Raw genomic sequence first — 72,089 nt, 5'->3', positions numbered from 1 at the left:
TTCACATCATCACACACTTGCATACAATTCATTTTGATCATACAATGGGGGATCCATTTGAGACTTAGGAATTTCTTTTCAGTTTTGGTGCATAATAGGTTCATTCCTTGCATTTCTACCTGTTTCGGTCAACCGGTGGCTTGTTTTGGCCGACCGATAGCCTTTAAATTTCAATTGAATAGTAAAAATCCCATTCCAGTAGCCATTTTTCACTTCGAGCCACAAACCGGTCGACCGGTTTGTCACTTCGGTCGACCGAAATGAAGGCTCATTTATCTTCTCTTCCTGGTCCATTTCGGCAATGCTTAGTTATTATTGTTTCTGTTTGATTCTCTATCCGTTTTATGTTAATTGTGATCTTCTTTCACATGCTAGCAGGACACTCTTCCTAGGATCTTGTGAGGTTATTTGCCTTGAACTTGAATCAAATAATTGCATATTGAGGTAATATATATTTTCTTTAGACAAGGCAAATTGTTATTATTATTTTTTTGAAGTCTAGTTTTATGTTGATTATGGTTCCTGTTATTTAGATTTCAAGAGATTTCATTATGTCTACAAGAAAATTTGAATTTGAGAATGAAAAAAAAAAAGAAAAAAAAAAAAAAAAAAGAAAAGAGAGAGAGAAGAAGAATTGATTCAATCTCAAAAAAGAGATATTCTTAAGTTTTTTAGGAGCAATACACAAATGGAGAGTTTAGTTGAAGATTTGGTGAATAAAGAACATATGAATGCGAAAGCAAATGAAGAACATCTCAGTAAACATGAAGATTTAATGAATGAAGATCATAGGAAGTTAGTCAATAAACATGAAGATTTAATGAATGAAGATTATAGTTATTAGTTAGTTGTCTTATGCACAATGCACATGCGCATAATTATATTAGCTATAGAATTTGAAAATATCGTGTGAAATTCCGCACTTTTATATATTTTTTTGCCCGTGTGAAACTTAAGGGCCTTACATTTGAAAGTTCACCTAGGCCTCTCAAAATATTTAGAATCTCAGGGCTAGCCCTGCTCTTGATGAAGATAATGTGCCTAAATATTCTTTCTTGTTTGCTTATGTCTTGTATTTGATGTGAGACTGATCTTAAATTTGTATAATTTCAGTCCAACATCATAATACTTAAGTTGAGAGCTTCAGTCTTATTAATTACCAGTTTTTTTTTGAAAGATTAATGGCCTAAGACAATTAATGGTAGGCTAGCAACTTATTTTAATGCAAATCGGAGATATTACCAAGGGAACCTATTATCTGTCACACTTTTACAGGAACGTTTTTTTATTATCACTTATTTCATGCATATTAATTCATAGATCTGTGTATGCCCTGATTTATTTATTTTTAATATATTTTTTCTTTCCTAAATTCTTTAGTGAGAGTTTCGACTAAAATTTTCTTCTTTGTTTTCAATTATGTTTAGCTGCATGAAGTCTTGCCTTGAATGCTTTGGAGGGAAAGTTTTTACAATCTAAGCGTGATAGGAAATGCCTTGGTTATGTTGGTATTAAAATTTTTCTAATCCTTGTACAGATGGTAACAATGAAGGGAACTTTGTAATCTTTAATGAATATAAAATAAATTTGGGATCTATTTGTTTGTGATTAGTGGGATGTAGATGTAAATTTTCATTTTTATATGACTTGAACTCTTTTTCATCTTGTTCTACAGAAGGCGTAGACCATCGTGGAAAGCAATCTTTCTACAACAAGCGCTACCCGTCGTAGAAAGCCCTCTTTCTACAACGGGCTGGAACCGTCGTAGAAGACCTTGAGTCAACAACGACAGTGGATACCACAACGGGCAATGCCTGTTATAGAACTATTTTTCGCCCCTTGTTAGAAGCCATTTTTCTTATAGTGTTTATATATATACACACTAAACACATCACGACCAGACATTTCTAAACACATAACCACATAAATATATATATATAAAATAATATTGTATGAAATGCAACGGCCCCAAAAAATAATCCCGCGCTCAACAAATTCGGTTCTTGGTCCTAACCGGGACCTCCCGGCCCGAAAAACTGAAAAATGTCGAAATGGCCAATAATACATTTCTAAAAGTCCCTGATGAGCGCTAAAAAGTGTGTATTTAAACCCCTTAAGCTTAGGCATTCTAGTACCTTTATCTATCTTACTTTACCGTTTTAGATTAATTTCGTGTTATTTCCATTTTCAAGTACTTATCCCAAAATTAAGCTAACTTAGCCAAATAAGAGTAGAAATGAAGCAATTCTGGGATGAATCAAAGAAAGGAGCCAAGTGGAAGCAAAATGAAGAAAAAGGTGGAATTCAACATCTTCGATTGATCTCAGATCAAAGTTCGATCGATCCAACATGATCAATCTCAGCACTTCAAGATGGATCAGAGCCATGATGACATTTTCAGAGATCTCAAAAGTTCGATTGATCCAACATCATTCTTTGATCGATCGAACTACCTTGTCCTTATCCAAATGATTGATCTTATCTAGTTGTACCACCCTACCAACCACTTTTGTCCTTTTCCCAAAAATATCTTCGAAATATCTCAGATTTGTTTTTATCCAAAAAGGCACCGCTATCGAGGATCGATCCAACTTCAGTTCGATAGATCTCAGCCATGTTCGATCGATCCAAGTCTAAGGTTCGATCGATTGAACTTCCTCCAGTGCGAAAAAGTTAAATTTCCAGCCCATTGAAAGCTGTCCTTATCCAATCATTGGGGAATATTTTGTGCATGACCCTAGCTCATTTTGTGTATCACTTAACCTACCTATATATAGAATATGATGCACTTTTTGAGATATGTACTAGGAGATACTTAGCATTCTTAGGAATCATCTATCACAATATAGGCTATTTTTAGGAAGGAAGAAAGGAGGAGGAGGCTAGATACACAAGCTTGGGAACTTTTCATCAACCAAGGAATAGATTTCTTCCATGGAGTTTGCCCTTGAGGGTTAGAGAAACACTACCATGAGTGGCTAGACATCCTCTTGGGGCTAGAGTTAGCCCCCAAGCATGCTTTCTACATCTTGATTTTGTGTATTATTGAGGGATTAGTGTTGTAATACATGTTTTAGCACTTTTATATATATAGATCTTATTTATTCAATGATTTATGTGGTTTAGTGCTTCCAATTGATCATTTCATTCTATCCATATGTCTATGTATGCTAGAATAGATGTTCATGTGTTTGTCTCTATTTCTTGTGTTATTGATGTATGTCTATGTGTATTAATGCCATAAATCTAGAGATTGTCAAAACATAGTGCTTAATGAAATGCCCTTGTAATTTTCTTGATGGTTCGTGCTCATTTCTTGATGGATTGTGCCTCTCCCTTAGCTTAATTAGTTTAATTTCATATCATTAGCTTAATTGTAGTGTAGTGGTAGCATAGTTGTTAGATGGGAGGACAATCCATGCTTATTGTTTGATGTTCCATACTTTTGAATGCAAGTAGCGTATGTCTCTAACCTTATGGTGTATCTGGCTTGTGAGCTTAATGAAAGGATTAATGACTTGCTAGATATATTGTGCTTTTCACATGCTATTTAGACAATATATACCTAATTGTTAGATATATTGTACTTTTCACATGTTGGTTAAACAATATATGCTTAATTGGTTACCCTTGCTAATTGAATCAACCAAACATACACACACATCAATATTGTAACACACATTTCCCTCATTAGTCACTTGTTAAGGGTGTAGAAAAGTATTGTTTGATGGTGATCTCTAAACCCCAAGATCTCTCTCTCTTACTTACTCTTTATTGCATTCAATTATTTAGTTTAAGTTACTCTCTAGTTTAATCAACCAACCAACTATTTGTTTGATCATTCGACCTACTAACCCTAATAGTGATTCCACAACCGAATTCGACTCCAATCGCTTGGGACGATCCCTACTCACCCTAACTATATTCTTAGTGAAGATAGTAGTGGCTTTTATAAATGTAAAACTTGGCTCTCGCCTTAATGCACACTCTTAAGCTTGTGGCGTAGAACGGCATACCGACCACCAATTTTTAGCACCATTACCGGGGATTAGGCAACGTCGTATTTGTGGAATCAATTAGGAATTAGTACTCTTTTGATCGTGTGTTTACTTTGTTTTTATTTTTCTTTTTGTTACTTATTGTGTTTGTTCATCATTGACAAGGAGCGTTGAGCTAAGAGGCAAGCAAGAAAGGAAAAATACTAAAAATTTAAAAAATTACTAAGCTAAGCTATAAATTTGGAGTTGAAGAGTGAAAGGACTTTTGTGAGACTTTCTTTACTTAATCCCTTAGTTAAATCGTCGGCTCGCGTGGAGGCTTGTTTTTAAAATTCTTAGATAAATCGTGAGCCCGCGTGGCGGCATTCTTAATTGTTCTTTGCATCATTGTTGTTAAATCATAGTAGTATGGGTTAAGTGTTTGTGGAGGAAGTTTCATTGAATTGTTGTGAAGTCGAAGTGCTTGTTCAATCATTGTGTTTGTATGTTTTACATTGTGCATGCATGGTCGTAGATCACTAAGACCAACTCTTGTCCCTCTTGATTTGCATCTTGAATCCGTAGTTAGAAATCCTAGGGGAAGAGGAAGTTCTAATTCTACCCAATCCATTACATCAATGGAAAGCCATAATGAAGAGCATATAGAGGACCTTGGTCACATAGACCAACAAGGTATCCTCCATCCAAATGTGCATCATGAGAACATTTAAGTATCATTAGACATGCCTAGGCCATTCATTCACTAACCACAACAACAACAAGGCCAAGTTCCATTTTGAATCCCAATGCCAATGTATGCTCCACAACCTCCCATCATTCAAAGAAATCAAAATCAAGGTGCCCATGTTGCACCTCAAATTGCTAATCCTCCACTTGCTTTAAGAGATCACTATGTACCTAATGAATATAATGCACCCACATGCATTCAATTGCCACCATTTAGAGAACATCACTATGAAATTAAGCCATAAACCATTCAAATGCTTCCTAACTATCATGGACTTCCAAGTGAAGAACCCTACAAGCATTTGGATGAGTTTCTTGAAGTATGTTCCACCATAAAATATACGGACATGCCGGAAGAGGTCTTAAGACTCAAACTTTTTCCATTCACCTTAAAGGACAAGGTAAAGTATTGGTTTAACAATCTTAGGCATTTTTCAATAACTTCTTGGGCAGAAATGCAACAAGAGTTCTTGAAGAAGTACTATCCAATTTTTAAGACCAATATCATGAGAACTTCTATTAGAGAATTCACATATGGGGATGGAGAAACATTTCACGAGGCATGGGAACGCTTTAATGAATTGCTTAGGAAGTGTCCACATCATGACATGCCCAAATGACAATTAGTTCAATATTTCTTTGAAAGCTTATTGGACAATTACAAAGGCATGGTTGATGCTTCCATGGGTGGCTCTTACATTGATAGGCATGAGGATGACGTGTGACGTCTTTATGAGAGCATGAGTGAAAATTCTTTGCATAGAATATTATCATCCAAGAATGGTAGAAATTCACAAAGTAGGAAGAGTGTTGGCTTACATCAAGTCGACCATTCAAATGAAATAGCCGCCGAAATGAAGTCTTTATCTCAAAGGTTTGATTAATTTTTGATTAACCAAAACTTGGCGAACCAAGTATCTTCCTTCCCTAACCATTCTCATCGTGCATCAAATGAAACATGTATGACTTGTTCTAGTGTTCTTTATTCTACTTCTCATTATCCTCATGGATAAGTGCAAAATGAACCTAATGAACAAGTCAATGCAGCATTTGTGAACCAAGGGAATAATCCTTATGGTACTCATTATAATCCAACTTGGAGAAATCATCCGAATTTCTCCTGAAAAAACCAAGGAGAGGGATCAAACCCTTCCTAAGGCGATTTTCAAGGGAAGTACATTCCACCTCCACTTCAAAACCAAGGTTCCCAAGGTTATAGACCTTATCAATCACAAGGGAATCAATTTGCTAACTCTCATTTTCCCAACCAATCTTATTCCCAAGGAAATGCTAGAAGTTCCGCCTTTGAAGAAAAAGTTTTGAATGCTTTGGGCACTATTGAGGCAAACACACAATTGCTTCATTCCCACTCTCAATCTATTGCGAAGCTAGAAACCCAAGTAGGGCAAATAGCAAGCACTTTTAATGCAAGAGAGAAGGGAAAGATGCCTATGAATGCCCCACCTAAGCAACAATACGTTGTGGAAACCCATTCCTCATCGGAAGGCCACACCATTGAGCATGTTAATACGGTGACTACCTTGTGGAGTGGTAGGATTGTGGACAATCAAGTCGGAAAGTTCAATGAAGAGAGTGAACCGGTACAACCTCAAGTTGTCACCCATCCCGTTTCACATCCCATTCCTCCTTCATTGCATATACATGATCTTGTGAATGAGAAAGCTTCAGAATATGATTTGAAAAATGATTTTGAAAATGATTTGAAGAAAGATTCGCCGAAAAATGAATTTGAAAAGGTTTTGTTGAAAAATGATTAGAAACAAAGTGATTTGAAAAATTCTTGTGTTGAAGAGTTTTCAAAAGAAAATGCTGAAAAAGTGTTTGAGCCAAAAGCTCCATTTCCGGATGCCTTAAAATGATCCATTTCAAAAGGTAAGCAAAAAACAAAAACCAATGAAATCATGGAAATATTTAGGCAAGTGAAAGTCAATCTTCCACTTTTGGATGCAATCATGCAAATTTGGGCTTATGCTAAATTCTTGAAAGACTTGTGCACCCAAAAGTGGAAGAATAAGAGCCAAGCACCAAGAAAAGTGGTTTTAACCGAGCAAGTAAGCTCAATTTTACAACATAACACTTTACCAAAGTTTAAGGACCCCAGTTCACCTACCACATCATGCATCATTGGTGATTATATCATTAATCGGGCGCTTCTTGACTTAGGAGCAAGTGTTAACCTTCTTCCATACTCGGTTTATGTCAAATTGGGCCTAGGTGAATTGAAACCGACGTCGGTAGTTTTATAACTTGCCGACCGATTCATTAAGAAGCCTAGGGGTATCATTGAGAATGTTTTGATAAAGATTGACAAATTCTTCTTCCACGTTGATTTCGTTGTCATTGACACGGAACCGGTCCCCAATCCTAAAAGCCAAATTCCCGTTATCCTTGGCCGTCCTTTTTTGGCAACCGCTAATGCCAACATCAATTATAGGACGAGGATAATGAAGATCTCATTTGGCCACATGAAGGTGAAGTTAAATATCTTCAATCCCACACCCAATTCATTTGACAAGTATGAAGGAGAGGTTAATGTTGTAGATAAATGTCATGATCTTCAATGTCAAGGAAGTGAACTTTTGTGTAAGACCAAAACTTTAAAAGGATCATCTTCAACCTTGCATTCTCAAAGTGTTGTTTCAAATTCTTGCTTTGAAAGGGCATGGAAGCCCAAAGATTGTGATTGCATTGACAAGGGATCAAAAGTTTCTTTTGAGCTAAATTCAACAAGTTCTTCAACGAACCATTTGTTGGGTGGAGTTCAAAGCATCTATCATCCCAACAAGGAAGGGATGCACTACAAGATCTTTGATCTGAGCTAAAAGAGCCCAATGTCTTGCTAGAGACGTTAAAGACTAACACGACATTTCGTAGGGTGTCAAAACCCTATTCCTCCCTCATTTCTATCTTTAATTTCATTTCTTGTAAAGTCTAGATACTTGTTTTTGATTCATATACATTGCTAGGAACCGTGGTTAGGATTGCATGAGCTTTTATGTTCTGATTGAGCATTTTGCATAAGTTCGATCGATCTCAAATGAGAGTTCGATCGATTGAACTTCTATCTGCATCCAACACTTAGAAAAATTTTCGACCTGCATCCACCTGTATCCAAATCACCTCTCTGTCCCATCGTTCAAACTTATTCTCGAATCGATTAGAAGACCTTAGATCGATCCAACTTCAAAGTTCGATCGATCTTGAGTTCCAACACTTAGCCAAATTTTTAAACCAAAAGCCTGCATATTTTTGCTCTCTATCTGATCGATCGAACATTTTGTTCAGATCTCTGTTCTTCAATTGTCTATTTTGACTTTTTTATTTTTATTTTTTTTTTTTAAAAAAAAAATCCAAAAATATTTTTATTTTTTATTTTATTTTATTTTCCAAAAATACCAAAAAGATTTTCTTTTATTTTCTTTTATTTACCTAATTTTTCAAAAAGGGGGGGGGGGGGGGGGGATTTTACTTTATTTATTTCAAAAATCCAAAAAGATTTTATTTTATTTTCTTTTATTTTTATTCTTATTTTTCAAAAATATTTTCTATTTTTCTATTTTAATTTTTAAATTTTTTATTTTAGTTTTTAATTTTTCAAACATTTCAAAATTCCAAAAATACTTTGAAGAGAGATCATCGCAGTTCGATCGATCTGAAATCTCAGTTCAATCGATCGAATTGGACGGGAAAAGTTTTTAAAAAATAAAACCGAGGGTCTCAAGATCGATTCATTAGATCGATCCAACCCTTTTCCAAACCCTCAGTCCCTCATTCCCATCGCCACTGTGCACCAATCTTCATCATCATCTCTGGCAAATTTCCGGCGAGATCCAGTGAGCTTCAACTCTCTCTCTTTCTTCTCTCTCCTCTCGGATCTGAGTTTGCATCACCCCCTTCGCATCTCATCCACTTCTCTCATATTTTAGGTGAGATACGAGATCCACTTTGTGATTTAAGCTTTTATTTTATGTATTCGTACTTTACATGCTAGATCCATGATATATTGTTGATGAAATCCACCATTGATGAAGCTTGAGGCACTATGTATATATGTGTATATATATGTTTATATGTTTTGTATATATTTGTGTCTTTTGATTCGATTTGTGGGAGTATGGGCTTTGTAAAGTTAGTAGGATTGATTGTATGTTGTGTTGATGGGCCCACGACACTATTCGTGAAGGCCCCGTGCCATCCACGTCATAAATCTGTAACCTTTCGATTTTTATCTTCGCACAGTTCGATCGATCGAACTTATTTCTCAGATCGATCTTGAGAGATCGATCGAACTCAGTTTTTCAGTTTCTCAGATCGATAAAAGTTTTGAGATCGATCTCATAATTTTTTGTGATCGATCGAACTTCACAGATTTCATACACATATTCTATGCATCTTATCTTGTGTCCATGCTATCTCATTCATGCCCAATGCCTGTGATTTTCCACATTGGATGCATTTTACACTTATACTGCTTAGCATGTTCACCTCCTATCACTTGTATAGATTCATGTCATATCTGTTTTGTCAATCTCATTTGACATGCATGTCTCTATTTTATGCCTTCAATTCTTATTCTAGCACTAATTACCATTGCAAGTTTCACTTTTTTTTTTTGTAGGACATGACTAAACAAAAGTATGTTCGGACACAAGAGCCTGCAGAGTCCTCCCAAGCTCAGACTGCCCATTCTTCTGCTCCACCTACATCTGAGGCTCTTGATCAAATAGCTAAACTTGAAGCACAAATGCAGGTTTTGGAGGATACCCTGCTTACCATTAGAGCTGACATTGCTTCCTTCCGTGCAGAGATCATGGCTGCACTTGCTGACTTATTCAGGGAAATCCGCGGAGATCGCCCTGCTAGTTCTACATCCTCTGCCTAAGACTCCCTGTCTCTCTATCTTTTTATGCTCTATATCTATGTTGCTAGTCTGCTACATTATTATATTTGAAGCCGGTCTATCGGCTTTGATCTTTTGATGTATCCAGTACTCTATTTTCTTTATATATGCTTTTTTTTGGATGACATATGTTATGTTCTTATATCTATCTGTTTGGCTCCATCAGGTGCATCGCAGTGACTATAGTGAGAGAGAATGCTACACAATTTTCAGAACCACCCTTATACCTCTCTCACTGCTTTATTTTATTTACACTTGCATGTCCACTGTGCACTGATTATCCCTTTTGTTATCTGATGAATTTATCTGAGTGCCAAATTTCAGGACCACAGTTAATCCCAAGTTTGGAGGGGCCATGCCACCCACTTTGGATACTTCAGTCCCAGTCATTTTTTGCCTTAATTGCACTGGCATACTATTTCTTTTTGTTCTCTTTGCACATTGAGGACATTGTGCCGTTTAAGTTTGGGGATAATGGTGTATGTTACAGTGTTTACTTTTAAATTCAAAATTTTGAGCATGACTTGTGTATTTGAGAGATTTTCTATGATTGGTCCATATTAGCGATAATTTTGATCTTTTGAGGACTATATTGCTTAAAATTTAAAAATTGCTTGACTTGAGAGTCCAATACTCCTTGTATGCCTTGTGGATGCCATTTAGGAATAAATTTTTCGATAGATTGATATCTTGTTGCACTTGTGGTCCACATCATCTTGATTTTGTGATTGTTTTGAGATTCATTCTAGTATTCTACACTAGCACATGCGCACACTAGCATTCATTTGTAGGGTACATGCTTTGTTGATTATTGAATTGGTTATATCCCAATTGAACTAGTAGTGCATTAAAAGTTTTCATTCTTGATAAAGGTGGATAACAACCCCTTTTCACTAAGTAGCTGGGATTCTAGCCTCATTAAGCATTGAACTTTTCGTGTCGAAAGGTGGAGGGCCCAAACTCTAGGTTAATAATTGAATTTAAAATAAAAAAAAAAAAAAAAAGAAGAGCAAAAGCAAAAGCAAAAGCAATAAAAAGTGAGGACTTCTCCCAAATGGTGAGAAGTGGGAAATGATTAGATGGAGGTTGTTTTGATTTGTAGCCTAGTCGATTTGAGCCTGTAAGTCCGTAGGGGTGTTTGAACGCCTAGTGCCCTAAAGCCATCTGGTTTGGTAGTCATTGACCTAATGCTCGACCTCATAAATCACTAGAAAGCTTAATAGATCAACACATTGCATTATGCTTCCATCTTTGATCCTCAATAAAAATAAAAATAAAAATAAAAAAATCGAGTGAAAAGAATAAGCGCACCTAGAACAATAAAGCTTTAATAAAAGGTCCACTTTTTGTCTTAATGATCGGTACTAGATTTATGTGCTAGTTTAAGGGTAATGATGTGATCATTTCTTTAGTTGGCTTAGATAGCAACATATTTGATGCCGGTCCACTCAAAAAGGATTTTAGAGTTGTTTTGATTTGTATGATCATTTTCATGATGTGTGGAGGACCATATTTGCTTGCTCGATGTTGAAATTTTGGGAGATTGCTTAGAAATGTTTGAAAAATTCCATACTTGAGGTAGTTTTATCCCAATGCTTGTTTGCAATATTGGTGTCTCTTTTGAAAGAATGAGCTTAATGTTTGTAGGTATCATTTCTGGAAACCCTCATAAGACTTCACTCGTCCACTAGGGGTAACCTAGGGGTTTAAAAGGTTTGTTGTATATGCTAAGTGCAATCGTGTTCCCTACAAAAGTGGCGTTATCCTTTTATTGCTTTCTAGTTTATAGTTGTTTAGCTGTTCATTTCATTCCTTTACTTTGTAGTTCATTGCTAGAGCAATATTTAAGTTTGGGGGTGTGATGAACGCTGAAAAGTGTGTATTTAAACCCCTTAAACTTAGGCATTCTAGTACCTTTATCTATCTTACTTTATCGTTTTAGATTGATTTCGTATTATTTCCATTTTTAGGAACTTATCCCAAAAATAAGCTAACTCAGCTAAATAAGAGCAGAAATGAAGCAATTCTGGGATAAATCAAAGAAATGAGCTAAGTGGAAGCAAAAGGAAGAAAAAGGTGGAATTCAACATCTTCGATCGATCTCAGATCAAAGTTCGATCGATCCAACATGATCAATTTCAGCACTTCAAGATGGATCAGAGCCATGATGACATTTTTAGAGATCTCAAAAGTTCGATCGATCCAACATCATTCTTCGATCGATCGAACTACCTTGTTCTTATCCAAATGATTGATCTTATCTAGTTATACCACCCTACCAACCACTTTTGTTCTTTTCTTAAAAATATCTTCGAAATATCTCAGATTTGTTTTTATCCAAAAAGGCACCGCCATTGAGGATCGATCCAACTTCAGTTCGATAGATCTCAGCCATATTCGATTGATCTAAGTCCAAGGTTCGATCGATCGAACTTCCTCCAGTGCGAAAAAGTTAAATTTCCGACCCATTGAAAGCTGTCCTTATCCAATCATTGGTTTTATTTTGTGCACGACCCCAGCCCATTTTGTGTATCACTTAACCTACCTATATATAGAATATGATGCATTTTTTGAGATCTATACTAGGAGATACTTAGCATTCTTAGGAATCATCTTTCACAATAGAGACTATTCTTAAGGAGGAAGAAAGGAGTAGTAGGCTAGAGACACAAGCTTTGGAGCTCTTCATCAATCAAGGAGTAGATTTCTTCCATGGAGTTTGCCCTTGAGGGTTAGAGAAGCACTACCATAAGTGGCTAGACATCCTCTTGGGGCTAGAGTTAGCCCCAAGCATGCTTTCTATATCTTGATTTTGTGTATTATTGAGGGATTAGTGTTGTAATACATGTTTTGGCACTTATATATATATAGATCTTGTTTATTTAATGATTTATGTTGTTTAATACTTTCAATTGATCATTTCATTCCATCCATATGTCTATGTATGCTAGAATAGATGTTCATGTATTTGTCTCTATTTCTTGTGTTATTGATGCATGTCTATGTGTATTAATGCCATAAATCTAGAGATTATCAAAACATAATACTTAATGGAATGCTCTTGTAATTTTCTTGATGGTTCATACTCATTTCTTGATGGATTGTATCTCTCCCTTAGCTTAATTAGTTTAATTTCATGTCATTAGCTTAATTGTAGTGTAGTGGTAGTATAGTTGTTAGATGGGAGGACAATTCATGCTTGTTGTTTGATATTCCATACTTTTGAATGTAAGTAGCATATGTCTCTAACCTTGTGGTGTATTTGGCTTGTGAGCTTAATGAAAGGATTAATGACTTGCTAGATATATTATGCTTTTCACATGCTATTTAGGCAATATATACTTAATTGTTAGATATATTGTGCTTTTCACATGTTGCTTAGAGAATATATGCTTAATTGGTCACCCTTGCTAATTGAATCAACCAAACACACACACACATCAATATTGTAACACACATTTCCCTCATTAGTCACTTGTTAAGGGCGTACAAAAGTATTGTTAGTGGTGACCTCTAAACTCCAAGATCTCTCTCTTTTACTTACTCTTTATTGCATTCAATTATTTAATTTAATTTACTCTCTAGTTTAATCAACCAACCAACTATTTGTTTGATCATTCGACCTGCTAACCCTAATAGTGATTCCACAACCGAATTCAACTCCAATCCCTTGAGACGATCCCTACTCATCCTAACTATATTTTTAGTGAAGGTAGTAGTGACTTTTATAAATGTAAAACTTGGTCCTCGCCTTAATGCACACTCTTAAGCTTGTGGCGTAGGATGGCATACCGACCACTAGTCCCGAACTCAAAGAAATTCTCCAATTAACTTTCGGAACTCACCTGGCACATCCCACGGTATTCGACACGCAAAACTAGGCAAAAAAGAAATAATCTCGAAAAATGAAAAATTGAAAAAATGGAAAATATTACCAATATGGCTTCTAAGTTTTGTTAGAAATAATAATAATAATAAAAAAATGTAGAGTATTACTTATGTTGGATGGCCAAAAATTGCATAAAAGGGCGGGAAAACAGAGAGAGAAGATGGGTGTTTACTATTTTACATCACATCAAGGCTATGTTTGGGGGAGCTTCTTGATCTTCAAATTCCTTCCACTTAATGGGCTTTGCAAAATGCATTTTAATGGAAGGAATTTAAAGAAAAAAAGTTGTTTGGTGGATATATTTTTTAAAAAATTCTTTTGACTAAACACAATTTAACTTGACAATTTTAACCTTAATTATCATGAATAGTACAAAAGTAAGGAAAAAAAAATATGAGAAAAGATAATTAAGTAATAGAGTGAAAATTAGAGATGATGGAGCAATAATTAATTGGCACATCAATTTTGTTCATACTTTTATTGTAGATACATTGCTGACAAAGTAAAGATTGCCATTACTGACAAAGTGAAGATCAATGTATACATATCGATAGAAGTTGAAGGGAAAATAAATAAAACGATAAGAGAAATTATAGCAGTTTAGTATAATTATTCAGACTCAATTTCATTCTTATTTCTAGTTATATTGAAACCCTAACTTAATACATAAAACAAAATAGATGTCTTAAAAAAAATCTATTATATATATATATATATATATATATATATTGAGAGTTAGAAATGTTGTTCAGAATTCTATGGGGAGTTGAACTTTTTTGGATTAGAGTTCAAAGATCTTTATAACTCTTTTGCTCCTTAGTCTTTGAATTCAAATGGAAATCAATCGTTATATTATGCTGCAAATCCTTTACATCTTGGATTAAATGGAAATCAATATGAATTTTTTTTCTACAAATCCTTCACGTCTTGTGTTCTTTCCTTTTAAAATAAGGATAAAATTGTAATTAAAAATTATTACTTAAAATTACCGGACTTTCCTAGAAATAAGTTCCAAAAGCAAGTTTTTCGAACTTTGCTTAAACAGATTTTTTAAGATTTTGACGTTTGTTGGAATTCCTCTTATCTTAGTTAACCAAACACTAATATTTTTTTGAAAAGAGCCTTATAAGCTTGGTAGACCGTTTGAAGTCATCAGAAAGCTGAGCCAAACATGCATCAAGTACTTGATTAACTAAAACTTAAAATTAGTTTATTACTATTATTTTAATCACATATATTCAATTGGAGCAGTTAACTATCCGTTTGGGGTTAACTTGCTGTTTTGTATTATTTAATTATACTATATTCATCTTATTTACAAAATAGTGAAGTTGGTTTATGAAATATATTAAAAAATTCAAAGTGACCCGGTTTTGAGATACAGCAAGGTCGCTGCTACAGCGGACCATCCTTGCCCAAATTTTGATGAGGGGGTTGTTCTTTGGTTTGAAAGGACGGTAAGCAGCTCAGCTGCATTTAACATCTTATACTTTTTGGTCTGATTGATCCGGCTCCGCACATGCTACTATATATTCTCTCTGCTTAAAAAAAAACAAAATATCTCTTTTAAAAAATTGTGATGAGTCACAATTCTTCAAAAAAGAAAAACATTCTTTTATAATATATATCTATATATATATATATATATATATATATAGCTCTTCACCAATTCAAGCAACATATATATTAGGAAAAAAAAATAAAAAAATAAAAAATCAAACATACATGTTCCAGGTGCAATTTAAGGTGATCTTAGGTAATACCCAAAATTTACTGTTGCATACCCTATGAAATATTACAACATCAAGAACATTAAATACGCCCGACATTTCCAACAATAAAACAAAATCTAAACAGACCAATCAAAAGTTATAGATGAAACAATTTATTTTAACACTTTGGTCCAAATATCACTACTATTTCCATATATGGTAAAGTTATCAAATCCCATCCAATGCTTCTGAATCAGTCAGTTTTGCCTTCAATTCTTCAATGGGAGGAACTCAAAGAACTGGTATGGAGTGAAGTCGGCATTCATGGCTGCGACCGACATCTCGGACTCCTCCTCTCTCCCAATGGGAAACAGTTGGAGGGTCTGAGAATCCTCATAGCCTTCATCTTCATGGCTAGGATCTTCTGTGTAGGGTGATATGAAGATGTTCAGATTTTGAACCCTTGTGGGCTCTGTGTCCATTGATCCTGAGGTTGATGGGGTTGTACCACTAGCATTACTAGTACTGTTTGTGAGGTGGCAGCTGTGAGGTGATGAACAAGACAACTGCATCGTCCGCCACGTGGCATTCCTTTCTACCAAGCTCTTTCTCTGCTCTAATTCTCTCTCCTCATCGAATTGTATCCATCCTTCTGTTCTATATTTTGGCTCTGCTGTCCTTTGTTTCGGAACAGTCTTCTGAAACAAACATCCAAGGCATGGGAATAGGAACCAAAAAAACAAAAAAACTACTGACACATATATAATGAATTAAATAGGTTTGACCAACATCCATCTTCATTAATTATGACCTATTATCTCTCGCAATTAGATAAGGAAAATGCTTTTTAAAGTGACAAAACTATTATAATTGAAAAATATTTAAGTCTGGCGCTTCGTAAAGTATTAGGTCTTAAGATGATTTTTTTTTTTTTATGTGCAAATTATTCTTTAGGGTTACGTGGGAACATAATCTGAACCTGATTTATGTGGGTGGGCACCTTGCATAGTCCCGTGAATTAGTCGGGATAAAGTTCTGAACACTCCGGCTTTAACCAAAAAAACAAAAAAAAACCGAAGGGCCAAATTCTTAAACCGAAAGAGTGTAAATCATAAGATGGAAAAGTGTAAGTAGACTGGGTCCCACAGTAGACTGGGTCCCACACTCACGATTCCAACTTATATTCTTTCAGTTGGGCAATTAGGCTAAAATTTTCGGTTTGTTTATCTCACTCATTAGATAATACAAAATTGAATACTTTAAGAATACTCTTATGTTTTTTCATTTCAAAAAAATATTGAGTATTCTAATGATATTGACTATGTAAGTATTCCGAACTAAATAATGCACACTATTAAATTTTCTTTTAGAATATAATTACTCATCATTAGTAAGAGTAACACTTAATAATTTTTACAAGAGTACCCGACAATATGAAGCCTATTTTTTTTTTTTTTTTGTTTTGCACCCAATAATATCAATTACTAGTCTAACTAGGATGAATATTAGAGCAACATTAAGACCCAACGAAGCCTAGATGTGTTTCATTACAAAATTTTTTGAATTCGGTCGTACTCATGTTTGAGTCTCCCTCCAATTAGTTTGCCACAACAAAAGAAATATTTATGTGTATGTGTGTATGTGTCTATATATATATATAAAAGATCCGACAGAAAGGAAGCAACTCAATCTCTTCACCATTTTCAATTCCCAACAAACAAAGCTTATCTTTACTCCTCTGCATTTCTTCCTTTTTAATTACCATTTTGTCTAATGCTTAATTTGCATGACCTTGCAATCATATGCATTTTATTAAATGATTAATTGATTTTAAATTTCTAATTGTTGTTTGGAGATGAGTGGAATTGAGAGTTAAGAGAAAATTATATATTGGTATGTGAAGAAATAGAAAGGACGATAAACAGACCTCTGTGAATGTACAGCAGTTTGCAGGGGTTTCCCAATTCTTAGTCTGTTCGACATAACCTGACCTACCTGTCCCTGTAGACAAAAGAGGAAAACAAACTTCACATCTCATGCAACAAATGAAGAAATGAGAAAAGAAAGAAAAATTTTCTAACATCAATACTACCATTTATATATATTTCAAACTACAAATTAATGGAACCGAGAACAAAGAAATTTATATAATATTGGAACCCACATGAGCTCTTAAGTAGATCAAAAAAATTTTATGAAACAAATTAATTAAGAATCAATTAAATCATAAGCCACTTTGAACTCCCGAATGATTTTTAAATTTTAGATGTATAAAATCGTCCGTAAATCAAATTTATCATTTAAACCTAGGTCTCATCTCGGGTGAGACTCTAATAGCCTTACTAGCTTTTATTTAATCGAGTCACCTTCCATTATTACCCGATATATATATACCACTGATAAAGAAAAAGCTTAGTAGTTTTTAGTTTTTACTTACCACAAAAAAAAAAAAAAAAAAAAAAAAAAAAAAAAAAAATGAAAAACTCCCTATAATTTTTAATTGTCATTCATTTTGAATGGCATATTTTTAGACGCAAGAAATGGTCCGTAAACCAATGTAAACCTAGGCCCCATCCAAACTAAAGACCTAATAACAGTAGTATCCTAATAGTCTTATCAGCTGAGCTACCCATAAGTCACATGTATCATTTAAACGAGGCCTTACCTTTGCAGAGATGCTGGTACAGGCGGCGGATCTTATGCATGCCATTAGTATATAAAGAAAAAGCTATAGATAATTAATTAATTATGTGATTGTTATGAGTTACCTTTCCTTTGGGTGCATTGGAAATTACTTGATTGAAGTTGGCGACGACGTTTCTGGCGATCTCTGGCCTTGTGATTTTGGAACCAGTAGAAGACATTCTTGCCTTCAATCTTGCCATACCGACGAAGCTGTTGAGTGATGTGCTGAATCTGCTCAGCAGATGGCGTCCGAGTCCCGCGTTGATACAATCCTTCAAGGGCTTGTAACTGCTCTGCTGTTGGATTCCAGCGGGAGCTCACCACAACCTGTTGTGTGTTAACCAAGTAGTCTCTCTTACTTTGCTCAGCCACAGTTGCTGTCACATAATAAAACCTCAGGAAAATCAATACCACTCAGATGGCAACATTTTATATGCAAACACACACACACACACAAAGTAGAATATTATTACCCAGATGGTGATTGAGTGCAAGAAGATCAGTCCCATAATTGGTGCGACTTAAACAAATAGGGTTTGTAATGGCGGTATTGTTGTTGCTGTTAGCAGTAGTAGTAGTTGCAGGCTTTGTTAAGAGAGGAGGAAACATTGGGATGTTGAATGAATCAGGCAAATTGGAGTCCCCATCATCATTGTTAAATCCCATCATCCACATTTATGCTGATGATCTCTCTCTCTCTGTCTCGGCGTGTGTGTGTGTGAATGAGCTTTTATCCCAAACACTTAAAAATAAGACTCTTCAAAAGTGCAATAGTGTATGTGTTCAATAACTTTATTTGAGGACGTCAACGTAGTATTTAAAGACTCGATTTAATATGTTAATTCTCGTAATTTATTATTGATATTTTTTTTTGACTGTCTGGAGCATTGCCGGATAACAAGAGAAAAAAATGAGAGTGATAAAAGAATACAAAGGACAAAAGTAGAGAAGAGTGTGTGTGAAAGCAAAGCTTGGAATTCAGGGAGTTATCGGTATTGGTGAACCAAAAACGACCTGACGATGATGAGGGTTATCATAAGCCTCATCACCTCAACCTCATTTATTGTTCGTCTACTGTCTTGTGGCTTTCACACTTTTTTTCAATCCAAACTGCCCTTCTGCTTCCTGTGCTAGCTCTCTACCCTTTTCTTTGTCTTCTCTCTCCCTCTAATCTCTCTCTCTCTTTGAAATTCCTTTGCTACCCTCACTTACCTGCGATATCACCAGTTTCAACCGCATGTGCCAGTGACCAGCCTATTCAATGCATGTCTAGTCTCAATACATTTTTTGTATCATTCCGATATATAATTGTCCTTCACACTCACATATAGTAACATATTTACGTGCCATCACAATTACTGTATCTCCTATACAATCTTCCCAGCTCACTTCCATAATTCATGACTTTGATGCATTTTGTCTTTACTTTATATACATGTCCATGTCTTGTTGCCTCCATGATCATGAATTGTATCTCTTATTTTTCATATTTCATTCGAGTATGTACAGAGTATATATAGAGAGCTTCTAGACATAATTCCCTAGAATCAAGCTATATCCCTGAATTATAGCCTTACAATCTTCTATAGTCAAATATAATCTTCTACAATAGGAAAGAAGGAAAACTCAATCTGTACAGCTAATAACAACCTAATTCAACACTCCCCCTCAAGTTGGTGCATAGATGTCCCACATATCCAACTTGTCTAAAAACTTTAAGAACACTCGATTTGAGACTGCTTTGGTGAGGATGTCAGCCAACTGACCTTCTGATCGAATCTTAGGTAATTCCACAAGCTTTCCATCCAACTTTTCCTTAATGAAAAATCTGTCTACCTCAACGTGCTTTGTAAGGTCATGTTGAACTGGATTATGCGCGATGTCACATGCTGCTTTATTGTCACAAAATAGTCGGATAGGTTGTTTAAATAAATAACCCAAATCCTGCAAGAGGATTCTTAACCATAAAACCTCACAAAGTGTAAAGATTACTTCCTACAAAAGGAAAGTAACCAGAGGTAGATCGCCTATTATCTATGGATCCAGCCCAGTCAGCATCAGTATATGCATCTATGCTTTGATAATCAGCATTTTTAGTGAAAAAAATTCCTTTTCCAGGTGCAGATTTTAGATACCTCAAAATACGCATAACTGCATTCATATGTTGCTCTCCAGGATCATGCATAAATTGGCTAACAATACTCAATGCATATGCCAGATCCGGTCTCGTGTGTGCTAAGTATATTAATCTCCCTACAAGTCTTGGGTATCTTTCTTTATTAGCAGGTACTTGGTTGGGCTCAACACATAACTTCAGTCCTTCTTCCACTGGTGTATCAGCTGGTTGACATACTGTCATACCAGTCTCTTGTAATAAATCTGAAACATATTTTCTTTGAGAGAGAAAGATTCCTTTATTAGATCGAGATATTTTGATCCCAAGAAAATATTTCAAAGGACCTAGATCTTTCATTTCAAATTCGCTGGACAAGTAATTCTTGAGAGCCTTCATTTCTATAGGATCATTCCATGTAACCACTATGTCATCCACATATACAATATGAGTGCAGTGATCTTACCTTGTTTCTTCAAGAATAAAGTGTGGTCTAAATTGCTCTGATGGTAGCCAAAGGTTATCATAGACTTTGTAAACCTTCCAAACCATGCTCTCGAAGATTGTTTTAACCCATACAACGATTTCTTTAACCTACACACCTTCCGACTATGTTGTTCGGGTATCATGCATCCTGGTGGGAGATCCATGTAAACTTCTTCGGATAATTCACCATGTAGAAAAGCATTTTTCGCATTGAATTGTTGTAATGGCCAACCTAAGTTTGCAGCTAAAGACAACAGGACACGAACTGTTTTGATTTTGGCTATAGGTGCAAATGTTTCTGTGTAATCAATCCCATAGGTTTGAGTGTATCCCTTTGCTACTAGTCGTGCCCTAAAACGTTCTATTTTGCCGTCAGCCTTGTACTTCATAGTGTAAATCCACCGACATCCAACTGGTTTCTTCTCTGGTGGAGGATCAACTAGTTCCCATGTTTTATTTTGTTTCAGAGATTTCATCTCCTCGTTCATAGCTGATTTCCACTTGGGATCATTTAAGGCTTCCTGCACACTATTAAGAATAGATACAGTAGATAATTGATTCACAAAGGACATGTTTGATTCTGACAAACAATGGTTAGACACATAATGGCTCATAGGATATTTTACTTTACTAGAAAGTTCAGGTTCATATGTAGGTTTACGAATACCTCTGGTGTGATGCTGTGGCAACTATCTTTTGTGTGGCTCAGGAACATCTTCAGTAAGTGATTGATGTGATATATCGATCGGAGATGGAGCCATATTTTCCATAAACTCGATTTCAGGCTGAGTTGGAGACAGATCCACTTCTTCGGTTATTGGGTGTTCATCACCACTTTGATCCAATGTCATATCACTTATATCCAATTCACCTATTTCCTGATTGTTTTCAATATGTGAGTCATCACCACTAGAATCCAATGTTATACCACTTGTATCCAAGTTGCCCACATCTTGATTATAACTTTCATCATAATTTAGAGTTTGAATTTCCTTCTGGTACTCTCCCTGAAATTCAGGCTTGGAGAAGTACATTGTATCTTCATGGAAAACAGCATCCATCGTGACAAATAATCGACGTGTTGGAGGATGGTAACACCGATATCCTTTTTGATGAGTGCCATATCCAACAAAGACACATCGCAATGCTTGAGGAGTTAACTTGGTGCGTTGATGCTTGTATAGATGAACAAACACCACACAGCAAAGATATGAGGAGTTAAATTTGAGATAGCTGGGGCAACAATTGTGTCAGTAAGGGTTTGGAATGGTGTTTTGAAATTGATGGTGCTGGAGGATACTTAGTTGATTAAATAAGCTGCAGAAGTGAGTGCTTCTCCCTAATAAGATAATGGCATATGGCTTCGATTAACAGAGCTCTGACAACTGCCAACAAGTGCCAATTTTTTCGCTTGGCCACCCCGTTCTATTGGGGTGTGTTAGAGCAAGTTGTGTGATGAATCATTCCGTATTCTTCCAAATAGCGTTGAAATTTAGTACTCTGATATTCTCCACCATTGTCACTACGAAGAACTTGAGTCTTTCTATTGTACTGAGTTTCAATCTGTTTATGAAACTGTTGGAATATTGAGTTCACTTCACTTTTGGATTTCATCAAGCAAAGCCATGCCATCCTGGTACAATCATCAATGAATGTTATAAACCAACGTGACCCACCTAAAGTAGTGACTTTAGCTGGACCCCAGACATCAGCATGAATAATCATAAAAGGAAGTGAACTTTTATTCAATTGTAATGGAAACGAAATACGATGGTTTTTCACAAGTTCACAAACATCCCACTGAAAACTAGAAACATCAACTTTTATAAATAAACTGGGAAATAATTTTTTGAGATATCCAAAGGAAGCATGCCCAAAACGGTGATGCCATAACTAGATTTCTTTCCTTTTTGTATCTTTAGAACCACCCATTATCAGAGCTTGTCGTAGACTTTTGGTACTCTTTAATTCCAAGTCCAAGTAATACAGCTTCCCCTGCCTAATACCACAACCAATTGTCTTCCTGGTTTTGATGTCCTTAAACACACAATAATTAGGCCAAAAAATTACAACACAAGATAAGGTAGTGGCTATTTGAGAAACTGATTAAAAATTATAATCTAAAGATGGAACAACCAAAACAGAATCTAAATTGAATGTATCGTTTAGAGTCAAAGATCCTTCCCCAATAACTAGGGTTGAAGTTCCATTTGCAGTAGAGACAAATTTTTGGGTAGAGTGATTGAGTGGTGAGACCTGTCTAGAATCATATGTCATGTGATCTGTTGCACAAGAATCAATTATCCATGCATTATTCAAAACAGGTGTAGAGATAGTTAAAACCTTACCATTGTCTACAGCTATTACCAATGCCGAGGCTTTGCTAGCACCTTCATCTTCCATCTTTGTTTGGATAACTGCTGCAGTGGAAGGCTTTTGTTGATTTTTCTTTGTACGACTAGGATCCCACCATTCTGGATACCCCACCAACTCAAAACAACGACTTTTGGTATGACCAGTCTTATTGCAATGAGTGCATTTGTAAGAAGACTTATCAATACCATTGGTTGATCTACTATTGTGGGGTTGTCCTCGATCTTGGTGACCCTTATTAGATCAGTTTTGAGCCACCATGGCACTGGAGTCAGATGCTCCGGAATCACCTTTCAGGGTGGTACTACGTACAGCCTCTCGTTGAACCAAAGAGTAACACTCATCCAGATTCAGCACTAGATCTCTACATAAGATCTCACGTCGGATTGAATTAAACTCCTTATCCAATCGAGCGAGAAATATGTGAACTCTTAATCGTTCAATAGATTTGCGATTGGCTTTAACATCATCTGGATCTTTCATAACCACCGTATCACGATGGTCCAACTCTTGAAAAATTTCAGTCAGTTCTCCATATTATACAGAGAGGATTCTTCCATTTTGTTTGGTAGAAAAGGCCTTTTGATTCAGAGAAATAACTTGCAATTCATCACTTCCATCGTAAAATGCTTTTGACAAGGCATTCCAAATGTCGTAGGCAGTGGGTAAGCGTAAATAACGCCTCATAATTTCCAGAGACATAGACATTAATATCCATCGTTTGACCTTTTGATTTTCAGCATACCATTTTTCATAGCCTTTATCAGATTCTGCAGGTGGCTTAGTTTTACAATAAATGTATGAGATTTTGTCCCTTTCAACAATTTACATTTCCATCAGCTGAGACCATATGTCGTAATTTGATTCGGTAAGGGTAATTCTTGCATTAAAAACTCCTTCGGACTGAACTACAACTGGGATGGATTTAATCCCAGATGACTTGGAATTTTTTTCACTCATTATTCTCCCACTTTTTTTTTTTTTTTTTTTTTTTTTTTTTTTTTTTTTTTTTTTTCTCACTCAAGCAGAATATAGAAAGAAAGAAATAAAATATATATATATATATATATATATATATATATATATATTACAATATAGAAAGATATATTGGCGGTAGAGAGGCGGCAAAGAGACGTCGAGCAGAGAGGCGGCAAAGGACCATGGTGAGATCCAAGAACTCGGCTGATGGAGCAGCGCGTAGTGATGCAATTTGCTCGGCGACGGCTGAAGAGTTCAGCTGAGATCGGCGATGGAGACGGCGACGACTGAGGACTGAAGAGTCTGTTGAAAGATATAGGTTTTGACAATCTGGATCTAAGTTTTGATATGGATTTTGATTTTTGGGTTTTGAAAGATATGGGTTTTGATTTTTTTTTTTTTTAACAATCTGGGTTTTGATAGGTTTTGAACTTTTGATGCCGATATGGGTTTCTAATGCCGATATGGGTTTTGATACAGGGACTGATATGTCGATATGGGCAGGTATGAATTTTTGGGTTTTTGAGGAAAAAATTTGGAACGAATAAATCAAATAGGTTTTGAACCTTACTCTGATACCATCATGAATTGTATCTCTTATTTTTCATATATCATTCAAATATGTACAGAGTATATATAGAGATCTTCTAAACATAATTCCCTAGAATCAAGCTATATCCCTGAATTATAGCCTTACAATCTTCTATAGTCAAATATAATCTCTTACAATAGGAAAGAAGGAAAACTCAATCTGTACAGCTAATGACAACCTAATTCAATACATGATGTAGCTCCTCTTTGGCCCTTCATATTTTGATGGAATCATTCTATTTCTTGTGCTAGTGTACCAGTTTTGTACCCTTTTTAATGTCATAATTTTTTACATGCACACACGAAAATTACATGTTCATACTAAGAGGAGGAGGTAGTAGTTGTGAACTCTGTGGACCATAGCCATGGGAGTGGTGAAGGGAGGGGCCAAATTGGTTGAAATTAAGAAAAAACCCATAACCCCTTGGAGAGTTATCTTGCAGTTGGAAAAAGTAGAGAAAAGAATAATTATAATATTAATTTGATTCTTTGTAACCCTGGTAAATAGGAGAGAAATTTGAGATGCTTTCTTTTATTTATTTATTTATAAAATAACAAATAGGAGTAAGCTATGACATGATCACCTAAGAAAACATATATGTGGAGGCAAAAATCCCCACCAATAAGAACAAGCCACCTCTATAAGGGAAAAACGAGTAACCACTTAACACATAGAATGGTCCAAATCAGCAGAAGGTGAGACACGTGGCCGGTCAAAAATTAACTTGGGTCTAGTCAATGGAACAATAACCCAATATCTCATAATATCAGCGGAGATCAATAATAGGGTTGACATTACCCAATTTATCCTCATAGTTGTCAAGCCAATCATAACCTCCTCAAGAGAACCAAGAATCAAAACTAGAGTTTTTCTCTCTCTAGGGCGATTTTAGGGCGACACTAGGGTTGGGGTTTGCATGCACCCTGGTCAGCCAGGAAGGGGTTATTCCCTTCGTGGAGGAGGCCGGTCTTTCCTCTTCCCTTCATCTACCGGTGGTGTCTTCGGGTCGGAATCAATACCCTATATGTCCTACATGGTGTAGTATTCTGGAGGATACCTCTCCTAATTCTTTAAAAAACTTACAATACCACAACCAATGTCGTGGGTTGAAGGAGTCAATCATAGATGAAGATGTTGCTGATGAAGTCCAATACTAGAAATCTATTTTATGGGCTACATTATGGGCAAAAAATAATATTACCTTCACTTCAAATCCTTTGTGGAGAAGCACTAATCTAAGAGTTTTACCTTAATTTACCTGAAGTGTAATTTTTCCTATTTTGGATTTTTTTATTCTTCTGGATTATTTTAATCCTTACCCTATTTTGCGTGCTGGGCACTATGGGGTGTGCCGGATGGGTTTCGAGAGTTTGTTGGGTCATTTCTTTGAGTCCAAGACTCTTAGAAATGCATTTCGGCATTTTTCAGTTTTTCGGGCCGGGAGGTCCTGGGCAGGACCTGCAATCGGTTTTGTCGTCCTTGAGGATTATGTTTCATGATTGTTACATTTCTTACATATTTATTTGATATGTAATTATACGTAATTAAAATATCTCCCTTTACCTTATATATATATATATAAGGTAAAAGGGGATATTTTATGCTTGTGGGACCCACCATGTTTTAGTCATTATAATGGCTAGTAGGCAATTTATCTGATCATTCTTCTCCCTCATTTCCTGTGTCATATTTTTCTCTCTCTCCTTGCATTTTCTTTTTTTCTTTTTCTTTTTCACTTTAAGCTTAGATCCTCACCATTACATTCAGATTTTGACTTTGCCATTCACGGCAAAATCAACGAGCACGATGAGAGCTTCATTTTGATCTGGCCAAAGTCCTATTTGGAGCATTTTTGAATTTCAGTTTTTGGGCACAAATTGGGGCCTTTTCTTCATTTGTGAGATAGGGGTTTCTAAGCTACAAATTCTTTGGCTTTTGTGAAATTTCTTTATAGAAATTGTAATTTTGCATGCTAATTATGTGTAAGTCTTGTTTATGGTTATTTGAAATTATATATATAATGAGCATGATGAGGTGTCCTATGTGTTGAATGTGCTAAATGACATGCTTAGATTATTTATTGTGAAGATATGCATATAAATGCTTGTATGCCAAATGCTTTTATTAATGAATTGTTGTTTAAGAACTTATTGATTTAGGTTCCTAAAAGCATACAAGTGTGACATAGTGAAAGTGTGTGGAATTTTTATGTTTGGCTTGGCATTGAAAATCATGAATCATTCATACCTGAGCATTAGGAAAGAAATGGGAAAATTGTTTTAAAAAGAAATGAAATTTGTTTTAAGGAAAAGATTTGAAAAGTGGTTTGCGAAAACCCGAGCGCCTAGGAATTGCCTAGTGGTCCATGGCGTTAATGTGATCTAGAGTGAATTAGGGAGAGACCCTAGCGTGGTTGAGCTACCTAGGCCCCAAATGACACCTTGGAGTTGCCATATGGTCAGGGATAGCTAGCCAGCCCTTCTTTCGTGGCACCATGGAGTTGTCATGGGCCAGGTTGCATTAATAGTTTGGCATATCATTGCATTTCATTGGCATGGCATGGTTCAACTATGGTTTACTTAATGTTGTTGTCGTATTTTTCCCAAAATAGCATGATCCTGTATTCCATTATTCTATACTTAATTTTTTTGGATTTACGGGGCATGTCTTAGGCGCCTCCTACTGAGTTGTTGTGCTCACCCCTTCCTTTATTATTTTTAGGTCATGGCAAGGAGGTAGTCGACGATGTTCCTCCATATATATAGTCAATGTTGAAGATTCCATTATTTTTTTAACATTAGTAATAATGTATTATTTTTGTAACAATTGAAACAAACTTGTATTATTTTGAAATTGTCACCATGTTGATGAGTGAACAAATCTTTTGGATATATTTTGACATATTTGGGGATGTAATTAAATGTAATCTTACTAAATCCTCTTGTGTATTTTTGTTGATGTGGTTTGCTCTTTGAATGACAAATACTATTCTTTAGGCTAAATGGTAACACCTATCTTGAGGTTTGCATGATGTCCATTTTCATAGGGGCATATTAGTCTTTCTATACATGTGAGCCATCTTGTTACAACTTGTCTTTGATACTACAGATATTATATTAAGGGTTGAATTTCAATTTCAAAGGTTATAGCAAGTAACATCTAGTTTAAGTGACGTGTCATTTGTGAAGGGCATTTATATAATCTTGACTACATCTTTAGGGGTATTTTGATCAATCTAGTTTATAGGGTATGATTGGAAACCATTTCAGAAGGTGTATTGTCTTTGTGGTTCAAAAAAGTATGCTAAATATCTTCATTTGGCTGATATATACAATGTGTATCAACCAAGGAGTAATTTTGGTATTTCATTGATATCACAGCAATGTGCCACATGCACAGTGTTCCCAGTGAGAATGGGATAATGACATCAATGTATATTCTTGGTTGTATACATATATAAATCAATATTGCGCAGAAAACAATAGTAGGTTGCAAAAAGGTGTATGTTTGTATCAAAAACTAAGAGTGGTGCAGGGGAATTGTGGTCCTTTTGATTACTGAATATGCTAGAGTATTATATCTACAATGATTGGAGGATCTCAGCTATGATTATCTATAGTTCTAAGGCTGTGTCATTGATATATAGTACATATAAATAGGCCTTATTGCCTGTAGCACCTGTTAAGCACAAGAAAGAGCCTAAAACAACTTATGAGCTAAAATGAGTAAAAAGGCCACGAAAGTTAAATGTTTAGGATGATTTCAGAGTGATCTCTTTAGGACTTGTGATGTAATTAATCTCTGGAATCAACACAAAATGGTGCTAATTCACTGAAGATGATAAAGGTTGTTTGCTGCTGTTTTTTTGGTGCAAAAGGAGGCTGTGGAGGTTCAAAAATTGATGTGGCTGGTTCTGCGGTTTGAGCAAGGTTCAAGCAAGTGTGTTTGATGTTTGTACATCTACAGAAGGTGCTCACTTGTACAAAGTTGAGCTGAAGTAAGATTTCATACCTCAAAACTTGATTAAAGTTGTTTTTCTGTTTTAAGCCTTTTAATTTGAGTACACAGTGGCTGTATCTTGCTATAAACCACCTGTTAATCATTCTAGCAAGTTTTAATAACTGATTAAAGGCTCTTGAAGTTTAGTATTTAACATAAACACCACCAGTTATATGTTTGGCCTTATAAACCTCACCTGTTAGGGTTTTAGGCTTGTTAAGTGACTAAACTTGATTAGTGAAGAATCTTTGAAATTACTTGCTACGTAAGAACTAATCATCATGTGAGTAAGTTTATATATGTGATTCAAGTTTGAAGAAATTGATTTAAGAATAGAGCAGCCACGAAATTACAGATTTACCCTTTGACAGTAAGCTTTTGCAGAAATTGACTAAGAATAGTTTTAGGCTTAAACTATTATATATCATGATGGGATTGACATCTATGATTTTGTGTGAAGATTGTACAACATTGTAAGAGTATTTTTTATGCCTGAGACAATACAAAATACCTGTTATACCCTTGGATTGAAGACCTTACAGTAGCTACGAAACTAAACCTGTATTGAGCTAGTTTATTATTGATTTTGTACTGTAGTGTGATAATCTTGCTATGCTAATTGAGAACTTCATTTATGCAAGTGTAAAATGATTATACAAATCTGTGAGAACCTGTATTAGCTCAAGGTTCAAGTGTTTTAACATAATTACCCTTGAGAGCTTGAGAGATAGGGTTTATTGTATTATAAGCCAATTGTGAACTGAAGTTATTAGTCCTTACTCCATTCATTGTTTCAACCTATTGAACAAGTTTGTATTGAGATATCAAGGCTATAGATACTGAAGAAAATTCAGTGGTTAAGCTACAGAGTGGTTTGACTGATACACCCTTGTTTAGGGTTTTGAAGCCTTGTGTGAAGAAATCTGTTGTGTACTTGCTGTTCATTGTTCAAGATTGATTTAGGTAAGTTTGTTGATCTATTTTAAGGCTATGGAAACCTAGTGTGAACTTCATTTAAGCTGCACAGTGCTATAGAAGAACTATTCTATTTATTGTAGAAGAGAATAAGCTAGGGTTACAATTTGTTCCTTACTTAAGGCTGTGTATTAACTCTTATTTTGTGTAGTAGCTTAAGTAAATTGTACTTGGTGTATTGACACCTTATTGTAAATGGTAGTAAGGCATTGATACCTCATCCCATTGTTGATTAAGCTATTAAGAGCTTTAGTGTCCAAGCAAGGTTGCTTAGGACAGTGGGAGTGTATGTGTGCACATTGGTAAGCTAGTGTGTAAGTATTGGTTGTGAAAACTAGTGTCTATTCTTATACAAGGGTGTGTGCTGACAGTAAGACAACTGAGTGTGTAACAAGGTACTTGCAGCTAGTGGATGATTTATTAGCTGAGTCCAAGAACTAAGGTTTTTCGCTATTGAGAGGGTTTCTTTGTATACTTTATGTTATGTATTTTCTATGTGCATGATTGACTTTGTTGTTAACAAGTAAAAAAATTAATTAGACCAATTCACCCCCTATTGGTCTAGCAATTGGTATCAGAGCCTCTGGTCTAGTATCCTATAGTTAACATACATGCAACAAAGATCTTTTCAATGGAAAGGCCAAAATCCAGATATTGCTCATGTCTTAGATAGTTCGTACTATGACCATTAAAAGATTAGATAGAGGCTTACTTGATGTTTTTATCTTATAATGTGTGCGATGTTGCAATTAATGGTACAAAAGTTCAAAGTATAGAAGACTTTCGCATCAATGATCTTATAGCAAGACAAGTATTGGTTAGTGGACTCAACCATCTGGATTTCATAACAATTAAGAATTATAATTTATCTAAGGATATGTGGGATACTCTTGGGGCTGTTTATGAATCCAAAAGTAAACTTGAAGAACCAAAAACAACCAATGTTGCAAGAAATACTATGGCCACTCAGTGTACCAATGCCTTGGTTCAGAGGGATGAGGTTAAAGAAGATGTTTGTATTGAAGTGTTTAAGTCTGAACTTTCAGTTTTGGTTTCTTTCTCACTTGTTGTGTTTAGCATATTGAAGATAAAATCAAAGGGTATTTTGAAGAAAAGGAGAAAGAAAAATGGAAGTTGTTCAATGCCTTTGATAGATGGAAGTGAAGTTGAACAAGATTCTAAAGTTAGGGTTGGTCACAATACAAGGAAATTCAAAAGTGTATCTACCAAGAAGATTTATCAAGATCAGTTAAGAGCTGCAAAGGATAAAGATGGTAATAAATTCTTAATGCTTCCCATTGTCTTCAAGTACATCAATATATGTTATTTAATCTTCAGGATCAGTTACATGTCTGAATCAAGAAATAGAAATGGTATAACCGTAATTGTCAGATATTCAAGGCTTACTCAACTCTTAATGAAGAAGAAATATTCTAATAAGTATCTCTCTTGGAATTCCAATAAAGAAATCTTCATAAATGCAACATCCTCAAAACTACCTCCATTCAAAGACAAGGTTTCTCATGGTCATTGCTCTATTATTGTTTGTCAACTTCAAATCTCTTGAAGGTCACCTCTTCTCAGATATAAGTTTTTGTACCTTAAACTAGATGTGTTTAGTTCTCTGCCGTAATACAATCTGTTATATGATCTGAAAATGTGTTTATTCTTCTATTAAATATGTTTACATTGTCTAAGCATGCTTAGTTTGTTAATTGAGGCTATTGTTCGTGTATCTCGCAACAATAAAATACCCATTCGCAATAGAACGATATCGTGTAGGATAACTCTATGCAAAGAGGATGTCGAACCCACAGAGAGATGAAATTTGCATTAGTCTTTAATTTTGTCTTATGGTTTATAGTAACTTGGTTGGAAAGTTTGTTGGTTGTCATGATTTAACAAACTGAAATTATAACAAAATATTAAACTAAAGTGAATTAAACTAATTTAAATGATCAGAGAGAAAAAGTCTTAGGGCTTTGTGTAATGACCTGGTCTTTTTCCTCCTTTTCCATTTTCGGCGATTTTCTTTCTTTCGTCTTTTTCCTATTTTGTCTTTTCCTTATTTCGTCTTTTAGTTATTTTTCATTTTACCTTGCATAACCTCACTTGTTGTGCTCAGATTTGATTCCAATTTTGCAGGTATTCATGATATTTGATTTCCATGACATTGGTATTTTTACTTTTGTAGAAAAGCATGCTAGTTGCTTACTTTTCTTATAAAGGGCATAAATACATACTTTAGTGTAATTATTCATAACTTTTGGGGTTTTAGTGTAATTATGAAAAATAATTATTTTTTGTTTTAAGGACCTTTTTGCAATTTAATTTGGAAGATATTTTGAAAAAGGACCATTTTGCAATTTTTGAAAAGTGTGACAAGTGTTACACTCTCATGGAGCCACTTGTTGGCATTTGGGTGAAGAGACTTGGCACCATGAATTCTTAACAATTGGAAGGTGGAGAGTCAACCATGTGTTGGCCTAGGATTGGTGCACATGTAGCCTTTGATTTATGACAAGTATGGGCTTGGGATTTAGTCTTGGAAGAGGCATTGGATTAGTGACAAGTGTAGGATCAAGATTTAGTCTTGCATTGTGTGTGTGAGAGAGGTAGTGCAAGAACACATAGTGAGTGGAGGATTTCTAGCCCTTCCACTCACTATTTTACACTTTACCTTTTTCATTTCATTGTCTCTCATGAACCCTAGCCAATCCACCATTGGAGGAAAGCTTAGTTCATAGCTTATCCCTTCAATTTGGCTCACTTCCATTCACCTTAGAGTAAAAACATTGGGAGAGAAAAGATTCCTCTCACTCTCCTCTTCAATAACCCTAAACTTGTTTTACATTTAGAGTTTGGTTGTTTGGATTATAGAGATTCAATTCTCTATTGAGGTAGGGGTGGTTGTATGTTTATCCTCTTTGGGTTTTATATATATCGGAGCTTGATATATATTGATTACATGCTTTAAAATTCTTGTATTTGCATATAAATAGATATTTTGTATGCTTGACTTAGGATTTGTGGATTAAAGCATGTATATGACTATTAAATTGTATAGGTAGGTTATTGATTAATGATTTGCCTAATATTTGTGATTTCATTGAAGGTTTATGATGAATATCTTGAAATTACTCGTGTTGTTAAGTAATATAGATTTCATTGAAAGTCTTGTACGTATCACTTGAAATTATTTGTAGGTAAATTACTATATTGCATAATTAGTAATTGTGGCCTACATTAATATTAAATCCATGTGGCATAATGTGTAGTATCATTAGCTTGCCACTTTAGACATGAAACCTTAGGGTATGGTTTGTGTGGTTTTACCCTATTTGTGCTTGGTAGGTAGTTCATGCATTGAGATTGTATAAATGTCATGAACTTGTTGATTTTTGGAAGCTTGTAAGGATATGAAATGTTTGATGGCTAGAGTTTGGCTCTAGTACGGAGGATAAGAATTCTCCTAAGTCATAGTGCGCACTAGGTAGTACCTTGTGGGTCATAATTACCCAAAATAACTTATATGGTCTCGTGGCCACATATCCTAGTCTTTCCATTACTTGATTTTGCATTACTTTCCAAGTTGTAAATTATGGATTTCTTGTAGCTTGTGATTTGGTAAATCTTAGTTTTAATGTGGTTAGTGTACTTGCTTATGTATACTTGGATGTTATGTGTTTACCGTTTCAACATTTGTATAGCTTGAGATGATCCCTTAGAGCACCATGGGAACATAGACGTTTGGTGGAATGCACCCTTGTGATGGTCTATGTTTGGTTCACGTTATACTTGAAACTATAGGGTATGCGCATGCACCACATCCTACGAGTAACTTGATTACTCACCTTAGTGGTTTGGGTTGTTTTTCAAGTAAAGAGACTATGTTCTTGGAAGCTCATTATCCTTAGAAGCTTTTGAGCTAAATGAAGCATTTTTGTATATTGACATGCAAGTGTTTAGCATGCATTTATTTTATTATCATATTTTGTATACCATGTACGTATGGTACTTTTGAAGATTATGTAACCTCCTTGATGTGTAAAGATGTTAGTAATCACTTTTGATATTTTAAGCATGTATGTAATGAGGCCAAGGGCCAAGCATGTCTACTTTTGTACTTGGACACTTTTGGTAACAAAGTTTTGCTTCAAATGTTTTTTAATCAAATTTTGAGGTTTGAGAAGTCAAAATCTTGTAAATGATGTGTATGAGGCCATGGGCCATTGTTTTACATTCATTTACTCATATCAAACTTGTTGACATGTTTACATTCTCAAAACTCATGAAAAATCAGTTTTACACATCTATTTTGAATTAAAGTATCATGGGATTCAAAGTTGAGGTAGTACCTTAACACCTTAGGCTCATAGCAGGTTCAGCAGTAGGTTTTCGAGGTGTTTTGGTCGACCAAAACTCCATTTCAGTCGACCGATGTGAAATGGTTTTGCATTTAAACAGTAATATCACATTCGAGTAGCCAAATCAATTGTTCAAAGCTCATTTCGGTTGACCGAACCCTTATGTCGGTCTACCAAAATGAATTGCATCTTTTCTTCATGATTTCAAGTCTCAGCATCTCCATTTTGGTCATCCGAAACTTCATTTCGGTTAACCAAAATAGCTAGAACCCGAGCCTTGCTTCTGTTGAGTTTCAGCACTGAACTTCCAACTTCAAAGGGTTATAACTTCTTCGTTTCTAATCCAAATGGGGTGATTCTTGAGCCTTAACTCAAGGATTTTGAGTCATATTTCCAATGGTACCAATCCCATTCTCAGATTCAAAGCACAGTTTAAGTTATTCATGTTTTAGTGAAGTAGTGTCAGTTTTCACTTCAATCGGGACGGGGCATTTTGTGGGATTCTTAGCCAATGTTCACGGAACCTCTTGGAATGTTTTAAAATGATTAGATTAGGTTTTATTCATCGTGTTTGACATTTTTTGAGTCAAGTTTCTCTCTTTTATTGTGAATTGACCTTTTTGCCCCCTTGGATAACAAATTTTATCCTTTTGACCCTTACTACCGTTTTTGCTTTGTTTAAGTTCCGTGATCTCATGGGGGATCACATTGGTGTCTTGGGAGTGACTCTTATCTCTTAAGACCTTGGTTTATCATTTGCTTTCGCATTTCAGATCCGTTATCAGATCAACTTTCGGTTCATCACTGACGCACCGGGTTGAAAAACTTGGGCTATCACAAGTGGTATCAGAGCACCTAGGTTTGAACACCTTAGGACGATGGGTTTTGGGTGCGTATCATGATTTTCTTGATCTACCTTGATTTATGCGCATGCTTTTGATAACATGTTTTAGCTTTATAACATGTTTATGTGTTTCCTGATTACACGTTTGGTAGTATGACATGTTTTTATGCTTATATGCCTATATGGTTAAGAGCACCTTTGCTTGACATATATGCTTATCTACTTAAGTGCTTAACTGTTTAAGAAGTTTTCATTAATTGTTTTAGCATGACAGTATGTTGCATATCTTGTCTTGCTTTGTGTTCCGTGCATTCATAGCGTGAGTTGCACTTGGTCATAATAACTTGTATTATTGTTGACCATATTTCCTTCGTGCATTTAGCATCATGGTTGTCACGCGTGGAGAGTCTTCACGTTAAGGCACTGAGGAACAGGTGGCTGACTCTGAGTTCACGAGGGGTCTGGGAAGGCCCAGGATTCCAGTTCGTGGTGTGGATTCTAATCCACCACGGGCATCGACTTATGAGGAGCAGGTTGCTCAGGGAATCAATCAGGGGATCACTGAATCCCTACAGGAGTTGATGCGTAGGCAGGTGGCAGGAGTGCAGATTCCAGCACCGGCACCGGCACCAATAGTCAATGAGGCATTAGAGTACTTCATACGACTACAAAGGGTCAAGATTGATCCATTTGCAGGGAGTTCAGATCCGCTAGTCTTAGATGCTTGGTTTGACCTTATGGTTCACAAGTTAGATAGTATGGCAGTACCCGCAGACAGGTTGAGGATTTCCTTGACTGCTTCTCTGTTCATGGGGGATACAGATATCTGGTGGAGGTCTATGACCAATGTCCACAATGTTGAGTTGATGACTTGGAATGAGTTCAGAGATCAATTTTTCGAGCGCTTCTTTCCGAGGGCTATGAGGCGAGAGATGAGGACGCAGTTTGCAGGTCTTTATCAGGGCACTATGAGTGTCATTGAGAATGAGACACGATTTACTTCTCTCTCTCATCATGTCGAGGATATGGTAGTGACAGACGAGGCCAGGGCAATGAAGTTTTAGGATGGGCTTCATCTTGACATCAGGCCACGGGTCTCCATTCTTAATTTGAGGACCTACAGGGAAGTGGTCCAGAGGGCTATGCTAGCTGAAGCAGAGGAACGGGATCAGTTACAGATCAGGGGTTCATACAAACAGCCTCGAGGTGACACTCCGTCATCTTCTGGGAGCTAGTGGAAGAAGGCTAAGGTCGGGGACAATTCACGTACTCAGGGACAATCACAGCAGGCTCGGTCTGTATCTGCAGTTCCAATATCTTTGAGGTCGGTCCGAGGAGTAATTTGTCACCATTGTCAGCAGCCAGGGCATATCAAGCCTCGCTGCCCACAGCTTCAACCACAGGCCAGTCAGTCGCAGGCTAGTAAGCCTACAACTTCGATGAAGGGGGTTCGTGGAGCTTGTCATTGTTGACTTCGCATTACTTTCTATTACTTGACTTCGCATTACTTTCTAAGTTGTAAATCATGGATTTCTTGTAACTTGTGATTTGATAAATCTTAGTTTTAATATGGTTAGTGTACTTGCTTATGTATACTTGAATGTTATGTGTTTACCGTTTTAACATTTGTATAGCTTGAGATGATCCCTTAGAGCACCATGGGAACTTAGACGTTAGGTGGAATGCACCTTTGCGATGGTCTATGTTTGGTTCACGTTATACTTGAAACTATAGGGTATGCGCATGCACCATATCCTACGAGTAACTTGATTACTTACCCTAGTGGTTTGGGTTGTTTTTCAGGTAAAGAGACTATGTTCTTGGAGGCTCATCATCCTTAGAAGCTTTTGAGCTAAATGAAGCATTTTTGTATATTGACATGCAAGTGTTTAGCATGCCTTTCTTTTTTTTTTTTTATATCATATTTTGTATACCATGTATGTATGGTACTTCTGAAGATTATGTAACCTCCTTGATGTGTAAAGATGTTAAGTAATCACTTTTGACATTTTAATCATGTATGTGATGAGGCCAAGGGCCAAACATGTCTACTTTTGTACTTAGACACTTTTGGTAACAAAGTTTTGCTTCAAATGTTTTTTAATCAAATTTTGAGGTTTGAGAAGTCAAAATCTGGTAAATGATGTGTATGAGGCCATGGGCCATTGTTTTACATTCATTTACTCATATCAAACTTGTTGACATGTTTACATTCTCAAAACTCATGAAAAATCAGTTTGACACATCCATTTTGAATTACAGTATCATGGGATTCAAAGTTGAAGTAATAGCTTAACACCTTAGGCTCATAGCATGTTCAGTAGCAGGTTTTCAAGGTGTTTCAGTTGACCAAAACTCCATTTTGGTCTACCGATGTCAACTGGTTTTGCATTTGAACAGTAATATCACATTCGAGTAGCTAAATCAATTATTCAAAGCTCATTTCGGTCGACCGAACCCTTATTTCGGTTTATCAAAATGAATTTCATCTTTTCTTCATGATTTCAGGTCTCAACATCTCTATTTTGATCATCCAAAACTTCATTTTGGTCGACTGAAATAGCTAGAACCCGAGCCTTGCTTTTGTTGAGTTTTAGCACTGAACTTCCAACTTCAAAGGGTCATAACTTCTTTGTTTCTAATCCAAATGGGGTGATTCTTAAGTGTGAACTCAAGAATTTTGAGTTATCTTTCAAATGGTACCAATCCCATTCTTATATTCCAAGCACAGTGGAAGTTATTTATGTTTTAGTAAAGTAGTGTCAGTTTTCACTTCAACTAGGACGGGGCATTTTATGGGATTCTTAGCCAATGTTCACGGAACCTCTTGGAATGTTTCAAAATGTTTAGATTAGGTTGTATTCACCTTGTTTTACATGTTTTGAGTCAATTTTCTCTCTTTTATTGTGAATTGACCTTTTTGCCCCATTGGATAGCAAATTTTATCATTTTGACCCTTACTACCGTTTTTGCTTTCTTTAAGTTCCGTGATCTCATGGGGGATCACATTGGTGTCTTAGGAGTGACCCTTATCTCTCAAGACCTTGGTTTATCATTTGCTTCTGCATTTCAGATCCGTTATCGGATCAACTTTCGGTTCATCACTGACGCACCGGATTGAAAAACTTGGGCCGTTACACTTTAACTTCAACACAATTATGATTAATTATACTAACTCTGGGAATTTAACAATGATATTTTTCAAAAGAATTGAACTCAATAACATTTGTTCAATTCGGGTTTTAAAGAAAGGTGTTTTACAAGATTAGCTAACTATAATCTATCTGCAATTAGCGCGGACAATCCGGTAAGGCTCCGCCAGATACCGCACAACAAGATAGGTTGAGAATAGAGAATAAACTATTACATCTAAGACAAGGAAATAACAGTTTAAATCTATTAAAGCATGAAAACAACTTGAGTTGTCTCAAGTGCTCATAGTTATATAATTAAGAAAATAATCATATATTAAAATAAAACGCACAGAGTTAAAATAATCAAACCATAATATTAGGTTGGGTTACATCAGTGCCCTAGGAAAGGAATTAGTTCCTCATGACGAGGATGGATATATCTGTGTTGAGTTCATCTCCATCGTCACAGACGACACTTCTTTTCTCAGGATCTTCACTTTCAAGGTTGTAGGAACCCTAAAAGCCACCACACCTTCAACCTTCTGAATAACACTGTCAAAAGAGATTGAAATTTCGGACCTCTTCTATCAAGGCTTACGCCTTCTTTTATAGAAGAAAATAAGTATTTGGTGGGCTTTTAAGTCTTCTGGCCCAACTGGGATGAGATACGGCTGGTAAAGAGAGCAGTCTCGCAATATTAATCCGACATGTCATGGAAGGCTCGAGCTTCAGGAACAAATGCAAATTGATCGACGGTCGAAATCAATTATAAATCAACCCTCTTCGTAATAGCACGAATCATTGTAAAATAGGGCTATTGGACGGGTAAGTTGAACCACTGGGACTACGCTAGTCTTAAGGCAACCTAAGTACTTAGAGTTATTTTAGAGTGATGAGGGGTTTATAAAGGGTTTGTGTGTTTGTCACTAAACTAAGAAATTAAATTGCATAAAACAATAGATTGCAATGAAATTGAAGAAGTGAGATACAAGTAGAAAAGACTAGGGAGATGAATTCACTCCAACCCTATACACATGCTAGATTAAGATTAAATTGGGGAAAAATAACACAAATGATGGTCATGATACTGGCAACACTTGGTTGCTATAGTATTTTCAAGAAGTTCATTAAATCAATAACAAGAATAATCCATTAAAGGTTCACATACTCAAGCCACCTAAACTAGGGTGTAGCCTTCACATGCTCCCTAAGCCCAAGATTATCAAGTCCTTAATGGAATGATGAAAGCACATAAAATTAGGAATTAAGCATAGACCATCAAAGGGGGATCCTAAGCAATGGACTATCTAAGTTCTCCAACTTCATGACAATAAAACCATTTCATGATCTAACTTCCATTGTCACTATGAAAGTGTAAGCATTATGATTAAGAGAAGCAATCATCTAAGACAAGAGGAATAACTCAAAATAATCATGTATAGACATTAAAGTTCATTACAACAAATATGATGCTCTAGATCATAAAATAACCAAAAACTATACATTGTTCTCCCCAAAATAAAATCTACACTAGCACATGCTTACAAGGGAGGAGCTTCATCACCTCCCTAGATGGAGGTTTAGCTCTCCATTGATACAAAAATGGAAGAAGAAGAAGAAGGATCCATCTCCATTTTCGAGCTCCTACTGTAGCACTCAAGAACACCCTCTTCCTTGCTCTCTTCTCCCTCCTCTAATCTTGTAAGAATGAATCCTAATGATATGTGTGGCCTCCCTCTCTTATCTTCTAGAGATAAGCCTCTAAAAACCCCCACCAACCAACATCTCCAACCAACCATTAAAGAGGGAAATTAGAATTGAGGAACCCAAGATGCAAGTGGCTGAAAATGGGCCATTTCCGGATGCAATTCTGCCCTAATTTCGAGCACTCGAAATAAGGGCTCGAGCACTCGAAATTGGAGCAGAATGCTCCATTCTTGCCTTGCTCCACCCGGACCTACTTTGGTAAAATGGCCATAACTTTGTGTTCCAAATTCTGAATGATGAACCGTTTGAAGATTTGGAAAGCTAATTCAGAGCTCTAAAAACTTTATGTTTTCCTGGAGATCCAATTCTCAAGTCTGATTGGTAGAAATTGAAGAGCAAGGCAGAAATTCATTGCTGCCAGGCAGTTCTGAGCACCTATGATAAGAAGATCATAACTCTCTGCTCCGAACTCCGAATGATGAACCACTTGAAGATTTGGAAAGCTGATTCAGAGCTCTAAATATGTCATGTTATGATGGAAGTCCAGTTCTCAAGTTTTCAAGGTCAAAATGGCGAGCAAAGATCAGGATCCACTGCTGCCAGAAATTCAGCCTTGTGCCTTTTGATGGCCAAAACTCCACAAAGCCTTGATTTTGCTCCTTTTTTGGCAAATGGACCTGAAAATATATACATACACACAAATGAAGATAATCTACTTAAATAATCAAACGATAGACTTAACTAATGCAATTTAGGGCGCTTGAATATACAATATTCGGCGCTTATCATCGAGCTTTAGGGTTCATGCTTGAGCATAAGGAACAATGCTCGAGCTTCTCTGGATGGATGCTCGAGCTTCAATAAATGGTGCTTGATCTTCACTTTGACACTTAGCCAATTTTCTTCAACTATTTTCCGAAGCGTCTTTTTCTTTAGCACTTAGAATATTTTTGGGGTTGAACTCTTTTAACATTGCTCGATCCAAGCTTCAAGGGCTCGAGCACTAGGTACCAGGCTCGAGCATTTGGGGCTCAAGGCCAGAGCATCAGTGGATAATGCTCGATCCTTAATAGATGGTATTCAATCCTGGAGGTGAGGCACGAGACCTGGGAGCATAACCTTCAATTAAAATCAACTCATTAATTTTTGACGCCTCATGCTCAGGCATGAAGGTCAAGGCTCGAGCACCCTTAGTTAAGGCTCAAGCATCAAGGTACAAAGCTCGAGCATTTGGGCCTTGTTGACTTTTCTTCTCTTCTTTGTTGTGATGCTTGAGCCTTAACACTTAGGCTTGAGCTCTAAGACTTGAATTTCTTCAAAATTCACCATTTAAGCTCTCGGCTTGCTCTGAATGACCGACAACGTCTCTATAAGCTTCGATATCATCATAAAGTCTCGATTTTAACTATTTTTCTGAAAAAGTACGTATAAACACACATTAAACATAAATTAGTCTAATTACAGATAAAAGTATCACTTTAGGCCTTAACATATACATATTTAGGGGCTCGAATATGCATATATTCAGCATTCATCACACCCCCAAACTTACATATTGCTAGTCCCTTAGCAATACAGAACTAAAAAGCTGCTTTCGTGGGAATCACGGTTGCATTTAGCCTATGCAACAAGCCTTTAAACCCCTAGGTTACCCTTAGTGGACAAGTTGTAGTCTTGTGAGGGTTTTTAGTGAAGATACCCACAAACTTCCCAAATTAGTGCCTTAAATGCACAGCAAGCTTATTCAAGCCTGTTTTCAAATCATATCATCCCTACAGTTCATTAATCAATTAACTACATCAAGTATACCAGTCATGTAATCAGAAAAAATTTCAACCTCCAATTTCAATTAAGCAACCATAGTCCGCACATATCAGTTTAATCATTCATTCAACAATTTTAATCTCTAAAGGTACTTTGAAAGTGAGCCTATAATTCAACGTGTGGCTTATTATCCATACTTGCATTTAGTCCTTGTTATTCCTTAATTCACAGGTAGACTTTTCCAACTCCAACTCCTAAGGCATTTTTTTTTCTTTTCGGGTATGTATTTTTCAAAAAGGATACTGTGCAATGTTCAGGTTTATTAAGCTTTCTAAATCACCCTTGTAGCGAACTTTTAGCCAATAACTCCCAAACCAAATGGTCTTAGGGCATTAAGTGTTAAAACATCCCTTAGGACTTAATTGTTCAAGTAATCTAGGAAACCTAAACCCCTTATGTAACAAACTTTCAGCTAATGACTCCCAGACCAGACGATCTTAAGGCATTAGGTGTCAAAACACACCCTTAAGGACTTAATCACTTAAGCAGTCCAAGTACAAACCTGAACTTAATCCTTTTCTACTTTTCTTTTTCTTCTTTGTTTTTCATCATGTTCTTTTCATTTTTCATTCACATTGGTGAATAATTTTTTTCTTTGTTGCTTTGCATACATACTAATTTTTTTTATTTTTTTTTATTTTTTTTATTTTTTTATATGCCTTAGTCATCAAAATTATCATATCTACCTAATCATTTCAGTCTAACTCAAAACAAAACAAGACTTCCAATTTCTACCCCACAGAATTCTTGCAAGTACGACATTGTGCAAAGTGTAGTATCTCAGAGATCAACATTATTAAACAACAATCATCCTAACAAAGTGAACCACAAGCCACCAACTGGTTTTAAAAATTTCAAGTAATTCCATTCACAGTAATTTAGCATACAAACCAAGTCTAACCAACATCAGACTGCAAACAGAGTATATAACCATCAATAGACTCAAACACATGCTTATATCATCAAATAGCAAATCCCATCCTTGTGTAAGCGAATTAAGCCAAAAATTAAAATTTCTAAGCAAACTTGACCCCCAAACTTAATGTGCACATTGTCTTCAATGTGTAAGAATAAATGAGAGTTAGAAATATATTACCATACAAGTAGACTAGCAAAGATATGACAACATACTACACAAATGGGTAAAAATGAGTTGTCAGCATCGTCTCCTTCAACATAGTAGTTCCTCTCAAAATCACCCCTAAACTTAATCTATTGTATCTGGCAAAATCAATAAACTCTAACACACATCAAAGTATCAAGTATATGGAGTAAGCATAGAGAAATATAAACACAAGGATAATATAACCAAAAAGCATGTATATAAATCAGAAATTAGTACAATGCTTTGTAAAGAAAGACTTAGGGCATAAATACATCATATGGAAATAAATACAGTAAAAAGAATGCCCTAGTCAACAAAAATATAGAAAAGTCCTAAAACTAATCTATAAGAGGTGGTGGTGGAACGGAAGAAGTGGATACAGCGGACAGAGTACGGCGAAGTAACTCCTCCAATATGCTCTGCTGCACAGTCAGCATCTGCCGTAACACTGTCTAGCCCTCCTGTAGCTCGGCCACCCTGGCCTGTAAAGCTCTAATCTCAGCCTGAGAAGAACTCTCAAGCTGGGCTGCAGGAGCGGGTCTCCTCGTAACCTGAGGCCTAGAATTGGAGAGATATATCTCCTCATCCGTATCCTCATTATCTGCTCTCCTATCAACAACCGCTACATATCCCTCATCACCAAACTCTATTGCATCTTTCTGATATGCCGGCATATGTGTCTATACTTTATTCCATTCCTTCATTCCAAATTGTGGAGATTCATCACATGATTCCTCTTTTGGACTCACCACAAAACCCTGTAGCTCTAATATCCTGGTAATTATATATGGAAAAAGCAGTGCATGTGTAGGAATATCCTTATGCGATCTAATCTCAGACCAAAACTCCAGTAGCTGACAGAAAATCATCATAAGGAATGAATACTAATGCTCAAATTGAATAGCATAAAGGGCCTGGAGAAAGTCAATATTCCTAATATTCTTATGTCCAAGAGGATGGACATTAGTCGAGATGATAGAATCTAAAATCCACAACCTCTTACGAATTTTGGCTTTGGTAGTACTATTATGCTTTCTCCTAGCAAATCGACTATCACATAGCTTCTAAATTAAATTCTCAGCTATTGGTACCCTATGGAAAGGTGTGAAATTAGGATAGCTACGCCTCTCATCTACTACTTCCGGCAGTGTATTATAACATTCTAGAGCAGCAGCAATAGCATTGGGATTAATAATTAAATCATGCCCATCAATTATAGTCCTAAGTTCCTAAGGGTCACCCTCACTATAAACCAGATTGAGGTAAAACAAACGAACAAGACGAGGATAAGCAACTTGTGTAATAGGGACCATGAGATGAAGAAGGTGCCTGTAACTAAAAGATTTCATAGCCCATCTAGTGCGCGGATCATTGATGAATGCCTGATAATTAAAGGTCGTTTCATAAGAAATTGGAATTGTCTGCCACGCACTAGGCAACACATCTTTCATCTCTCTAACATGCTTTGCAGAAGTAGGATGAACCATCATTAAGATAAACTTTCCTGTAATCTGTAGACCGAGGCTCGAGCTTCAGGTACTGATGCTCGAGCCTCAACTTGCAAAGCTCGAACTCTACCTGGACTTCACCGAATCAGATCACATAACTTAGTTCAATAAATCAATGAAGAGTGGATCTAAACAACTAGTCTATATAGATGATGTATGAACAAAATTCATAGACTCATATATCCAAAACATAACTCATACTTCCCTTCATTAGATCTAAAAAATTAGTGAACTAAGGGAAATTTAATTGGAAAGAGGAAGAAGAAAAAGAAGTTTACCTCTATGTTTCCTACAAATCTCGAACAAGAATGTGAATTAGCACCGATTATGAATAGCAAGAGAATTTAGAGAACTTTTATAAAAAACCATGGCTTTCCTTTTTGTTCTAGGAGACGGAGTACACAGTTTCCTGATTTTAAAACTTTTAGAATCTCAGGCTCGAGCATTAAGGGTATGTGATAAGCGCCGAATATTGCATATTCAAGTGCCCTTAGCTGCATTAGTTAAATCCATTATTTGATTATTCTTTATAAATTATCTTTATTTGCACATTTTTATATATTTTCAGGTTCATTGGCCAAAAAGGAGCAAAAATGGTGTTTTATTCAATCTTTGAATAGCAATGTGCTCAAGGCTAAGTTCTGGCAACAGTGGAATCTGACTTTGCTCGCCATTTTTGACCAATCAAACTCAAGAATTGGACTTCCATAAAAACATGACATATTTAGAGCTTAGAATTAACTTTCCAAATCTTTAAACAGTTCATCATTTGGAGTTCGGAGCAGAAAGTTATGGCTGTTCTACCAAAGTAGTGCAAAACAGGTCAAGAGGAAGGAGTTCACTGGTCTAACTTCGAGCGCTCGAAGTGCTAGTTCGAGCGCTTGAAGTGCTTAGTTCGAGCGCTTGAACTATGGGCAGATTCCTCTTCGGAAACCATCACTTCAGCCCACTTGCACCTTGTTTCCCTCATCTCTGATTTCCATCTTTTTGGGTTGGTTGGAGATGTCTTTTGGTGTTTTTTTGTGCCTTGTTTGGTGGAGAGGAATGTCTACAAAGGAGGGGAACCACACAAACAAGAGGATATCTCATCTTTGCAAGATTTGTGGAGAAAGAAAGAGGAGGAAAAAGATAGAGTTCTTGAAGCTAAGGAAAGGGAGCTCGAAAATGGAGGTTGCAACCAAGCTTCTTCCTTCTTCTAAAGCTTCCATGGGTAACTAAACCTCCATCTAGGGAGGTGATGAAGCCCCTCCCTTGTAAGCATGTCCTAGTATAGTTCTATTTTGGGGATTGCAATGTATAATGTTTGGTCTTTTCATGGTCTAGAGCATCTTGCCTCTTGTAATGGATCTTCATGTATTTAAATGATTAATGTTGAGTCAATTATCTATCTTTGATGGTTTATTCTTTTAATCATGTTGCTTGCACTCTCATGGTGACAATGGTAGTGAGATCATGAAATGGTTTAATGGCATGTTGATAAGGACTTTGATAGATCATTGCTTAGGTGAAACCTTTGATGATTGATGTTTATTTCTTACCTTCATGTGCTTCATCATTTTTATCCAGGGCTTGATAGTCTTTCATTCAAGTAAATGTGGTTAAGCTACACCTTAGTTAGATAGTCTAAACATGTTAACCTTTGATGGATTATGCTTGCTTCAGATTTAATGAACTTCTTGAGGATATTATAGCAACCAAGTGTTGCTATGTATCATAACCATAATATATATTGTTTTCCCCCAATTTAGCTCTAATCTAGCATGTGTATAGGGATGGAGGCGGATTCACTTTCCTAGTCCTCTTTACTTGTATTTCATCTCCCTTCAACTCTTGCAAACTTTTACTTTATGCACTTTAATTTCATAGCTTAAGTGACAACCAACAAATCCTCTATGAACACCTCTATCATTCTAAAAAGACTTTAGACACTTAGGTTGCCATAGATTAGCGCAGTCCCAGTGGTTCGACTTACCCGACCAATAGCCCTATTTTACAATGATTCGTGCTATTGCGAAGGTTGATTTATAATTGTAATCGACTCAACCGATCAGTATGAGCTCGAGCATACTACCATAAATCCTTACAATTCACGATGATGGAAAGCTCGAGCTGTGGGTACTGATACTCGAGCTTGTAGTTGATGATGCTCGAGACTATAGCTGATGATGCTCGAGCATGGAGACAAATTTTTAGATTTTTGGATTTTTTTCAATTTTTATTTTCTTTTTCCATTTTATTCAAACCTAACTAACCTAAACCTAAATGAAGACTAAAATAAACCTAAAATCTAGAAAAGAAAATAATTAAATCAAAACTAAAATAATGAAATAAAAACCAAAGTAAACTATGGTACAACATATAAATGCTAAGTTTAACGTCGACAACTCGACAGCATGCTAAGTTTAACGTCGATAGCTCGACGAAAACTTGACCTCTTTAGTCCAAGTAAATAGGATCATAAAGTTCTACTGCCTCGACTGTGCCTCTCTGCACACTACCCTCTATGTAGGGTTTAAGTCTCTGTCCATTAACCTTGGACAATTATCCAGTCTTGCAATCCTGTATCTCTATTACACCGTAAGGTGTCACAGAAATAACCATACATGGACCTTCCCAACGTGACTTTAACTTTTCAGGAAAAGTTTCAGTCGTGTATTAAACAACCAAACCTTCTTCCTAAGCTCGAAAGTCTTACGCAAAATATTCTTGTCATGAAATGCCTTAGTCTTTGCTTTATAAACCTTAGCACTCTCATACAAATCATTACGTAATTCTTCAAGCTCAGTTAATTGAAGCTTCCTATTAGGACCAGCAGATATCATATCGAAGTTGAGCTTTTTTATGGCTCAAAAAGCTCTGTGTTCTATCTCTACAGGAAGATGGTACCCTTTACCATAGACAAGGTGGTAAGGTGACATACCAATCGGAGTCTTAAAAGCAATACGGTAAGCCCACAAAGCATCATTCAGTCTATAAGACCAATCTTTACGATCTGGCTTAACCGTTTTCTCAAGAATTCTTTTAATTTTAAGATTTGATATTTTTACTTGGCCACTTGTTTGGGGATGATAGGCAGAAGTAACTTTATGAGTGATGGAGTATCTTTGGACCAAGGTACGGAAGTACCTCTTACAGAAGTAAGCACCCCAATCACTAATAATAACTCGTGACATACCAAACCGACTGAAAATGTTTGTTTGAATGAACTCAACCACGACTGCGTGATCAGCGGTTTTAGTAATCACTGCTTCAACCCATTTAGACACATAGTTAACAGCCATAAAAATGTCTCATTTTTATTGGACAGAATAAAAGGACCCATGAAATCAATACCCCAAACATCAAAAACCTCAATAACTAAGATTGGAGTTAAGGGCATCATATTTCTTCTAAAAATCAATCCTAGTTGCTGATATCTAAGGCATGACCTACAAAATAAGTACGTATCTCGAAAGAGTGAAGGCCAAAAGGATCCACGTTGAAGAATTTTAGCTGTAGTTTTCTTTGCACTGAAATGACCTCCATATGCCAAACTGTGACAGAAAGTCAGAACACTATGAAATTCACTCTCAGGAATGCATCTACGAATGATTTGATCAACACAGTATTTGAACAGCTGAGGATCTTCCCAATAGTACATCCTAATTTGGGAGAAGAATCGATCATTTTCTTACTTTAACCAAGACAAAGGAATTTTTCTTATCGCAAGGTAATTCATAATATCAGCAAACCAAGGCAAATCCTTATGAGAAACCTCAAACAGTTATTCATCCAGGAAGGAATCACAAACTGGAAGTGAAGTTGAGGTATCTACAATCAGAATTCTAGAAAGATAGTCAACTATTATATTCTCTGACCCTTTCTTATCCCGAATTTCGTAATCAAACTCTTGAAGCAAGAGGATCCATCAAATCAAACGGGGTTTGGTTTTATTTTTGGAAAGAAGATGTTTCAAAGCAGAATGATCATAATAGACTACGACTTTGGAACCCAATAGATATGATCAAAATTTGTCCAAAACGAAGACAACTGCAAGCAACTCTTTTTCAGTTGTGGTATAATTCAATTATGCATCTGAAAAAGTTTTACTAGCATAGTAGATAACATGAAGAAGTTTATTTACTCGTTGTCCCAAGACAGCACCCATAGCATAATCCGACATGTCACACATAATCTCAAATGGAAGAGCCCAATCTGGAGGATTCATGATAGGAGCTGAAGAAAGAAGAGAGTGAAGCTTTTGGAAAGCTTCAAGGTATGATTCATCGAAGACAAAAGGAGCATCCTTTGCAAGTAGATTGCATAAAAGATGAGAAATTTTGCTAAAATCTTTAATGAAGCGTCGATAGAACCCGGTGTACCTAAGAAATGATCGTACTCCCCTTACGGAGGTAGAAGGAGGCAATTTGGAGATCAAATCTACTTTAGCTCTATTAACTTCAATACCTTTCTCTGAAATGATATGTCCTAAAACAATACCCTCTTGAACTATAAAATGGCTCTTCTCCCAACTAAGAATAAGATTCGTTTCCCTATAACGCTGAAGCACTAGGGAAAGATTTTGGAGACAGTTTTCGAATATGGACCCGAAAACAGAGAAGTCATCCATAGAGACTTCAAGAAACTTTTTAACCATGTTAGAAAATATAGACATTATACACCTCTAGAATGTTGCTGGTGCATTACATAATCCGAAAGGCATCCATTTATATGCAAACGTACTGAATGGACAAGTGAAAGTAGTTTTTTCTTGATCTTTAGGATCAATGGCCACCTGATTATAGCCAGAATAACCATCTAAAAAGCAATAATAGCTCTGGCTGGCCAATCGCTCTAAAATCTAATCAATGAATGGAAATGGAAAATGATCTTTTCTAGTAGCAAAGTTGAGTTTCCGGTAATCAATACACACACGCCACATAGTGCTAGTGCGCTGTGGAACTAATTCACACTCGAAATTCCCAACTACCATAATACCTGTCTTTTTAGGTACTACTTGAGTAGGACTTACCCACTTGCTATCTAAGATGGGGTAGATTATTCCTGTATCTAGCAACTTCACAACTTCCTTCAAAACTACCTCCTTCATATTAGGATTCAATCTTCGTTGGAGTTCCTGAGATGTTCGAGAATCCTCCTCTAAATGAATCTGATGCATGCAAATTATGGAGCTAATTCCTTTCAAATCAGCCACACTCCACCCAATAGCCTCTTTATTTTGTTCAAGAACTTTTAAAAGACTACTTTCTTAGGAACTTGTAAGATTGGAAGCAATGATCACTAGGAATGTGTCATTTAAACCCAAGAAAGCATACTTGAGCTTTTCTGGTAGTGGCTTAAGCTCAAGCTTAGGTGGAGACTCTAACGAAGGAATAGGCGGAGTACTAGAAAGTGATGGAAGAGGCTCTAACCTAGATTTCCATGGAGGAAAATCTGTGATAGGAGTGGAATTGAGCAAAGAATTCACTTCAGCTATTGAAGAATTAATATCAAAATCTTCATAATTGAAGTGATTCAGACAAACTTCTAAAGGACCCTTGGATAAAATAGTTGGGAGTGATTCCTCAACCAACTTATCAATAACATCAAGGAAGAAACATTCACTATTATCATGGGGATGATGAATAGCATTGAAGATGTTTAACTTAACTTTCATATTTCTAAAAGATAAATCCATGGCTCCAGTCCTACAGTTAATGCAAGCATTCGCTGTGGCTAGAAAAGGTCGCCCAAGAATGACTTGAATGTATATTTTGGAATCGTGGACCGGTTCTGTATCAAGAACTAGAAAATCAACTGGAAAATAGAACTTATCCACTCTTATGAGTACATCTTCAACAATACCTCGTGTTTGTCTGACAGAATGGTCAGCAAGCTGTAGAAAAACCGACGTAGGTTTTAACTCTCCCAAACCTAACTTTTCATACATGGAGTAAGGAATAAGATTCACACTTGCTCTAAGGTTAAGAAGTGCTCGCTCTATCACACTGTTTCCAATGATGCAAGAAATTGTAGGAGCACTAGGATTTTTGACTTTGAGAGGAGTGTTGTACTTAAGAATAGCACTGACCTGCTCGGTGAGACAAACTTTCTTAGGAACTTGGCTTTTTGATTTTCTTTTAAGAGTGCACAAGTCCTTTAGAAATTGGAATAGGTTGGAATTTGCTTTATAGCATCGAGCAGAGGAAGACTGATTTTGACCTATTTAAATACCTCTATCATATCTTGAATTTTCTCCCCGTGTTTACCAAAGTGGGAGGGTTCCTTGAGACGTTCAGGATAAGGCTCTTTTGGCTCATAAGCTGTCGCATGATTAGGAGTAAATGAAGAAGTGACCCCACCTTCAACTCCTTTTATGGATTTTGGAATAGCACTTGAGGAAACATCCTTAGGATGTGGATTATAATTGATAGGAACAATGGAAATCCTAAGCCTTTCTTTTTCCTCCTGTCCTTTTTCAACTTAGTTATCAACCACTCTACGACTCCTCAATGTAGTGATAGCCTGAACTTGCTCATGATGAATACCTGAGAAATTGGTTTCATCAATCATGTAAGTCTACCCTTTTGGGGCTATTGGCTAATTAGGCAGCTTTCCATCCTCTCTTCTGGATAGAGTACTCGCTATTTGCCCAACTTGTGCCTCTAGCTTTGCTATGGCTTGAGAATGAGAATTAAGAAGTTGGGTATTGGCTTTAAGATCAACAAGAGCATTGAGTACTTGTTCTTTAAAAGCAGAATTTCTAGGAGGTGGAAGATTAAGAGCTTGAGTGGGTTGATTCCTAAACTGAGGTGGATAGTAAATACCAGATTGGTTAAAAGAATTATTTTATGGCATAAGATTAGATGAATTTTGATATTACCCCTTAGATTGGGAAACAGTGTTTCCTTGATTCTGATTACGCCATGACAGATTAGGATGATCTCTTCAGCCAGGGTTATATGTAGAAGAATATGGATTATAAGCTGGCCTAGAGAATACAGTATTCACTTGCTCCTGTGGGATCTCAGATGCTTGTCCCAACATAGGGCAAGCATCAGCAAAGTGGTTAGGATTAACACAGATGGAACAAACTTCCTTTGGCAAGGTAGTTATGGATTAGCAACAGGAGTAAAGCCAGATGATAAAATTTGATCGAACCTATGGTTCAAGGCTTCTATTTGAGCTGCTAACTCACTAGATTTACCTACCTCGTAAAGTTTTTTAACCTTATGCATTCTAGGTGAAGACCTAAACCTAGAGGAAGAAGCATATTGCACTGAGTTTTCACTTAGGGCCTCAACAGTTCCCAAGCATCAGCCAGACTCTTACGTAGAAAAGCTCTATTACTGGAAGCATCAACTATATTTCTATGAGAATCTGTAAGACTATAATAGAAGATTAGTATTAAGTCCTATTAAGTGATATCATGGTGTGGACACTTTCTTAAAAGATCGTTATGCATTTCCCATACATCATGGAACTGTTCTCCCGGGATTTGGGAAAATACCATGACTTCTCTTCTCATTTGTGTGGTTTTACCCATAGTGTAGTATTTCTTCAAAAACTCCTATTGCAATATGTCCCATGTAGATATGGAATTTGTTGGAAGGGACTGCAACCAAGTTCTTGCTTTGGCTTTGAGAGAGAACTGGAAAAGACACATTCTGAATGAATCATTGGTTAGAGTGGTCAGCTTGGTAGTTGAGTACAATTCCAAAAACACATCCAAGTGCTTATAAGGATCCTCTGTTGCATACCCATGGAAGGTAGGAAGCATTTGGATCATAGCAAGCTTGATCTCAAAATGGGTTGCATCAGTATCAGGAAAAACAAAGCACGAAGGGGAAGTATATGTGGTAGGAATGAAATGACCCCTCAATTGTGGTTATGGTGGAAAAACATGTGGCTTCCGTTCTCCATTACCATTACCATTACGATTATTACCTGATGCATTTCGTTGCTCAGCCATGTTATCAGAGGAATTATCGTATTATTAAAATGTTTTTTAAGTTTTCTTAACTGACTCAAAGTTCTCTCTATTTTAGGATCATGTACTGAAGGTTTTGACCTATTTTGGCGAGTTAACATGCACTGGTTCCACTAATCCTAACAGTAGCAAAAATAAAATATTCCAAGTAACAGAAAAACAGTAAAAACTCACAAAAGATATAATAAACCGAAGCTTTTCTCCCTTAAACGTCTTTGTCCCCACTGCTAATTTGTACCTGAAAAGAAAAAGAATTAAAATGAGATATTAGAAAGTCCAAAAACTGGTAAACCAAAAATAACTAATTAAAAACCAAACAAAAAAAATCTCCCCGGCAATGGCGCCAAAAATTGTTCGTGTATCTCACAATAATAAAATACCCGCTCGCAATAGAATGATATCGTGTAAGATAGCTCTATGCAAAGAGGATGTCGAACCTACAAAGAGATGAGAGTTGCATTAGTCTTTAATTTTGTCTTATGTTTTATAGTAACTTGGTTAGAAAGTTTGTTGGTTGTCACAATTTAACAAACTGAAATTATAACAAAATATTTAACTAAAGCGAATTAAAATAATTTAAATGATCAGAGAGAAAAAGTCTTAGGGCTTTAACTTCTTCACAACCATTATATTATGATTAATTATACTAACTCTGGGAATTTAACAATGATATTTTTCAAAAGAATTGAACTCAATAACATTTGTTTTATTCGGGTTTTAAAGAAAGATGTTTTACAAGATTAGCTAACTATAACCTATCTGCGGTTAGCGTGGACAATCCGCCTACCTACTCTACCTACTTTAACTACTGTGCGAATGAACCACCTTTCCTAAGAATAGATTATGAAAACATTCTTTTGTAAAAAACATGAAAGTACCATTATATGACCTCTATTCTTGTGTCCGGCAGGGCTCCGCCAAATACTGCACAACAAGATAGGTTGAGAATAGAGAATAAACTATTATATCTAAGAAAGGAAATAATAGTTTATAATCTATTAAAGCATAAAAACCACTTGAGTTGTCTCAAATGCTCATAGTCATATAATCAAGAAAATAATCATATATTAAAATAAAACCCAGAGTTAAAATAATCAAACCATAATATTAGGTTGGGTTACATCAGTGCCCTAAGAAAGGAATTAGCTACTCATGACGAGGATGGATATCATCTATGTTGAGTTCATCTCCATCGTCACAAACGATACTTCTCTTCTCAGGATCTTTACTTTTAAGGTTGTAGGAACCCTAAAAGCCACCACACCTTCAGCCTTCTGAATAACACGTTAAAAGAGATTGAAATTTTAGACCCCTTCTATCAAGGGTTACGCCTTCTTTTATAGAAGAAAATAAGTATTTGGTGGTCTTTTAGGTCTTCTGGTGCAACTGGGATGAGATACGGCTGGTAAAGAGAGCAATCTCGCAATATTAATCTGACATGCCATGGAAGGCTCAAGCTTCAGGAACAGATGCTCGAGCTTTAGGGTTCATGCTCGAGCACAAGGAATAATGCTCGAGCTTCTCTGGATGGATGCTCGAGCTTCAATAAATGGTGCTCGATCTTTACTTTGACACTTAGCCAATTTTCTTCAACTATTTTCCGAAGCGTCTTTTTATTCAACACTTAAAATATTTTTGGGGTTGAACTCTTTTAACATTGCTCAATCCAAGCTTCAAGGGCTCGAGCACTAGGTACCAGGCTCGAGCATTTGGGGCTTAAGGCTCGAGCATCAGTGGATGATGCTCGATCCTTAATAGATGGTGCTCTATCCTGGAGGTGAGGCACGAGAACTGGGAGCATAGCCTTAAATTAAAATCAACTCATTAATTTCTGATGCCTCATGCTCGAGCTAGAGGGTCAAGGCTCGAGCACCCTTGGTTAAGGCTCGAGCATCAAGGTACAAGGCTCGAGTATCTGGGCCTTGTTGATTTTTCTTCTCTTCTTTGTTGTGATGGTCGAGCCTCAACACTTGGGCTCGAGCTCTAGGTCTTGAATTTCTTCAAAATTCACCATTTAAGCTCTCGGCTTGCTCTGAATGACCGGTAATGACTCTGTAAGCTTTTATATCATCATAAAGTCTCAGTTTTAACTATTTTTCTGGAAAAGTTCCTATAAATACACATTAAACATAAATTAGTCTAATTACGAATAGATGTATCACTTTAGGCTTTAACATATACGTATTTAGGGGCTCGAATATGCATATATTTAGCACTCATCAGTTGTCTAAGTTGAAATTTAGCCTAAGAAATAACTTGTTCAGATTTTGTTATAGTGAACCACACTGGCTTAAGTTTTCATCTGTTTACAAGGCAGTGTTGGGTGGTAACATTGCAATATATTGCTGTACTTGGTAGTTTACTTTTCTGAGCATGTCTATTCAGTCAATATACATTTAAGAGAGCCAAAGTCCAGAGAATTTCAGTAGTGGAATATTATGTTTACTCCTTGCATAGAGATTCAGTAGTTGTATTAACTAAGGGTTGTTTTAAGCTACAAATTGATATTACCTTGCTAGAAACTAAGATGTAATGATTTGAGCATGAGTAATATGATGAAAGTAAGCTGTGGGAGCTAGATTCAAGAAGGACCAATCTTAAATTTACTAAACTACCCTTCAAACCAAAATATTGCAACAACTAAAAATAAGCCTGCTGCAAGCTATTGTTTTGCTGTTGTTTATATTGCACAACTGTGTCCTTGTTAATGCATCTTATCCCAACTTTATTACAAGCTAAAACCATCCATATCATGCTGAGGGAGCCTTTGGTTGAAGTGGTTTTGAATTATCTTAAGGAGGTGATTGGCCAAAATTGAAAATCAGTTTTTAAACTCTAAAGTAGCTGATGTGAGCTTATACATTGCTATATCTTGTCTTTTAATTGGTTTTAATCACCTAATAAAGTGTATAGTGTCTATTAAAGACTGTGGGGGTGAAGTTTGAGATGGTTCTGAAGCTTGTTTACAGTTTTACCCTTTGAAGCTTAAAAGCTAGGGTTTGGTGAGATTAAGCCTACCTATTGAAGACAAAAAGTCTAAAATGTTGAGATTAAGCCTACCTATTCAAGCTTATAAAAGTCCAAAATGTTGTTCAAATCAGTTGGTGTCAGATCAAAGGAACAGACTTCTGTGACAATGCTGCTGTGGAATCTCCTAGTTGCCCTTGACGACTAATAGTTCTGTAAAATCAATATTTAAGACTGCTCCAACAAGAATTCTGAAATTTTACTGCTGTTCATTGATTTTTGATGATTTAAGCATAAGTGGTTTGCTGTTTCATGTCCATGGGAGTCCTCTTTCAGCTCTTAATTCAAAGAAAATTACTGTGATGACCTTGAAGCCATTTTGTACCCTAAACTGTGTTGAAGGCTTGAACAATTTAGAATTGATCTCTTGATATACTTCTCAGTACCTTAAGTTCATCATTTGGGTATCTACATGTTGTATTTAAATACTAAGTTTGCCATCAAGGAGCTTGTTTTGAAGAATTCTCAGAAGACGGAAGCATTCTCACATGGTGTGTTTAAATTTGTTTCATCTCTCTATCTTGATCCCTCAAATGAAACTAGTCCTCCTAGTGGCTCTGATATTAGTCCTTTTTGACTTTCAATTTCAAAAAGGGGGAAAAGACTACTAGGGTTTTTGTCATTAAAGGTAAAAGGGGGAGATTATTGATATGGTTTGCTCTTTGAATGACAAATACTATTCTTTAGGCTAAATGGTATCACCTACCTTGAGGTTTGCATGATATCCATTCTCACAGAGGTATCTTAGTCTTTCTATACATGTGAGCAATCTTATTACAACTTGTCTTTGATACTACAGATATTATATTAAGGGTTGAATTACAAATTCAAAGGCTGTAGCAAGCAACATCTGGTTTAAGTGACATGTGTCATTTGTGAAGGGAATTTATATAATCTTGACTACATCTTCAGGGGTATTTTGATCAATCTAGTTTGCAGGGTATGATTGGAAACCATTTCAGAAGGTGTATTGTCTCTGTGGTCTAGAAAAGTATGTTGAATATCTTCATTTGGCTGATATGTACAATGCGTATCAACCAAGGAGTAATTTTGGTATTTCATTAATATCACAGCAATATGCCATGTGCACAGTGTTCCTAATGAGAAGAGGATAATGACATCAATGTATATTCTTGGTTGTATACATAAATAAATCAATATTACACAGAAAACAATAGTAGGCTGCAAAAAGGTGTATATTTGTATAAAAAACTAAGAGCGGTACAGGGGCATTGTGGTCTTTTTGATTACTGAATATGCCAGAGTATTATCTGTACAGTGATTGGAGGATCTTAGCCATACTTGTCTATAATTCTAGGGCTGTGTCACTAATATATAGTACATATAAATAGGCCTTATTGCCTATAATAGCTGTTACACACAAGAGAGAACCTAAAACAGCCTATGAGCTAAAATGAGCAAAAAGGCCATGAAAGTTAAATGTTTAGGAAGATTTCAGAGTGATCTTTTTAGGACTTGTGATGTAATTAATCTCTGCAAATCAACACAAAATGGTGCTAATTCACTGAAGATGTTAAAGGTTGTTTGCTGCTATTTTTCTGGTGCAAAAGAAGGTTGTGGAGGTTCAAAAATTGAAGTGGCTGCTTCTGGGGTCTGAGAAGGTTCAAGCAAGTGTGTTTGATGGTTTTACATCTACGGAAGGTGCTCAATTGTACAAAGTTGAGCTGAAGTAAGATTTCATACCTCAAACCTTGATTAAAATTGTTTATTCTATTTTAAGCCTTTTAATCTGGGTACACAGTGGCTGTATCTTGCTATAAACCACCTATTAATCATTCTAGCAAGTTTCTATAACTAATTACAGGCTATTGAAGTTTAGCATTCAATAGAAACACCACCAGTTATATGTTTGGCCTTATAAACCTCACTTATTAGGGTTTTAGGCTTGTTAAGTGACTAAACTTGATTAATGAAGAATCTTTGAAATTACTTGCTACATAAGAATTGATCATTATGTGAGCAAGTTTATATATGTGATTCAAGTTTGAAGAAATTGATTTAAGAATAGTGCAGCCACAAAATCATAGATTTACCCTTTGGCAGTAAGCTTTTGCAAAAATTGACTAAGAACAGTTTTGGGGCTTAAACTACTATATATCATGATGGGATTGACATCTGTGATTTTGTATGAAGATGGTCCAACATTGTGAGAGTGTTTTTCAGGCCTGAGATAGTGCAAAATACCTATTATACCCTTGGATTGAAAACTTTACAATAGCTACAAAACTGAACCTGTGTTGAGTTGGTTTATTACTGATTATGTACTACAGTGTGATAATCTTGTTGTGCTAATTGAGAACTTCATCTATGCAAGTGTAAAATGATTATACAAATTTGTGAGAACCTGAATTAGCTCAAGGTTCAAGTGTTTTGACATAATTACCCTTAAGAGCTTGACAGCTAGGGTTTATTGTACTACAAGCCAATTGTGAACTGAAGTTATTATTCATTGCTCCATTCATTATTTCAACCTATTGAGCAAGTTTGTATTGAGATATCAAGGCTATGGATATAGATGAAAATTCAATGGTTAAGCTACAGAGTGATTTGACTGATATACCCTTGTTTAGGGTTTTGAAGCCTTGTATGAAGAAATCTGTTGTGTATTTGTTGTTCATTGTTCAAGATTGATTTGAGTAAGTTTGTTGATATATTTCAAGGCTCTAGAAACCTAGAGTGAACTTTATTGAAGCTGCATTATGCTATAGAAGAACTATTCCATTGATTGTAGAAGAGAATAAGCTAGGGTTACACTTTGTTCCTTACTTAAGGCTGTGTATTAACTCTTTTTTTGTGTAACAGCTTAAGTAGATTGTACTTGGTGTATTGTCGCTTTATTGTAAATGGTAGTGAGGTATTAATACCTGTGATACCCCTGGGGTATTACAATACCTCATCTCATTTTTTATTAAGCTACTAAGAGCTTTGGTGTCCAAGCAAGGTTGATTAAGACATGAGGAATGCATGTGTGCACATTGGTAAGTAATTATGTGAGTATTGGTTGCAAAAACTAGTGTTTATTCTTGTACAAGGGTGTGTGCAGAGAGTGAGATAGCTGAGTGTGCAACAAGGTACTTGCAGCTAGTGGATGATTTATTAGCTGAGGCCAAGAACCAAGGTTTTTCTCTATTGAGAGGGTTTCCTTGTATACCTTATGTTATGTGTTTTATATGTGGATGATTAGTTTTATTGTTAACAAGTAAAAATTTTAATTAGACCAATTCACCCCCCTCTTGGTCTAATAAGTTTATAGAACTTGTTTGTGGATTATCTTAAAATCAGGTTAACATTATCGTTGTTTTATTGGATGGTTTCACGTAAGTGTAAAAGGGTATGTGTGTGTGTATATATATATTTATGTATATATGTACACATGCAATGGTAGTATTGGAGTGGTTTGTTACCAATGTTGGAGTATTTAAAGAAAAAAAAAAATTACAGGTTTTGGTCGACGTGTGAACATTACACGTCGACTGGTATCTCATGTTTTTTTGGATAGTAGGCATTTCCATTGTGGATAACCCAAATAGGTGGACGTAAAATTTCACATGTTGACTGAATGTCCTAAACCAGTCGACGTGTAGTGTTCACACGTTGACCAGTTCCTGTTGTTTTTAAGTTTGTGTTTTATTTTTGATAAGTGTTCATATGTAATGCATTTTAGCACCTAAGCTAGGGTATTTTAGTTCATTCATCTATCTTACTTTCATATCTTAGATACTTATTTGTGTTTTTGTCTATTTCAGGTTAATAAAGTTAAAACAGGCTAACAAGAGTCATTTAGCTCAATTTTGGAGCTAAGGAACAAAGTTGGAAAGAAGCCAAGAAAAATGCACCAGGGGAACTTCGATAGATCGAAGGGAAATCCCGATTGATCGAAGAGGTCTACAATCGATCAAAATGAGGCAGTGCCAGCTCAGCCAATTGGATAAATCCTGGAAGATATTTTCGAGCCACGTCAGCTTCGATCGATCGAAACCAAGTGTCCGATCGATCGAAATGCCTACTGGTAGTGAGCTATCTAATTCCTGAGCACACCAATTTCTACCTAACTTATGTAGCTGCGAATTTCCTCCAATCATAGGTTGTAATTCTGACTTGGTCCTTACTCGAAGGAGTATGTAATTGATTTATTGAACATTATTATATTATACCAAGATAGATAGATATTACCAATTATAGAAATAATTTTTCCTCTCTCTAGAACTAGGGTTTTTGGGAAAAAAGCAAGGATAAAGATGATGATGCCAACCTCTAAGCTAGCTCTTGAGGGTTTCATGACAACTATAATGAGTGGCTAAATCCTTCTCTTGGGGTTAGAGATAGCCCCTAGGTTTGTTTCTCAAACCTAGCTTTTGTGTATTTTTGGGGATTTTAGTTGTAATAGATATTTTGACCATGAATAAATATAGATCTTATAATTTCTACTTGATTTGTATGGATTAATGCTTTCAATTAATCATTTGGCTCTAGTCATATGTCTATGTATGCTAGAATTGATGTTTATGTTTATGTCTCTAGATTTAATGAAGTTGATGTATGTCTATGTATGTTGATGATATTGATCTAGTGATGGTTAAGACATGGTGCTTAATGGAATACTCTTATGCTTTATTTGATGGTTCACACTTGTTTCTTGATGGATTGTATCATATCTCTAGTTTAATTAGTTTAATTTCATGTCTCTAGCCTAGTGTAATGTAATTGCTTTAATTTATTAGGTAGGTGAACAATCCATTCTTGTTTCTTAATGTTCCATACTTGTGAATGCAAATAGTGCATCTCTCTAGATATTTGTGTGTGCAGTAATTGTGGTTTGATTGAATGGATATTGGTCTCATTTGATAGGTTGTGCTTTTCATTAAAATTTGTTAGACAATCTATGCTTAGTTTCAATTAAATGTCACACACACACAAGTTGCAATTTAAATTCCCCCATTGATGTACAATTGTTAGTGTTTGGTGAAGTAAAGCTTAGTGGTGACTCTAAGCCCAAGACCTCTCTCCTATATCTTTTCCTTATTTTCTAGATTGCTATTTACTTGCATTAGTTTTAATTGCATTATAGTTTAATTAAACAATCACCAACCATCTTTGATCATTCGACCTACTAATCCGATATTAATTTCCATCACAAATACACCTTATTTCCCTTAGGAAAATCCATTGGCACCATTGTATTTGGGAATTAATTAAGAATTAGTACTCTTTTGATCTTGTCTTTTTTTTTTTGGTTACTTATTGTGTTTGTTCTTCATTGGCTAGGTGAATTGAGCCAAAAGGGTGAAGCAAAGGGAAATTGAAAAGCAAAAGAAGCCAAGCAAAGCTAAGCAAGAGCATAAAAAGCTCAAAAATAAAAATAAAAAATTACAAAAGCAAAGCAAGGCAAAGAAAGAAATAAAAAATTGAAAACAAATTGAAGTTGCTTAAGGACCCTTTGCGAGCTTTTCTAAACTCTTTTTTTAGTTAAATCATGAGCCTACGTGGAGGCAAGTTTTTATTTTCTTAGATAGATCGTGAGCCCGCGTGGAGGCAATTTAATTTATCTTGCATATTGTTCAAAGCATGGGAGTATGGGATCATTGTATATGGAGGATTGTTGATTGTCGATTTGTTGCGGAGGAGAAGTGATTGTTACTTGCTACTTGCTTGTTTTTGTTTTTTTTTGTGCATGCATGGTCGTAGGTCGTTAAATCCTACTCTTGTCCCACTTAATTTGAATCTTAAATCTATTGTCCGTAATTTTAAGGGAAGGGGTAATTCTAGTCCTTCCATTTTATCAATGGAAGACATTAATGAGGACCATGTGGAGGACCTTGGTTACATAGACCAACAAGGTATCCTCCACCCTAATGTGCATCATGACAATATTCAAGTACCATTAGGCATGCCAAGGCCTTTCATTCCACCACAACAACAAGGCCATGTTCTATTGGGAATGCCTCGGTCAATTTTTGCTCCACAACCTCCCATTATTCAAGGCAATCAAGGTGCTTATGTAACATCACCGGTTGTGAATCCTCCTCTTGCTTTGCGTGATCACTATGTACCAAATGAATATAATGCACCTACATGCATTTAATTGCTCCCATTTAGAGCACATCACTATGAAATTAAACCGCAAACTATTCAAATACTTTCCAACTAGTGAAGAACCTTACAAGCATTTGGATGAGTTTCTTGAAGTGTGTTCCACCATAAAATACACGGACATGCAGGAAGAGGTTTTAAGATTAAAATTTTTTCCTTTCACCCTTAAGGATAAGGCAAATTATTGGTTCAACAATCTTAGTCCTTTTTCGGTAACTTCTTAGGCAAAAATGCAACAAAAGTTCTTGAAAAAGTACTATTCGGTTTCAAAGGCCAATGCAATGAGAACTTCAATTAGAGAATTTTCTCAAGGGGAAGGGGAATTGTTTCATGAGGCATGGGAGCGTCTTAATGACTTGCATAGGAAGTGTCCACAGCACGACATTCCTAAATGGCAATTGGTGCAATTTTTCTTTGAAAGTTTGTCGGATAATTTTAAAGGAATGGTAGATGCTTCCATGGATGGTTCATATCTTGATAGGCATAAGGATGATGTATGGCATCTTTAAGAAAGCATGAGTGAGAATTCAATGCATCGATCCTTGTCTTCCAAAAATGGTAGAAATTTAGGTGGAAGGAAGAATGTCGGCTTATATCAAGTTGGCAATTCCAATGACATAGCCGCCGAAGTCAAGTCTTAATCTCAAAGTTTTAATCAATTTTTGATCAACCAAAATTCGGTGAAACAACTGTCTTCCTCCTCTAGTACATCATCATCATAATTCTAATGAAGTTTGCATGACTTGTTCTAGTGTCTTACATTATACTTCCAATTTTCCCCATGTACATGTGCAATATAAGAACCATGAACAAGTGAATGCCACATTTGTCAACCAAGGGAATAATCCTTATGGCACACATTATAATCCCAGGTGGAGGAATCATCCAAACTTCTCTTGGAAAAGCAAAAGGGAAGGCTCAAACCCTCCCCAAGGTAGTTTTCAAAGCAAGTATGTTCCGCCCCCAATGCGAAACCAAGGTTCCCAAGGTTATAGATTATCTTTTCAATCATCACATGGAAACCAATGTTCTAACTCTCATTTTCCTAATTAATCATCTTATTCTCAAGGAAATTCTAGGAGTCCCACTTTTGAGGAAAAAATGTTGACCGCTTTGGGTACTTTGGAGGCAAATTCCCAATTACTTCATTCTCACTCCCAATCCATTGGTAAGCTAGAAACCCAAGTTGGGCAAATAACAAGAACATTGAATGCTAGGGAAAAAGGGAAAATGCCTTTGAATCCACCAAAGCAACAATTTGTTGTGGAGACCAATTCCTCATCGGAAAGTCCCACAATTGAGCATGTCAATGCGGTGACAACCTTGAGAAGTAGAAAAATTGTTGACAATCAAGTTGGAATTCACAATGAAGAGAGTGAATCGGTGCAACCAAAAGTTAACACCCGTCCCGTTTCACACTCTATTCCTCCTTCGGTGCATGTCCATGAACCCTTTGTTGAAATAGTTTTGAAAGATAATTTAAAAAATTCTTGTGTTGAAAGTGATTCCAAAAAGATTTTTGAAAAATATTTTGAGCCAAAAGCTCCATTTACGGATGCCTTGAAAGGATCGATTTCTCTTCAAAAGCAAAAGACCAAGGCCAATGAAATAATTGAATTGTTTAGGCAAGTGAAGATAAATCTTCGTCTCTTGGATGCAATTAAACAAATTCCGGCTTATGCCAAATTCTTGAAAGATCTTTGCACCCAAAAGAGGAAGAATAAAAGCTAAGCACCAAAGAAAGTAGTTTTGACCTAGCACGTAAGTTCCATTTTGCAACATAACACTCTTCCAAAATTTAAGGAACTCGGTTCACCTACTACTTCTTGCATCATTAGTGATCATGTCATTAATCGGACTCTTCTTGATTTAGGAGCAAGTGTGAACCTTATTCCATATTCGATGTATGTTCAATTGGGCCTAAGAGACTTAAAACCGACGTCGGTAGTTTTGCAACTAGCCAACCGATCCACTAAAAAGCCCCGGGGTATTATTGAGGATGTGTTGATTAAAATTGATAAATTCTTTTTCCTAGTTGATTTCGTTGTCATTGACATGGAACAGGTCCCGAATCCCAAGGGCCAAATTCCCGTTATCCTTGGCCGTCCCTTCTTGGCAACCACTAATGCTAACATCAATTGTAGGATGGGGATAATGAAAATTTTATTTGGTCATATGAAGGTGAAATTGAATATATTCAATCCAACCCCGTGTTCAATAGAGAAGCATAAAGAAGTGTGTGTTGTGGAAAAGTGTTTTGAAAATGAATTTGATAAAGTTAAGTCTTTACTTGGCAATAAAATTTCCAAAGGTTTACCTTCCAAAATGATTTCAAAGAATGTTGATTTTAAACCAAATGTTGATAGGGCATGGAAGCCCAAGAGTTGCATTGACAAAGGACCATCAATCTTTTTTGAATTAAATCCAACAAGTTCTTTAGGGAACAATTTGTTTGGTAGGATTCAAAATACCATTCACCCCATCAATGAGGGGATGCACAACAAAATTTTTGATCCGGGCAAAAAGAGCCCAACGTTTTGCTAAAGACATTAAAGACTAGTGCATTCCAAAGGGTTTGACAACCCTATTCCTCCCTTATTTATGTTTTTATATGTTTTTGCGTTGTATAGATATGAGTTGAATTGAAAAACCCGGCTTACGGACTATTTCCTGCATTTTAAGTACTGCCAGTGAGGTTTTGATCGATCAAACTCAAGTTCGATTGATCGAAGTTCCACTTTGATTAATCAAATCACATGGGTTGAGGACCTTTTAAATTCCAATCCGATCGATCGAAGTCCATCTTCAATCGATCGAAGTTAAGATTTCAATCGATCGAAGTACTTCGATCGATCGAAAATGCGTCATTTGAATTTTTCGGAAATCCCTTTAGCAGTTCAGTTCCAAAATTTATATTTATTTATTTTTATTTTATTTTTCTTTTTCTTTTTCTCCCGCTCCTTTTATTTTTCTTTTATTTTTCTTTCCCTCCTATTCATCTTCTTTCTCACCCAAACCCTAACCTTCTCTTCTCTCTCTCCCTAATTCTTTCTCTCTCTTCACCTATCTCAATCTCTCAATCTATCTCATTCTCATTCTCCCCACCACCTCCCTCTTCCATCATTGAATTGGCCCAAGCTTCCTGCCAATACCATTAAAGCCAACAAGAGCTTTTGGCAGTGGCCAAGCTCTTTTTCTCTCTTCAAACCCTCTATTCTCTTTTGGGTAGCATATTCTCCATCATTTCTGGCTGATTTAGGCCAAGGAAATCCTGAAACAAGCTCTGGCAAGCTTCTGCAGATTCCGACGAGGTTTTGGCGAACCTCCGGTCGTCTTCCCCAAGTCCGGCGAGGCTTGAAAATCCCCATTTTGCTTCCAATCTCTTAATCTCAACCTCCTCTTCACTTCTTTGGGTCAGGGTATGTGCAAAATAATTTTATTTTTATTTCTTGTTTTGTTTTCTTGTTTTCTTGTTTATTGTTATTTTATTTTCATTTTCTTTTGTATTGTTGCATCTTATTTGCATTTGTTTATATAATTGTAGATATTAAAAGAAAACAAAAAAAGAATTGGAAAATACATAAACAATGGAAAATCAAAATTACAAACAAATAAAAAATATAAATACTAAAATTTTGGATAAATGGTGATGGAATTACATTGAGAATGGAGAATGATCTTTAAAAGAATTGAATTCCTTTAATGGTGGAACTTTGTTTAACACTAGTGAATTAGATTTTTGATCTTGTTATGTTGAATTGTGACCTGAAAATTGGAATTAAAATATAGCTATTTGTAATTTTAAATTGGAATTGGAATGAGATATGGTTTGTTGTTGAGTAGTTTTTAGAAGGAGGATGGGCAAATTTTATTGGTTTTGTGGATTGATTGTGGGTGGTGTCCCTTGTTGGATGTTGAGATTGATTAATCGATTATGTTGAATTATATATATATGCTATTTGATGTGTTTGAAATATTTTGGGATATCCATTTTTAAGGGGAGATCATGCCAGATTTTTGAAATTTTTTTGAAACTTTGATTTTAAAATCCAAAAAGGCATATAGTTTGATTTTGGAACTTGAGATGGAATTTGAAAAGACTTTTCCAAGTTAAATGTTGAAGTTAATTTCAAAAGAAGAAATATTTTTGGACTTGATATATTTTTGAAACTAAAATGGCATTGAAAAGTTTAAATTATTGTAAGCATAGTTCCACCTTGTCTCATTTGTTTGTCTTCAATATGAAATGCATGGATGTGTTCTAAGTTGCCTAAATTGATTGCAAGCATGATTTGATTTGATTTTGTGTTTTTGAATTGAAAATGATAAGTCTTGTCTTCAATGCATAAAATGTTTCAAATGGACCTCTTTGAAAAGTTTTATTTGACTTGAGTGCATTATGTTGGTAAAATGATACTTTAATGTTGAAATGCTTTGTGATCACACTTGTTGGGTTCAAATGTTTAAAAATGGAAAATTTTGAACTTTGTTTGAAAAATGTGAAGTTAAGTTGCATGATTCCTTCTATTGATTTTCATTCATTGCATAATTCTTATCATGATGTTTTTCTACAATGCAATTGAATGTTTTGACCCCCAAAATTTTCAAAAATTCCCACTTTGCCCCAAAAATGTTGAGAAATTCCAAAGTTGACCAAAATGCCCTTGCTTGAATTGAAGCTTGTTCCATTTTATTCCTTTGCAACCATTTGAAAATGCTAAGTGCTTTTGAACTTGTTTGTGATATAATTCTTGATTCTTGCCATGTTAGGGCATAAATGTCTCTTGAACTTTCTTATCATGATTCTTGATCCTCTTTTACAAACTGAGTTGAATTGCCATTCCAACCCATTTGTTTGAATTCAATTAATTCCATTGTTTCTTAAATGACTTTAAAACTTGTCTAATGTGATCTCTTTTGAATAATTGTGTGCCCTTTGGAATAATTGCAACCTATTGCTTGTATATACACCATTTTGCACACACTTGTACCATATTGCCAGTTTTGAGCTTTTCTATGCATCTTTTAGGCCTATTGTCTTGGATTAACTTCTGATTAAGTTTGGGGGTGTTATGGATTTTTGAGTTTTAATGCATGATTTGGATGTTATATCTATTCTTTAGCCTTAGTATCCATTCTTGCACTTACTTGAGATTTTGAAATGCAATTTGAACCAAGTTAGGACTGTGTTTACTTGATATTAGTGTATATCTGTTTCCATGCCATTGTCTTGATATCTTATACTTGTGATCTATTCTTGATGACCGAGGTTCTTTCCAGTACAGATTCTGGCTTCCAGATGGTAAGCTTCTTGTATTCTCAGTATTTAACCATTCTCTGCTTCATTTAAGCATCTAGAGGAGGTCACGAGCCATGAGTGATCATTGGATTTTGATTTTGTTGTATTGTAGTACAAGATATCTCTTTATCTGGAGTTGTTATTCTATGTGCATCATTTTGATATATGCCATCTAGTTGCATACCATGTCCAGGATTCATTCTTGAACTTGCTTGTCATAACATGCCTTGGATTGTAGTGTTTTGCAACTGTGCATTTCACTTAGTCTTTATTACACGCCATGCCTATTTTTTGAGTCTTAGGTTGATAGTTACCATGCCTTTATGCTCCTTGTTATCCTGTTTACTGTATTTAATCTTCACTGTTGCACTTGTAGACATTCTTGTTTATGAATTGATACGATGTCATCCTAGGGTCTACTTGTCCTATCTTTGTAGCATCTACTTGAGTTTTAGGTTTGTGAATGCACGTTGTATCATTTATGCACATCACAACCTATACTCGTCCTGTTGATCATATTTCTGCTCCGAATGTTCTATCTGTGACTTTTCTACAATCTATGCCATCTGAATTATCATGTTTAGCTGAAATATGTTGAATGATGATTCTGAAGCTTTCTTACTCATTTCTTGCACAAGCATGATCTTTCCTGTCTATCCTCTGTTCTTATCCGATTCAGACATGCTTTGTGTTTCCTTATCAGTTGCTTACCTTATCCTATACCTGTGTACTGATTTATACTTGTGTTTTTACAGATGTAGGGTAGAAGAAAGACTCTCACTAGGAAACAAGTTCACAGAGTTCCATAGTTCTATCTCCAATATCTTCCTCATCTACAGCATATGTCCAGTCTGAGTCATTTGCTATGGATGCTGAGTATGTTATTATGCGAGAGGTCCCTACTGAGTCTTATGCCAATAAGGTACAGGAGACCGAGTACAGATTTAATAGAGACTTATGATGCGCACAAATGTGTACCACTTAAAAATACCACTTATAATAATAGCACATTCATCATTGCAGATTAATGCTAGAGTAGGGGATTGTCGAACCACAAAGATTGCTAGTTTATGGCAAACAGAATTATAAAACTACTTCCTCTATTTGATAAAAGAAATGATAAATCAATTAATTTGTCACTTAACCTACAAATTTAACTTTTAGAAAAAGTAAATAATGTAAAAATGATGGATTGAACTTATAAAGAAAAGGCTAGGGAATTGACTTCACCTTAACCTCATAAACATGTAGAACTTGCACTCAACTTGGGGATTGACAATTATATATATAAAATGATGTGTAGGAGTACAAAACTACCACAACATCGTCAAGAAGATCATAAATTCAGGACTAAGCATAACCTATATTTGGTTAGCAAGGTTCATCCAGCTAAACTAGATTGTGGTATGAACCATCTTCCCTAGGCATGGCCTATCAAGGTCTTTCAGTAGTATGTTGCAGCACATGAAATCAATTAAATATCATTGACTATCTTTAGTTGCTATGGACCATCTACCTAACTACATTGATCTAAGGGTGTAGTATGGTCCATATTTCTTAGGTATAACCTATATAAATGCTTAATTTCATGCCAATATAACCATTTCATAAATTCTTTCCCATTGTCACTGTAGGAAATCAAGTGTAATACTTGTATCAATATGATTTCTAAGACAAGATAACAAATCAACACAAATATATATTCATATGATAAACACATGCATCAATTTAATGTAAAGAACATCAAGTCAATATAAATACTTCTAATTTATAAAACTAATATATACAGTAAAAATCCTTAAATTTAAATACAAATCAAATCATGTTTACTTGGTCTAGGTTACATCAACTCCCTAGAAAAAAGATTTAGCCACTCATGAATATGGCTACACCCTCCAGGATTGAAGAAGAGAATAGAATTCCCTCTCTCACCATCTTTGTAAGCCTCCTCTAAGAACCCTCAAAATCCTCTCCTCTCTCTATATGTTTTTTGAAAAACAAAAACCGAGATAAACTTCTTCAGCCTTTCCCTTTCTTTATCCTCCCGCGAGTTAAAATTACAAAATCCCTCATTTAAAATTTGAAATAAATCTAAGGATAGACAAAATCAGACTTAAAGAAAATGGGGGCCCGTGGTCTCACGAGGCCCTGATGATTTGGCGTCTAGATGCCAAAATGGGCTTCCGGACGTGAGCTTTTGAAAGATGGCGTCCGGACGCCAGTTCTTGTGTCCGGACGCCAGGCATGCTACTCTAACACAGACTTCTCTCTTTAGCTCTGGTTACATCCATCGCCTCTTTATGTCATTTCTCTTTGATGATCACTTGAAATGTAGGTCTGATATGACTTGTGCTTCGAAACCCTTTAAAATTTTATTCTTATTCCTTTTTAGTAATAAGACCTGCAAATACCCAAAAATATAAAAATATAGTTAATTTATATAAACAGATCAAATAATGGGCTTAACTAATGCAATTAAGGGCGCTTAAATATGAAATATTTGATGCTTATCAAACCCCCAAACTTACATTTTGCTAGTCCCTTAGCAAAACAAAATTGAAACATAGACTTCTCTTCTTTCATGGAAGTGACGATTGCATTTAGCATATGCAACAAACCTTTTAAACCCTTAAGTATCCCTAAAGGATGAGTGAAGTCTTGTGAGGGTTTATCAGAAATGATATCCATAAACACAAAGCAACAAGGGTCATTCTCGTGTACATTGAAACATATGACTTTAGGAAAAAACTCTATCAAGAAGACTACAACAAGTATACATACAATGACATCTCAAAACAATATTCAATTCTCAGCTCTCATGTATCAACAGACTAGTCCACATACATGATCTTCAAAATCTCATTTATAATAGAATTTCATCTCAAGATCCTTAAAAGTGAACCGAAATTTCAATTTTTTTTTTTTTAAATGCACTTTTAACCCTTTTATGGCTCATTCAACATTTCCTCATCCTTAATCAATCTTTTAAAATAATAATCCAAGGTATATGTTTATTTGAACACTTATTTATTTATTTATTTTTAATGTATGACTATGTGCAATGTCCAAATTCCTTAAGCTTTCTAATAACCCCATATAACAAGCGTTGAGCCAACGATTCCCAAATCAGATGGTCTTAGGGCGTTAAGTGTAAAGACACTCCTAAGGGCGTAATAACTCAGAATGGCTAGGCTACAAACTCAAACTAATCATATGTCTTATATTATTTCCTTGTCTTCCATTTTAATCAGTTGGCATGTTGAAAGAATGCAGTTTTATTCCATTTTTTTTATATTTTTTATATGCCAAGGATTATTTCATTCATCCGACTTACTAATTCAGGGAGTCAATTAAGTAAAACTACAAGGAAGGGAATGCAATTTTTGGTGTACTCAATGTGCATTGTGAAGTCACTCAGAGATGAAAGACTCCAAAATAAAATATTTAAATCATGCAATGGACCTTTTTCATTTGAACAATCATGCTGACAACTTCCAATCATTCATTGATATCCTATATAAGCATACAAGCTGTATTAATCACATAAATCCCCCCCTCCCCCCCCCCCCCAAACTTAGTTCCAACAATGCCAAAAGTCATTTCCCTAAACATGCAAATTTTTTTATTATTTTTTATTTTTTTAAAAAATAATAATTCAACCATAAATAAACAATGACAATTTGCCAACTCTCAACACCTCCAAACTTAAATGATATATTGTCCTCAATGTACGAAAACAAGTATAGAAACTAAGGATGCATAGAAATGTAAAAAGAGAAAAACTACCAAGTGCAAAACAGTGACTTCAGTGCAACCAGTGGTAGTGAAACAACAAAATTTCTTCCCCCAAACTTGGACCTGATAATCTGTTTAGAAAACTATACACCAAGCATAAAAGCATCGACATATATAAAGATATAAATATAAAGTACCACATCATGCTTTATTCAAAACTGGGAAAGAAAATCAAAATATTTGCAAATAAAAAAATGCACCCATAATTGATATGCCAAATATGGCCTAAATCCTAAAATTATTCAAAGCACACACAGAAAAAGTAAATAGCATGAACTAAATAAAACTAAAGAGCAACACAATGCTCAATCCTCCATAAAGGTGGAAGACGATGGACCCGAAGTAGCACCACCACGATCAATAAGTGACTGCATCATTACTGGCAGAAGTTGTTGTCCTTCTCTTGTTTCCTTATGAAAATCTGTAAGATTTCCCTCCATGGTACCGACCTGCAGCTGAAGAGCATCAATTTGAGTGCTAAGAGAGTCATAATCTGCCCTAGTCAGCGCAGGTGGCATTGGACCAATAGATGCAGGTTCATCGTGTTCAGTCTCCAAAGGAATATTCATATCACCCCAATAAAAGTCGTCACCCATGCGTAACTATCTACCTTTTTTAATTGAGAGCGGTTCTTCTTCCATTCAGTAAAATTATATTGATACACATCCTTCATTTTTTCCTCATTCTTATGCACCTTGAGTCCCTTCTGTTTTAACATTTTCATGATCAAATAAAGAAAGGGAAATGCCCAAGTCAAAGCATTATCCTGTTGCTTCACAATGAGGTGATGGTAAAGTTTCAGAATTTGATCCCAAATTAGCTGTGGAATACAAAACCAATATCCTCTTTATGCAGTATAAAGGGTATTCAGGAAAGCGCCCTTTCGTTCAGAATGCCTAGCAACCGGGAAGATATTTTGGGTGAGGACAGTGTGGAAAAACTAAATTCGGTATGGAATATAGGACTTATTAATGCTCATTGTGCGACGATATGTAAAGTTGTTGTGACAAATTTCATGCACAATGTTCTGTAGCGTAATTGTGTCCAGACAAACACCATAAATCAGCTCATTCTCATCATTCAACGAAGAAGTCAAAGGAATATCCCAAGTTGTAGCAATGTCATTGATGGTGACTGCAAAAGGTGTACCATCAATTGTTATCTGTATCATGTCTGGCTCAGCGCAGGAGTGAGACATGTTGGCATAGAATTACCGGACGATTCGCAGAAGGAAGAGCTGAGCACATGGCTTAAATAAAGCGACAAGACCACGATTTTTCAATTCTAAAACCAACCAAGCAATTTCCAGATGGTCTTGAAAGTCATGCTCAATTGTGAATTTGGTCTCATATTCAATGAGCCAATCAGTCTTATTCGGGTAGGAGTGTCCTCAAAAGATTCTTCGGATGCACGAGGGCACTTAGAAGCGGAAGAAGAAGCTATTTGAGTGAAAGAAGTTGGTTCAGGACTTTTGTCGAACACGTGGTGTGCATAACTGAAAAGTAAAGAACACTTGTGAAGATTATATTATTTGAATCTAACAAGCATGGATCTAGAATGAAAACACAACCTTTCCTCACTTAAAAAGAATCAACTTCCCACAAGATGAAGTTCTAACCGTCATCTCTATGAACTATTCTAGAATTGAATTATTGAAGAGAAAAGAACTTACCTCAATTTGGAGAATGAAACCTTGCCCTCTTTGATTGAATGATGATGATGGAAGAGGATGATTTGATGAATAATGGAGATTAAGAGAGGTAAAGAACAAGTTTTAGAGGGTGTGGAAGGTAAGGTTAGAAAGTGGGAGGTGTAGGTTGTGAAAGAGGGGAATGAAATAATGAAATTTATAAAACCCGAGTTGGGCTCAAGTTGCTTTATGAGCTTTTGCATCCGGACGCAAGCCATAGCTTCGGGATGCGGACTATAGTGGGGCTCTTAATAATTGATTG

At 35.9% G+C, this 72,089-nt stretch overlaps 1 protein-coding gene across 2 annotated transcripts; it reads right to left on the bottom strand.

Annotated features, from left to right (window-relative positions):
- Positions 1-15,262: 15,262 nt before the first annotated feature.
- LOC132286073 (WUSCHEL-related homeobox 1-like) lies at positions 15,263-18,770 on the bottom strand. 2 transcript variants are annotated; one of them, XM_059788327.1, is made up of 4 exons: positions 18,405-18,770; positions 18,015-18,308; positions 17,174-17,247; positions 15,263-15,941 (listed from the first exon to the last, which is right to left on the bottom strand). In XM_059788327.1, the coding sequence occupies exons 1-4, from the start codon at positions 18,604-18,606 to the stop codon at positions 15,516-15,518; spliced, it is 996 nt and encodes a 331-aa protein (XP_059644310.1). In that variant the 5' UTR covers positions 18,607-18,770; the 3' UTR covers positions 15,263-15,515. The 2 variants fall into 2 exon arrangements, with proteins under 2 accessions (XP_059644310.1, XP_059644309.1); XM_059788326.1 differs by having other exon boundaries at positions 15,263-15,944; positions 18,405-18,766.
- Between the last annotated feature and the right edge of the window lie 53,319 nt (positions 18,771-72,089).

This window comes from Cornus florida, unplaced genomic scaffold (genome assembly GCF_030987335.1).
Source record: "Cornus florida cultivar Cherokee Brave unplaced genomic scaffold, ASM3098733v1 CherokeeBrave_3.0.0_Hap2_Chr11, whole genome shotgun sequence".
NCBI lineage: Eukaryota > Viridiplantae > Streptophyta > Magnoliopsida > Cornales > Cornaceae > Cornus > Cornus florida.
Note: the sequence above shows the minus strand (reverse complement) of the source record. Positions and strands in the feature narration are given on the sequence as shown.

Coding starts and splice junctions, on each gene's coding strand:
- LOC132286073 (XM_059788326.1), bottom strand. CDS start 18,606: ATGTGGATGATGGGATTTAACAATGATGATGGGGACTCCAATTTGCCT. Junction 18,309..18,404: donor TGCACTCAATCACCATCTGG/GTAATAATATTC, acceptor ATTATGTGACAG/CAACTGTGGCTGAGCAAAGT. Junction 17,248..18,014: donor CCAATGCACCCAAAGGAAAG/GTAACTCATAAC, acceptor TTTTGTCTACAG/GGACAGGTAGGTCAGGTTAT.